Genomic DNA, 72,089 nt, shown 5'->3' with positions numbered 1-72,089 from the left:
CTCACCACTCCTTTTAATTTCCCGTAGAATTAATATTCCAAAGGAATATTTATCAATATTTCACTCTAATATGGCAAGTTCCTTTGAAACTTGCCACGTATTTCTTTTCTATTAAGAAAACATATTAACAATTTCATGTCACACCCTCCTTTCCTTGGACAATTAGAACATTAAATCAATATGGTAAGCTTTGTCAAAACTCGCCACTTGTCTTCTTTTCATTGAGCAAAATAATGGAATAAACAGATTGCATAGTATAACTAACTATAAAAAAAATAAAAATAAGACTACAAAGTGTTACCTATAAGCTATACAAAAAGACAAACCGTAATCACACAAATAGAAGGATACTAGGGCTTGTCAAAATAGGTTTATGTCGTCCAAAGAGTGTTTTCTCCAAAAACGAAAACCCTACAAAGATAGGTATATTGATAACATAAGATGACGATGCAATTTTCGCCCTTTTCGTCTCGCGTCTGAAAAATAAATTTATCAACTTAATTAAAACATGGGCATTTTTCAAAAAGAGCTTCTGGTTAATTAATGATGAAGCATTAATTATCACCTCCACTTGGTTGGGCCTCGATTTTGAAAATTTTGTCCACAGGCCAGTGAACTTGGTCATCCGATTTGTTGAATCAGAAATGAGCAATCTGATACAGTAATACAAAATAAAAACATAGCTTTCAACAAGATTAATGAAGCCTGAGTAAAACACTAACGGATCAAAGGTTCAAGCAGGTTGGCGTGCATCACAAAATTTAGGGATGTTGGTGATCAAAACATTTAACTTTAGACATAGTTTCACCACCGATCCCCCAAGCAAGTGATCACTAGGATCTTAAATTATAGAACTTATTCATGAGATCTGATCAAATTTGGGATTGGAATTTAGACATCACAATGCTAAAGTATCAAAAAAAAAAATAATGCTTCTATACTTCGAAAATCCAATTCCAAGATTTTGAAAAACCTTGAATGAGAAACTGTAAAACCATGTATGTCACATAGGATCAAACATTTCCTTAAAATCAAGCAAATCTACATATCCAAGCAAGCAAATTTTGGGTGGTTCTATCCCATTAAGAATGCAAATCAATCATATTATAAGGGAAATCAATAAAGAAATTCATAAAATAAAAACGAAAGCAAGGTCATTGTAATGGGTTGAGAGCTAGGTAACTAAGAATAATGTCTCTTAACTTTCATTTGAAGCCTAAAAGTTCTTTGCTACATACATTTATACCCCTAGGACTAATTTGGCTTACTAGTCAAATTATCATTAGATTACAATATCTAGAAGGAGTGTAACAAATATTGCTTTAACTAACTACCTAAACTACAGCAGGACCCTGTTCATTATCTAATGTAGTTAAAGGGTATCATATAGTTTAGAGAACACAACTTAAATAATGCTGAACTTATTATGGTATAATTATGGTATAATTGTATTAAATAAATATATATGCAGAATTTTAAATAAGTGTGAAGACCAACAAGTGCTCTAAAGTAGACAACAAACCCTCTTTAAAATTAAGAAGAGTGGTTTTATTATTTTTTTCCTTGTGATGGGTGAAGTGTACTATAGACATAAATGGGCATGGACAAAAATCCAAGGAGGGCAGACACTCCTAAACAAGTAAACAAACTAATGAAGGTGAATAAACCCAACTTTATGACCTAAACAAATTCAATCACACTTATGTCAAAAGTAGGGGTGCAACTTGGGACGGGCCGCCCAGCCCGAGATTTTTCGGATTGGGCTGGGTTCACCAACAAATCGGGTTGGCTTTGGATTAGACACATTTCAACCTGGGCCTATATTCGGGTTGGTCTCGGGTTAGAACATAGTCAGCCTGAACCCAACCGTTGCCGCTGCCGTCCCGATGTCGCTGCTGCTGTCGTCGTCGCTATCCCCTCTGCTACCACTGCCGCGTCCCCTTTACCGCCACCGCTGCAGTCCCTCCCCCTCAGCCGCTGATCGCCCATCCGCCTGTCGCTGCTGTCGCCGCCATCACTTCCAAATATTAAAACAGAACCCATACATACAAGTTAGCAATTGCAGAGAGAAATGGGGCCAAGCTTGAGAGTTGAGAGACAACGGTTGAAGCTTGCGAACGACGAACCCGAATTGGAACAGTGGGCGATGGAAACTGAAAGACATGGGTTTTGATTTTTTGAACAATCTGAAATGATATGCCGTTATGGGTTTTGACATAGGTAATAGGTTTTGAACTTTTGATTCTTACAGACAGATAGATAAACTGAAATATATGGGTTTTGAACTTCTGATTCTTGGAGACTGATAGATAAACTGAAATATATGGGTTTTGAACTTCTGATTCTTGTAGATTTTGTAGTTTGCAGTTGCAAAGAGGGCAAGTTCAGAGTCGAGAACGAGAATAAAGATGGAGGCGATTGGGGAGGCCGAAATGATTGCCCTAAAAATATTTTGTTTTTTGGTTTAGAGTTACTAATAATATAATCAAATATAATATATATATATATATATATCAAATATATATATATATATATTTTCAAAAAAAAAAAAACTCAACCGTGAAACCTTGCTTGACCCACCCAAATTATTCGGCCCGGGTTATGACCATAACCCATATTGGGTTGGCCAACCCAACCCAATTTCGGGTTGAGGTTGGGTTGGGACCGAGCTGGGTTGGGCTGGCCCAACTTGCAGCCCTAGTCAAAAGTAAAAATTTTCCTAAAATTGGAAAAGTGTCCAAAAAAAAAAAAAAATTAAATACTCCTCTCTAATAGATTGGCATTGTAACTCCTCTCTAATAGATAGTTTTGTAACTTTTGTCTCTTCAGAAGTTTAGATTTATTTCAGGAACAATTCTATTTAGACCTTCAACTCTAACTTAAAAATATTGCTTGGTCATGTATAAAGGCAAGTTTACTTTTGATTCAATGCAACAATTATTATGAATTTGTAGATATCTGAAGTCACACTCTAAAAAACACTCGCAAGAAATATAGAAAAATATTACTACTTGCATAAGAATTCAGAGAACCTGTGAGTAGCGATTCAGACTTTCCAAATCTGTAATTTTCCCTTCGATTGTTAGGCCTTTTGCAATTTCAAAAACCTAGAACATGTATTTGCATAACAAATATAAAATAAATAAAAAAACTACAGAATGATCAAAAAAAATTAAAAAAAAAAAAACTACTGAAAGATCAAAAAATCAAAACTAACACATACATATTTAGAGAGACAAACCTTGAGTTACTCCTCCAAACCTTCAATTTCTCTGTTGTTCGCAGGAATATTGGAAAGAACCGTCACTCCTAACTACTTCAATTAGGCGATCAGATGATATATGAAAATCTTGGTGTCAGACTTCACGCTTTTTAGTGCTTTATTACTACTATATAAATGATATGATTGTTTCACATAATGGACTGATTAAATTTCATTAATTAGTTTTAATTTGAACTTGAAATTTTGGTAATTTAGTTAGGTAAAGTTACAAGCAAGACCTATTGACCGCATCTCTAGATTTAGATCACTGACCTTGTGCAACTCTGCATATATCAGAGCCTAGGGTTCTGGTCCTTATCCCACCATGGCATATATGGGAACTCTAATTTGTTATCATGGTGATGATTCAAATGAGCACTTGTTCTGTCATTGTGGATATGCTTCAGAAATCTGGAGAGGAGTGTTTGATCTACTGCAAATTCAAGGGCCAAAGTTTTCAAGTCTGGATCACATTGTTGATTGGTTTTTGAAGAATACTGAGTCCAAGTCTTTCAAGTCTAAAATTTTTAATGGTATTTTCCCAGTTACCCTTTGGAAGCTATGCTTTATACAGGATCACAAGATCAGAGCTCACATGCAGTACAAGTTATTATTTGGGATTTTATTACATATCTAAATATTAGTTTAGCCGATTTAATGATTGTTTTTGGGTTGTAATTTTCAGATGATGTTTCTCTGAAATTGGAATTTGTTCCTTTTTCAGTTTGTTTTTATTTTTTTATTTTTTGGAGATGAGTCTCCTTTTGTAGTTGTACTATTTTGAATATTTCTATAAAATACCCCATCAGGAAAAAAATATATATATATAACACAGGCTTCATTTTGCACAAAAATTGCCAACCCAAGTCCTATTTACCTAACAAAGATAGTCGCATACCAATACAAATAATAAATCAATTGTTAACTGCTGCAACTGCTATTTCTGTTTTGGCTAATGGTAATATATTTCTTTTCATGTTTTCCTAAAAGCCTGGTAATCATTAAGCAATGATAAAAGTGACTCGTTTTACTTTATATCTGCATCCCCAATCTCTAACACACACCAAGGATTCTAATTTAAAATTCAAGCAGGTAATTAAGAAAAATACACGTGTACTTAAAACTACAATCGGTATCCCCGTAGTTCATAGCCATGGATACCGAGCGTCAAGTTCTCTTAGCTGTCTAACTCCTCAGGCTTTAGAAATAACAACTCATTCATAAAATTGTATCAACTACTATAGAATAATCAAACACACTCCAGAGTTCCTAAAACAATGTGAGTTACTCATGGTACTATGTCAATCACAAGGTATGGATAGTAAAAAGGTTCCTCTTCTGACAAAGTAGTAGCTATTGGAGACTCGGAGGTACAACCAAAGCAGAAGTATCTATAGGTGCAAGCATCTGCCTTTAAGAACTAAACTACTAGTGGGACTACAAAAATCTTACTTTTTCTTACCATGGAAAAGATGTTGATGGTCATATATGCTAATTTATTCAACCTTTGACGTCAAAGGAAGGAAGGTAGATGGGTAATGGTAGAGAAGTTTTTAAGAAGAGACAAGAGTATAAATCATATATGCAACTGAAATGTATGAGGACCTTTATTGGCAAACTCATGTGACCTTTATTGGCAAACTCATGTGATCTAATATAGGAAGGGGGTTCTGAAGGTCGCAGTGCATGTATTACTATTTGATTACTTATTAAGTAGACTGGATAACATTTCCTTCTCAAGTATGGTTTCTCTTAAAAAGAAAGCTATAAAAGTTTGATTTTGAGTTTAACAAATACATTAGTGCTTTTTTTTTTTTTTTTTTTTTTTTTTTTTTTTTTTTTCAGGCAAATTTATTCAAGTTGGCATTGGACTAACTTCTGCACCACTTCATGTAATTCTGCTATATGGGTGAAACATTATAGTTAGTCAAACATTTTATAGCTACTCTTTCTTATCTCTATAAATTCTTCAACTAATGGCAAACATCATTATGTTCCACTTAGAAATTCAGAATCATTTATTAATAAAATTAACTACCAATTTTATAAATTACTCTCCTTCTAAAAACTTTTCATTGTACGACTCTCAAAAGGTAGTTGAATGAATAAGAGTCTCTAGGTCACACTTCAGAGGTCTTGAGTTCGACTCCAAGAGGCATCAAACCTTTCTCTTGCGTTTACCCAATACCCTTCACTAGGGTGGTTGTGGGAATCCGAGGATATCAATCCCAAACCCCTGTTAAAAAAAGTAAAAATAAATAAATAAATAAATATCATTTGTGTCATCTTGAGTGGCCAAATTTTCCAAATTTAATTGCAAATAAGAACTTTGCATTGCATTTTATGTCTCAAGAAAAAGGATGATGCATTAGTAGTTGACAACTAGACCCATATATATGAATAAGAATTAGGATAGTTTCCAATTGAATTCAAAAGTGTTCCGCAAGAAATTATAGCCTAGATCAAGTAGAATCGCCATACAATATTCGTGTAGCCAAATCAAAATGATGGGGAAAAGCTTTGTTATAAAGTACTAAGAAATGAGATAAGATTTTGTGCGAGAAAGTGAAACAAACATTTGTTTCTCAAAGTCGCATGCTAAAAATGTACATCTACTTATGGAACCAAATATAGCACTGTTTTAAGGGTTACATTAACTACAATAAGGGTTCTCAATTAAATAAAAAATAAAAAATCCAATCATTATCCATTTATAGTATCATAAATTTGATCTCCAAATTGATAACTGCACACATCATATATGGTTGGCCTCCTTGCCTTCAAAACACAAGTAATATAGCACTGTTTTAAGGGTTGCAGTAACTACAATAAGGGTTCTCAATTAAAAAAAAAAAAAAAAAATCCAGTCATTATCCTTTTATAGTATCATAAATTTGATCTCCAAATTGGTAACTGCACACATCATATATGGTTGGCCTCCTTGCCCTTGCCTTGCCCTTGCCCTTGCCTTCAAAACACAAGTCCTAACAAACAAGAAATCCTTAATACTTCTATAGGCACCTCTAATACTTCTATAGTCCACATTTTATTCCACATGTCTCAATGTTATCCACACAATCAAAATCAAACCCAAATTCATACTATAAAATTCCCGTCATTCATGCCATCCACAAACTTCAATCCAAGTCTAACTTCTAACCCACAAATCAAATTAAGTACACATATATTTGAAGGGGAAAAAAAAAAAAAAAAAGAACATTTTCTTGAACCAAATAAACACGTACATATGAGGGCATATATAAACATATATGTAAAGATACATACAATGAAAGCAAGAATACCTTGAGTGAGAAATTGAGAGCAACAGAGGGGTAGTAGCAAATAAAACTACTACCGTTGCCTCTCCATAGAGAGAGAATGCCTTCTTCTTTGACAGTTCGAACAATACAATCAAACATTCCCTTGAATCTCCTGTGTGGGCCAGACATAATCGCTATGTTGCTCTCTTGGGTCTGCAACAGAAGCTTTGCCCTCTCGATTGGGGCCACAATCGTGTGCACCACACCCCCATCGCAGCTCCCGCCATGAGATCCCTGTGGAAATTCGTCCACCAATTCGACTGGTCTTAGTGTGACCCTAAATTAGGGTTTTGAATAGCTGATATCCTCTCCCTCCTCTTCCCCCTCCATCGCCTCCTCTGCCCCACCCCCTCCCCCCTCTCTAAAACAACACCGACGCACACAAACACAAACACACTCTTTTGGTCGGAATAGCACTGGCGTTGGTTAAAGAGGTCTGAAAATTTGGCAAGCTAGAGGAGGAAACAAAATAAAAAGAAAATAGCGGGTAATTGAAATTTCAAATGATCAGGATTGGTTGGCAATTGTAAATACATAAAAGTCATGTTTGGCTGGCAATTGTAAATTTAGGCCATGCTTGGAATGGATTTATGAAAACTATTCTTAAAAACAGTTCTCAAGAACAATTTTCAGAGAACAGTTTTTAGTTTTTTCAGATTTCAAGCCTGCTTGGTTAAGAGAATTTACAAAACAGTTTCGGGAAAACAAAAACTCATAAAACTACTTGGTTGTATGAGTTTTTGAAAATAATTTTCTGAACTAAGAAAATAAATAAAAATATTATTGTACCTCACTCTTTTATTTCTTTAATTTATGATATTAATTATTAATGTATGTATATATATATATATATTTAAATAAGTGTTGGAGGTGAATTTATTTTAGCTAGTATTCATAACTTAATAAAAGTTGCACAAATACAATATATCAAGTCTAATCAAAATTTCACTAAATTTATATACAATAAAAGAGTTACAGGAATTACTACAAGTGTCATATGTACTTTTAGTTGTACAAACATTAATTTTAGTCATACATAACCAAAACAAAATATTAGCTAATCAAAGTAAAACATTCGAGAATTATAAAAGTAACCTCATCTGACATTGCCTTTGAATGATGCCCACATTTCATTCTTCAGATGAGTTCTAAGGGCTCCCTTTAGTACATTTCATACCATTGAATCCTGCACTGGTTTGTATGCTTATATATTTAAATCTTATGTGACTATTTCATTACTTAAAAAAAAAAAAAAAAAAACTTTAATCAGGACACATATTTTGTGTTGCAAACTTTGAACCCTTTCTATCTTGGGCTTCTTCCATTAATAACCTTACATGAACTCAGTGCCTACAAACATAAACTACCGTTTCCTCATCAGGGGGTGCAAATTTTTTTTTTTTTCCTTTCCCTGACTGTACAAGGACGAACTACACACTCTGTTAGCCTTGGCTTGTAGCAGAAATTACTTGTAAACAAATAAAAGGCGTTTAAATAGAATACAAGAGAAGCTAATGTAAGCTTTATGAACTACTCCTTCCTTTCAAGTAATCCTCTAGGGAAGGTCTGCTGCTTTGCTCCATGTTCCTAAAAAATGTGGAATTATCATTCATCCACACATTTCTCCCTCGTTATTTTCAGTATCTAATATAAGAAAGAGTAAATCAATAAATTATAAATTTGATAGGAATGAACCTTAGAATAGAAAAAAGTGGCAATTGTTATTAGAATTTCAACACTAAGCAATTTACTAGCATATTCTCACATTATAGACCTTACAAATAAATAAATAGAAACTTATTTTTATTAGCAAACTGGAATATGAAAAGATTGTTTCCTTCCCGGAATTAGAACTCAATAGAACATGCATAAATCTATATGATTTATAAGACTATATAATGCCAATCATCTTAAAAGAGAATAGTAAATACATGTTATTGAATATTTAGAAAGAATAAGCAAAGCTTGAACATATCAAGAATACAAATGGGACATATCAACAAATTAGGAATATGTATTGTCCATCTGAATATACTATAAAAGCTTTAGAAGAGACAATTATCTGGAAATGGCTATGACACAATCCAACTATCATAGATCAAAGCATAGTTCCACGACATTTCAACATTTCAATTGCTTGTATCATTTACAAGTCATTGGCCTCAAATAGTGAAGACACATACTATAGAATTACATTCCAACATCAAGAGTAACAGACCAACTCATCAAATTCTTTGACAGATATGTTATAGACTTATAATTGACATTACAAATACAATTATAGCCAGGTAAAGTTGAACGCCACATGAATGAAAGTGAGTTCAATTCATAAAATTTCATGTCATTTTAACCAAAATGAGTCAGAGGACTGATAACATTTCCACCTATTGAGAAGTAAAAAAGAATAGCAACCTTAACTCCAATAGATGGAGACTTCTTGGGAATTCTTGGACGCTTCGGAAATGGAATGACATGTAAAGAAAAATGGGAGCCCTTTAACTCCCTAATTTTTCTCACTTGTAAATTTTTAATTTTTAAAATGGAGAGAAAAAGAAAAATCAAACACAACTGAAATACGGGAAGAAAAAATAGAACCAACCAAATCAAACCCAGATCTAAAGTGTTAAAAACCACATAAAACCCACAAATCAAACAATTTCAAACCAACCAACCAACCAAATCCATCCATAGAACCAAATCCACCCAAACAAATCAAATAAAACTAACCAAATCCATCCAATCAATACAAATAATCAATTCTCAACCCAAATAAGAGTGTGAACAACCATAAATCGAAAACCCATAAATCTAAGAGAGAGAAAAATAGAAAGATAGAATTTTACCCGCACACAGAGATGATTGTAGGAAGAGAAACGCAGATCGACCTTTTCTGCCTAAGAGAAGCGTAAGAAACTGAGAGAGAGATAGCTTGAAGAGAGACTTCACAAAGAAATCTGTCAGAGTGAGAGAGCTTCAAGCCTTGAAGAGAGAGAACACTTGGTGCAGCTGAGGAGATGTGGGTAATGTTATAAACGAGATATCTTACTCCCGTTCTTTTTAAGTGAAAAGAGTTCTCCGTGTTTTCAAAGAGTGTGTATTCTTGTTTCCGAAAACTCCCAGAACACCTTTTTATTGTTCTCCAAAAACCATCACTATCAGTTTTCAGTTTTTCAAAAACTGTTTTCACAAAATAGATCCAAGCAGAAGTAAAATATTGTTTTCTGTTTTTTGTCACTCTGAAAACAAAAAACTGTTTTCTTAGATCCAATCCAAGCAGGGCCTTAGTATTTCAATTATATACCGTATATATTTTTTATATGGTATACATTTTATGTTAGGGTATTTACCATTTCTATTTTTAACTTTTTACGAATTGGCTGGAATTTACCATTTCTATTTTTAACTTTTTACGAATTGACTGGAACAGGTTCATTGTTCCACCGGAGAGGATTTTTGTCCATTCTCTCCCGGAATAATCAGAATTACATTATGGGTATTGAATGTTCTTATGTAGAGGTATTTCTGCTTATTGCATATCGGCACGCGATATGCATGTGACGTATATTGATGAGTTCACATTTTATACAGTTTTTATTCCTAAATTTATATTAGTTAGTATTTTATTTTTATTTATTTTAATTAATTAATTTATTTTTATATTTATTTGTATTATTTGTAATGTCCACCAAAAAGGGAAAATAGATAAATCATAAAAATAAATTGGTGGACAATATGAAGTTGGCTACATTGATACAAAAGAGTATATATATTTTCAGTCAATATGTAATACAAGGAGTAGCTCAGCCATAGTTCAATAAGGGTTTCGACCACCACCACAGCCAGCTATGACATCTCTGGGAGCTCCATCTAGTGCACTAACACAGCAATCTGGTTATCACGCCGGCAGTTCTCAGGGCAGAGGACCCAGGGCCGGGTGAGTGCAGTTACTCTGGTGACTACTCCTGCCGAGCCATCATCTATCCCGTCAGTTGTCAGGAGTAAGTTTCTTGCGTCCCATTCATGAGCTAAGGTGTTGATTTCCGGTGCATCATACTCATTCATTGCATCATGATTTGTACATGCATTGGGGTTTGAGGTTAGTCGGTTGGATAGTCCTGTTTATGTTGACACTCCAGTCGGGGGTTCAGTTATTCTTAATCTGATTTGTCATGGTTATACCATTGTGATTGCGGGACAGACATTTGATTTCGATCTCATTCTTCTCGAGATGATTGGTTTTGACATCATTCTTAGTATGGATTGGTTGGCATCTTTTCTGACAGTCATTGATTATTTCAGGGGCAGCGTATCTGCTTGTACTCCGGAAGAAGATGTTTTGTGGGAGATCGGGGCGATTCCCTTCTTTCTTCATTTTTTCTTTCCCTAGTTAGTACTCACACACACTTGTCTCTTCTGAGACTTGAACCCTGACCTCTCTTTAGGAAGTAAGAGGTTGATACCGTTAGGCCACTGGCCCGTTGGTCTTCTTTCTTCATTTTATGGCATTAGAGGTCATAATCGACGTGATTTCCTTTTGGCTAGTCTCTTAGTCGATGACGATGATGAGTTTTACTAGGACATTTATTCGATGGTTGTGTGTGATTTTCTGGATGTTTTTCTGAAAGATTTGACGGAGTTACTTTCACATAGAGAAGTGAAATTTGCTATTGATCTTATGCCTGGTGCAATGCCCATTTCTATGGCACCATATCGTATGGCACTGGTAGAGTTGGAAGAGTTAAAGAAGCAGTTGAATGATTTGAAGGCAAAATGTTTTATTCGACCTAGTGCCTCGCCATGGGGAGCACCAGTCTTATTTGCAAAGAAGAATGATGGTTATTTGAGGTTGTGCATTGATTACCAGAAATTAAATCATGCCACCATCAAGAACAAGTATCTGTTGCCTAGGATTAACTACTTATTCGATCAATTAAAAGGCACTTGTTGTTTTACAAGGATCAATTTGAGTTTCGGTTACTATCAATTGAGGATTGAGGAGGAGGATATTTCGAAGACAGCTTTTCGTACACTGTACGATCATTATGAGTTCCTAGTCATGCCATTTGGTTTGACAAACATACTGGCGGCGTTTATGGACTTGATGAATCATGTCTTCCACGCCTATCTTGATAGGTTTGTTGTTGTATTTGTGGACGACATACTTGTGTACTTAGCATCAAAGGAGGAGCATGAGATGCACTTAAGGACGGTACTACAGATTTTGAAGGAGCATCGATTGTATGCTAAATATAAGAAATGTGAGTTTTGGTTGTCGGAAGTGAAATTTTGGGGACATATTTTCGGAAGAGGAGTTTCAGTTGATCCTTCCAAGATTTAGGCCATTTTGAATTGAGAAAGTCCGAAAAATGTGTTTGAGATTTAGAACTTTCTAGGCTTGGCGGGATATTATCAAAGGTTTGTGTATAATTTTTCTCGCCTAGCCGCTCCTATGATGAGGCTTACCCGAAAGGGTATAAAGTTTGTGTGGAATAAAGCGTGTGAATCCGTTTTTCAAGAGTTGAAACAAGGTTAACCACAACATCAATTTTGGTCATACCCAAGCATGGCTTGGGTTATGTCATTTATTATGACGGTTTGGGGTGTGTCTTGATGCAAAAGGGGAGGGATGTTGCTTATGGGTCTAGACAATTAAAGACTCGCAAGTACAACTACCCCACACATGACTTAGAATTGGCGACGGTTGTTTTTACTTTGAACCGTTTGAGACATTATAAGAGCGACAACATTTTTAGCTTTATACCAGGAACTTCTAATCCATTTTTAATCCAACTCAACAATTTAGTAATAGAAATAAACTTTTTCTAGACCAAAAACTTATCCAAGAAAATTTATGGTTTAATTGAAGCAATTCCCATAAAACCCTCATTAGAAATCTCAATGTTTTATATGAATATTTTGTTGAGTTAAACTCTTCTTATTCCAAACCAACAATTTCATCAAACTCTTATTTCTCATTTTAGAAAATTAAATTTAGCTTATCAAAAGGCTACGGCTAAATCCATAGTAGAACTAACCAATGAAAATCCAGAGCTTTAAAAAAATCAATTTTTGCAAGTCCAAAAGAAGTATGCAAAATTACTACCCTTCTTCTCTCCTGAATTCAAAGAAATCCTCAGACAATAAGTTGAACTTTTTCCCAATGATATCAAAGATCACATCCTTGAAGAAATAAAGTCTGATGGAATCAATGAATGTGTTGCAATTCAAATTCACTTAAGAAACAATAGTCCACCCAAAGGAGCTAGTTATCACTATTTTTCTCTAGATTTTGTTCATCGAAGAGATAGTGAAACAATTGTGTTGGCACAAATTCACACCTCTTACTATTTTGATGATTACAAGCAAAGAAGAAAAATGCATTTAACCTGTTTATATTGAGATGCAGCAACAGGAACATCATCGAGCACAAGGCATGGAAAACATTGGAATGGGAATCACAGAAGAGAGCCATTAATCTCATCAACAGGGGTAGTATAGAATGGTGAGAGTTATATTTTATGTAAGGTAAGTTAGTTCATAGCATCTGGTTTAATTATCAACTCATATTCATCTTACATCTCATCATATCATATGAACACAAAGCATATATCACTTAATCTAACCGATCAGATGGCAAATGTAACCGATAATATGACTTAAAAATGACAAAATTTATTACTGACCAAATGACCGAACAAATCATCATGTGATCGGTCAGAAGCAATTATCAAACCGATCAGATCAGATTCCTATTGCTAAGATGAAAAGAACAAGATGACAATCTTCTATTTTTTATGTAACCGATCACTTCAGTTATGTAACCGATAAGATCAAACCGAGTGATCGCTCAAATCATCTCATATTATCGATAGGTTGATGAAAACAATAAACTCACTATTTTATAACATGTATCACGTAACCGATTAGAATAATTAAGTGATCGATCAGATGATTCAAGTATCCGATCAGATGGATAAATTTTGGCAAGCGCTGTGAAATAGGATCTGAACCTATCGATTACATTTACAATATAACCGATTCGATGCTCCAACAGTCCAAACTCATACAACATATATCTGATCACTTTAGATCAAGTGATTGCACAAATGACTCATGTGACCAAACAGAAGGGCAATAAGTCAAAATTATTTCAAACTCTTATCTTATGCCATCTATCATCTATATAAACACATCAAAAGGTTTTCATAAAATATATTTGTTATACAAAGAGAGAAATCCTTCTGATATAAAAGAAACCTACAAGTTTAGTCATTGTCTCATTCATTTCATTGAGCTTTAAACATTTTGCTATCTTTTAAATATGCTATAGGCTTGTGAGAATTGATATGCGTATCATATTCTAAGAGTTTCTTTGTTATTCAATCTTACCTTTCAAATATTGTTGTAAAGGTTGGTTTAACCCAGAAGAAGTTTAAGAGATGCTTGTTCTCTTAGCAAGAAGATTTAGAAGCAGTGTGTTTCTTGTACCGATTTTCTCTCCACCCTTAAGGAGGTGCCATATTGGGTTTTGGGAAGTCTCAGGAGGGATCTTGAGCCGAGGAGTAGGAGTTTCCAAACCTCGCTAAATCGTTGTGTTATGTGTTTGCTTCTCTCTCTCTTTACTTTGCTTTATGTTTAAGTTCATTTGATCTCTCCTTGTTTATTTTGTGTTATCTGAAATATTAATTGATAAGCATCTTTAAATTTTCCAATTAATTGGTATCGTTCTAGGTAAACTCTATTCACCCCCCTAGAGTCATAAACTGGGTAACAAATTGTATTACTTGACATAACTTTACACCAATTTATTCCTTTTGAAGTCATGAGAAGAACCAACTTTTTAACCACCAATACTCATGCTAGTAAACTTCTCGAATTAGGAATGGTTAACAACATCATCATCCTAAGAGATATCCCATTATAGGTATTAGAAGTATTTAACTTTCCTGATCGCCTAAATTGAGCCATTATTTTTTAACAAAACAATTGGTACCAAAGATATATGCCAGAAAGTCCAATACTTCTCCAGATCCATAGTACACCTCCAGAATGGGTAAAAAATTGTTCAGTCGTACTTGGCCAGCATCAAATTTACATAAATTTCGAGCCTATTGAAGTCCACAATCAATTACATCACACACCATACCTTAATGACTTCAGAAATCACATCAAACCAACTACTGTAGATCACCTAACCTATTATAAAGCCTGACGCAATTTTCATCCAAGTTTAAACCCAAGTTTCAGATTAATTGATCATAATATCAGTATGGAAATTTTTATTAAGGCAAGGCTACCATATGTCATCAGAAATCCTCCAGAAATGGAAATCTCACCAGAAGGCATGGCCATAATTGATAAAGAAGAAGAAAGTATCAAGGATTGCATTCCCTATTAGATAACGACAGCATTGATGATCATTCAGTCGACAACATTGAAGCTCACAACATGGCAAATATGCTCGAAAGATAAAAGCAAGCGCTACACGACAACAAGAGAAGTGAAAGCAAAGATTCGCCAGCAAAAACAAAGATTTTTCAGCCCTATAAAGGAAAAGTAAAGATTTATCAGCTCAAAAGATAACAATAGGGAGTCATAAATACCTTAAAATTAGTAGGCATATTATATAAATAACGAAACATAGAGGGGTTTATAAGCAATCTAGGGATACCACATCAAATATATCCCCGTTGTACCCAATAACCACCCATTTGCTCCGTGCATGTGCATCAAAGTACCACCATTTTTATAAGGGACAAAAAAAATTCTCCCAACATGAAGAGATCCTCTTTCTTGCACCTCAGCTAGATTGGGTGCGTTTTATTGGTAAGTTCAAATCTTTTCCTGTGCACTGAACGGTCCAGTAACATCTACTTGGTCTGACCTTTTATCTGGGATTGACTATGCAACAAACTTTAAAATAGTTGCAATTGTTCTTAATATTTTCTAGCTTTTCAAAGTTGTCCCAAAAAGAGCGTCACTATTAGGGAGTAGAAATTTTCAAGGGGACATGTGCAACATTCATTGTTCTCCGAAAAATTACTAACTTGCCCTTTTAAGTTTTGAAAATTTAAGTTTGAAATTTTAAACTCCAAATACATATATGGAAAGATGTGTAATATAGTGTTTGAAAAAGAAAAGTGAACAATTATTTTGGGACAACCCAAAAAAGAAAGATACACACTTTTTTTTTTTTGGGACAGTATTAGGTAATGGATAACTCCAATAGTTTTTTATCTATAGATTCGGTTGACAGTTGACATAACAACCATTCTATGTGTTATGACATTAGATAAATTATTGGTATCTAAAGCAATAAATAAAAAAATAATAATAATTTTACAATCTTTCTTATCACGTGGATCGCAAGTTGATTTTACAAGTTCAAATAAGTGGCAGTTAAAAATTAAATTTCAATTATTAGTCTGAATATCAAGATACTGACTTTGGTACTAATAGAAGTACTTGCTCCAGATTTATATTTCATTTGAATTTACTCCTTTCTCTAATTCTTTGTTTTAGTTTTATAGAATGATCAGAGAGTCCCTTCAGTATTCTTTACAGCAGAATTTTAGTGTTTTATTATATCCTTAAGGTGTTCTGTGAGCAACCTAATAGCAATCTCTTTCTAGGTGATGGCAAAAACCTTTCGGAAAGTAATTCTACAATCTCAGAGTTGCAGAAATTTGCATCACTTCTGATTCATATTTATGCTACTTTATCAACATAGTAAGTAGACTTGCTTCTGATTCGTCTTTAAACTATTGTATCACTACCAACTGGCCTGTCTAATGAGCTGAAGCCATCCACAAAGAGGATGAACGCACGAGGCGTGGAGGAGTCACACGAACCATTGCGAGTGAAGATTGGCGGGAAGGACGTTGGTTGTAGGGTTCAGGAGATTTCACATTGCAAGAAGGATGCAAAAGCATGCACTGAGCAGAAACAGATTATCTTAGGTTCAGATTTCTAATAGTCCAAATATTAGATTCAAAATTATATAACCAAAAGAACCTGTGTTCGGCTCGCAGGGAAGAGCTGGTTCCGCTCTCCAGAATGTGTGGAATGGATGGTGGAATAAAATAGTGTGGTGTGCAGGCATGCCAAGAACTGCAGTAGTTCCAAAGTGGAAATCGGAATAATAATCCAGTTAGAAATTTGCAAGGATCAGGCGATTGTACGAAGATCTGGAATGACCACCTTCGAAGGGTTTTTTTGCCTTTGAACAAGGACTTCAAACTATTTTATGGCTAATGGAAATGAAGACGAAATTGAAGTGCAAGACTAAAAATTAAAGTAATTTAAAGTGCATGACTGGAAATTAAGATAATTGAAGTGCATGACTAGAAATTTAGTGACATGGAAATACTGTGCTAGGCTTGAAGAAACGGAAAGAGTGTTGGACTTAACTCAAACATTATGAGAATTCATTGCTGAAATGAATGCTATATGGAATAGTAAAGAACTGGACTCAACATAAAAAAATATGTAAATTCATTGCTAGAATGGAAAGAACATGGATTAGCAAAGTGCTAGGTTTAGATACAATGTAAATTCATTGTTGAAATGAGAGATACATGAATAGCAAAGATGCTGAATTGATGTGTTGTGTGCTGGGCAAGTAGGCTTTGCAAGTTAATCCTTGGTGCACTATTTATAGACCTCCTTACATGCAATACCTGAGATGTGGTGACTTCAGCCACTTCCACTTGGCCTAGTCCGACGCTGCCAAGTGTCCCATGTTCTTGGCAGTTCCTTTTATTTCTGCCACCATCTTCTTCCTCTTTTCTCTTACTGTAGATTTATTCTGATGTTTCACTTGAACCATGTCCCTTTTCTCTTCCATGAACTTATATCGTGGGTCGTTTTAGAGTGGGTCTTCCACTATGTCTTCTTCATAAACTGACACATGCCCCATGTCTTCTTGTTCTCCTTTCTTTAAGCACGATTTTAGTGACCCTGATATCCAAATTATCGGACAACCACTTCGGTTAGTGGTAGTAGTTGTATGCAAGACCACTACTTTCAACTGATGTACTCTGTTTAACCATTTATCGCACGTTTTTTAAAATCTTTCCTTCTATATATATAATGCATGTATATAGAAATTATACACACATCCACGTTCCCTTGGCTTTAGATAACCTCTTCCAGTTGGACTTCCTTCCTTTCATGGCATCGTGTCCAAAATTAACCATTCTCCTCATCGTGAATATGCACATATGTATGAATATATATACATCCATGATGCAAATCATCACCCATACTCCTTTTCCTTTGCTACTTTAAACTCCATGACGCCATGAACTCCTAAATTTCAGCATTCTTCTTAACGTGGATTGACGTCCATAACTCCTGTAGCTTCTCTTCTTGAAACTTCCCTTCCATGCTCAGAGTTTATGGCATCATGGCCCCCAAAATTATAGCAACTCCTTTATCCCATCGTGGGCTGTATAAAATAAATAAATAAATAAATATATATATATATATATATATATATATATATATATATATGTGTGGGAATATATTTTATATTTCTGGGAACAACACCCTACTTCCCCGTTACTTGATTTAGTCAGACGTAGTTGTTGAGAACCCCCTAGATTTTAGGAGAAAATCCATCCCTACGTCCTGCTTAGTCAACCTTGATTTCATAATTAAATGGAAAATATCCATTTAATTGTTTTCCTATAAGAATAGGACTTCCCATTAATAAAATCAACTCTTAAAAGAATTAATCTACCGTGGCAAGTTCAGTAGAACTCGCCACGTGTTAATAAACCATTGGTTGGTTGATCTTTGACTTGAATATTCATATGAGGTTGCACTCATGATAGTGACTCCATGCCACCTTCCTATACTTTTTAGGACATTATATCCAAAGTTGGGAAGTCCTAACAGGACTCGCCACTTTCTTTCAGTTAACAATTCCCCGTGGTTTTAATATTCCAAAGGAAATTTGTCAGAGTTACGCTTCGGCTTGACAAGTTCCATTGGAACTTGACATGTACCTCTTCTTTATTGGTAGATTATATCAATAATTCCATGTCACACCTTCTTCTTTTAGATAATTAGACTATTAATCCAATATGGCAAACTTGTTAAAACTCGCCATTTGTCATCTTTCCATTATGCAAAAATAACGGAGTAAACATATGCCCCCCAAATTCCATACCGCATAGAACAATTTGATGACAAGGCATAGGATTTGAACTTTCGTTATCACGGCCCACTTAATCTTCAATGTAACCATCACGGTCATCCAACCTTGAACATTTCATATAGCTGGCTTCTTGGTTCCACCCACACCAATCTCTTTTGTCGCCAATCATAAAAAATACCGTATCTCAAAAGATCTTATCCATTTATGACATCCCAAAAAATTGCACTACTTCCTTCTTTTGAATTTCAAAATTCCAACTAAACCCCCTCTAAATACGTCCTTAGACTCTTGGAAACTTAAGATAATCATTAAAAGGAAAGTTTCTATGTAACACATGGCTGCTCCCTCGGCTTCCTCTGTAACAATCTCATTAATTCCGTATTTCATCAGGAGTCCTATCCATTTATGGCAATAAAACTGTCAGAATTCCCAATCCTTGTTATTTCCTTTTTTGAATTTTGAAATCCTCTAACTAACCACCCTCAAAAGGCATCTTTGGACTTTGGAAACTCAACGTAATCATTAGAAGATCTCTTGCACATTATTCGACTGGTCTCTTGACTTTCCCTATGCCACCCTTTCTTACCGCCAAACAAAAACATATTCCGTGTTCCCATAAACCTCTTATCCATTTATGGCCTTACACTATTCAACTTCCAAAATCCTTAAAACTTCCCTTTTAAATTTTGAAAACACCAACTACCAATCCTCGAAAAGCGTATCTGAACTTTAATACCTCCCTCATTGTTCCTATATATATACCTTCCATCCTCATCACTTAACCACAAACAACCTTTTCTTCTCTCTTCTACTGTCTCCTCTCCACCCAGAAACCCTAAAGGAAAAGAAATCTTAATCTGTGAGAATCACGATCTATGACTCCTAAGAAACCCTCCAAACAAACCACTAGCTCATCTCTGCCAGCCCCTTCCGTTCAAACCAAAGTCAAGATCTGAAGCCATAGCCACCATGTTCAAATGTTTTTGAAGTCCTTAAACCTTACTAGACTTCATCTTGAGCCTCTGGTTCATTTCAAAGATTCTTCAGTTGGACTGGGTCTAGCTTTCATCGACGTAGCCCCTTTAGAATTGGCCATATTTTCACTATTGACCGCATGTTTATAGCTGGAACTCTTTGGACCGGGCCATGTTCTTGACATGTAATACAAGTTTTTACAAATTCTATGCAATCTTTCAATATGCCTTTCAATAATAACTGTACCTTTTCAGAAGCCATCTCATTTTAATACCAGCTTGATGTGCTCCACATATTCCAAGGTGTGATTCTGCCATCACTCTCATGGACTCGTTCCTGCCAAGGCATCTTAACAAAAGTCCATCTTCTTTACTCTTTTGTAGATATCTCCATCAATCAAAATATAGTGAGGTGCCAAAAGTTGAACTCTCTTGTCCACATTGGCACAAGGATCCTGCAAGAAATGAATAATCAGTGTTCTCCAATCATCCAAGTCTAATCCATCTATATCAACATTGAAAATCTCCTATGCCTTCTTAGTAGGCTTGATTCTTTCTGGCTCGTCAGATTGGAAATGACCTACCATCTTATACCGTGACTCTACCAAAGGAAGAGTCCTTTTGATTGTGATCAAGGTCTTTTCTACACCCAGTGGGACTTTCACTCGACAGGCTAGTTGTGCTAGATCATCAGCCTCCGTGTTCAAATGTCTTGGCCAATATTTGAGTTGGAAATCATCAAACTGGCAAAGTAATTCCAAGGCCAAAGAGTGGAAAGGCCTCAAATGCCAGTTGAGACATCTATATTCTTTAGAAAGTTGGCTAAGTATTAAGTTGGAATCGCCAATAATCTGGACTTTATCCACCTTTAGCTTTAGAAGGATTTCCAGCCCAATAATTAGTGCCTCATATTCAGCTTGGTTGTTTGTACACTTGAAATCCAATAAGAAAGAAAATGTGGTTTTTCTTCCTTTTGGTGAAATGATAACTATTTATGCCCCTCCTCCATCATGAGTGCTTGACCCATCAAACATGAGCGTCCAAGGTGTATAATCAAGGTAAAGATTATCCACCTCATCACATACTTCTGAATCAATCTTGGTAGAAGGATGATCTGCTAGAAATTTTGCCACCGCCTTTCCTTTGACAGCCTTTTGTGGAATATATTTGAAAGAAAAATTCATTAAAGCCAATGACCACTTTCCAATACGTCCCGTGATCAAAGGCCTCGATAGCATATACATAATCAAATCTGTTTGAGAAATTATATACACGGCCACTGGCAACATGTAGGTTCTCAACTTCATGGACGCATAATATAAGGAAAGACACAACTTTTCAATGGAAGTGTACTTACATTCCACTGGAGTGAGTACCCTACTTATGACGGCCCTGGTTTTTCAAGCCAGTGCATCCCGTGATGACCCGTAAGATGACCCGAAACGGATCCGGAATGCTGAAGTGAAAATAGAAATAAGGTTTCTAGGGATATACAACATCCCTAAGACGCCAAGGTGACCTTCCATTAAGTCACGGAACTCAATAGAATCAATTGCGGAAGCCAAGATTATAAAATGGGAAGGGTACTTGACCAGGGGTAAAATAGTCTTTTCAAACAAAACTGGATGTAACTGAGCATACCATTAGATAGATAAGGAAAAATTAATAAATCTAAACTCAAGAATCACTTGATTCGGAGTTTGGATGAAGAAAATATGAAGCTCCAAAGTTGAAAAAAAAAATAACTTTTGGGTTTCAAATCAGTGTGGCAAGGGTATTTGACAAGGGTTAAAATGGTCTTTTCAAAAATAACTGGATGCAACCGTTCATACCATTGGATAGACAATGAAAAATTAATAAATTTAGACTCAAGAATCACTTGATTCGGAGTCCGGATGAAGAAGATATGAAATGTCAAAGTTTCAAAACAACTTTTGAGTTTCAAATCAGTGCGTTCTGGGCATTTCACAGTGCGTTTTATTTTCTTCTTTCGATATGGTCGGGTAAAAAACGTGATTTTAGGGGTGGTTTCCTTTTCGTGTTTTTCTAGAAAATGTCGTCTTGGTACCAGAAATCCCTTGCGAAGTTTAGTTTTCTGTTATGCATGTAGCAGCTTTTTAACCCTCTTGGACTAAACTAATCTAGGGGCATTTTGGGAATTTCCTTTGAAAACTAAATTCCGGTCTTAGCATGGTCACATAGAAAATGTGATTTTAGGGGGTGTTTCTTTACAACATTTTTCCAGAAAATATCGTCTCGGACCTGAAAACCCCGCGTCAAATTTGATTTCCTGTGCGCACCTGCACTATTTGAAAAAGTCTGTTGTAAGGGCATTTTGGGAATTTTACGTCAAAAATAAATTTTTCTTTTGACATGGTCAGCTTGTAAAAATTATTTTAAGGGGGGTTTCTTATTCGTGTTTTTCCAGAAAACATCGTTTAGTACCTCAAAACGGCACACGAATTTCAGCATTTTGCCCAGGTTACTATTCATTGCTATCAAAATACTATTCACGGCCTCGACGACGTCAAAACTTTGTTTTGACTTTTCTCTTTTATCCGGACTTCGAATCAAGTGATTCTTGAGTCTAACTTGATTATTTTTTTGCTGTCTTTCCAATGGTGTACTCGGTAGCACCTAGATCTTGCTAAAAATTACTATTTTGCCTTTGGGGCTAAACTTGTCCGGTTTTCTTATTTTCTTTTTAAATTGCTTCCACTATGCTTTCTTATGAGTTTCATGACTTCCTATGAAGTCACGGATGTGTCTTGGGAATGATGTACATTTCCAAAGACGTTGTTTCCATGTAAAAGACTATTTTGACCTTAGGGGCTTATTTGGTCTTTTTTTGATCTTTTCTTCCACGTCGGTTCTCGTGGAGTTCCGTGGCCTTATGAAAGGTCACTTTGGTGTCCTAGGGATGTTGTATATCCTTAGAGACTTATTTTCTATTTTCGCTTCCACATTTTGAATTCATTATCGGGTCAAATTACGATTTATCACAGGACGCACTGGCTTGAAAAACCAGGGTTGTCACACTACTTAGATAATAGATGGCTTGCTCCTTTCCCCATTCATTATTCTGAGCTAAAAGGGTTCCAATTGACTCATTGGCGACCGATAAGTATAATCTTCAAGGCCGCTTCTTAATTGGAGGCATCATCACTGGAGGGTTAGCCAGGTAGCTTTTCAAACCTTCAAAGGTTTGTTGGTGTTGTTCCGTCCACTTGAATTCTTCAGCGCCTTTCAATTTTAGCAATGGGGAGAAAGCATGAGTCTTTCGAGCATGGTTGGCAATGAACCTCCTTAAATACCCAACCTGGCCAAGAAACCTTTGTAGTTCTTTCTTAGTGGCCGGTGGCTTTGCTTCAATAATTACCTTTACTTTATTTTGGTCTATCTCAATACCTTTTTGGTGGACCAGGATACCCAAGAAGTTTCCAGTTGAAACCCCAAAAACGCACTTCAAGAGATTCATCTTTAACTTATGCTGCCTCATTATTTCAAAAGCCATTTTTAGATTATGGAGATGTTGAACCTTGGCCGAGGATTTGATGACTACGTCATCAATGTAGACCTCCAAGAAATGGCCGATCATGTCATGGAAAATGGCATTCATGGATCTTTGATATGTTGCTTCGGCATTCTTCAACCCAAATGGCATGATAACCCATTCAAAGATTCTAATGGATCTTGGACATCTGAAGGCCGTCTTAGCAATGTCTTCTTCTGCAATATAAATCTAGTTGTACCCAGAATGTCCATCTATGAATGAAAGAATTTCATTTTTGGCAGCAAAATCTACCAATTGGTCAGCAATAGGCATGGGGTATTCATCTTTTGGAGTTGCAAGATTTATGTTCCGAAAATCCACACATACCCTTAACTTGCCATTCTTCTTAATAACTGGAACTATGTTGGAAATCCAGTCAACATACCTGGTGGTTCTTATAAAACTAGCCTTGTGCAACCGTTCTATCTCTTTTTTGATCTTTAGAACAACTTCTTGGGATATCCTTCTTGGAGGCTGCTTGAAAGGCTTAAAACCTTCCTTGATTGGCAGTTTATGCTCAACCAATTCTCTGGAAAGTCCTGGCATTTCCTCATACGTCCATGCAAATCAATCTTTGTATTCATGAAGTAAGGAAATCAATTCTTCTCTAAAGGTTGGTTCCAGAAGCTTATTGATGTAGGTAGGTCGAGGGTCTTGCTCCATTCCAAGATTAATTTCCAAAAATGGATCTTGCACTTCGGCCTTAAGATTATCAAGCTTCATTGGTGCTGCCTTCAAGTCTGTCAGTTGGCTAACATCCAACTTGTCTTCAGTATCTTCCATACTCTCCAAAACATTGGTAGAAAATGAGGTACTGGCAACTGCAGTCCTTTCCAGCCGTAGTTTGGCTAGGTATGCTTTTAACCTGAAAAGGCAGCAATTAACCACCTGGCCAAGTATTCTATCTTCTTTAGGCCTCTCTTCCATAAAAATTTTTGCTTGAAATGCAGCATTGAACACCGGCCTTGGGTAGAATTGTTGGCCTTGGTGTTTCTTGGAAAACCTCCCTTACATCCCCTTCTGTGAGAGTTCTCCTCATGGTGGCCTTCCTTGGGCGGCCCTTGCTATCCTTTCCAATAAATCTAATTGGAACGAATTCTTCGCTATATAACTCAGCATCTGCATGGTAAACCCTTGCCACAAATGGCCGGTTATTAGCCTCCACTACTTTTACCTCATCTCCATCCCAAAATATCAGCATTTGATGGAGTGAAGATAGAATGCAAAAGTTTGGGTGAATCCATTCATGACCTAAAAGCAAGTTGTAGGTCGCTGTGGATTCAATAACAAAAAAAGCAGTGATGCAAGTTCTATCTCCCACCGTTTATTCCAACAGTAAAATGCTTTGTGTGTTCACTATTCCTCCCGTGAATCCACTAATGGATACATCAATTAGAATGATGTCTTCATGCGACTTTCTAAGCATGCACATGATATTGACTGGAACAACATTCAGTACTGAACCGTTATCTACCAGGACTCTTGCCAAAGGTCTCCCTTCCACCAATACCTTGTTATATAAAGGTTTGAGCTGCTGAGTCATACCATATAGTGGCTTTTCCAAAACAATCTTCTTTGGCGCCGTGAGGCTGTTTTCTTCAATCACAACTCCCTTTAATTTCTAAAGATGCTCAGCTTCATCTTCGAAAACCTCTTCTATATAGATACCATTATTTGGTTCCATTATGAATGGCCCGGAGCTAGACTGTCCAAGGCTTTCCATGGGAGGACTTATATCTACTACATCTCATTCCATTGAAGTTGGCTGATTTGGCCGTGGCTCAAAAAATAAAGGAAGAACCACTACCATATTACAAGTAAACTTACCCGGAAGGCTACCAAAATAAATCTTCTTGCTGTTGCTGGAACTGTTGGAGATTTCCAAGTCTATTTCTTCTTCTGTAGGAGGGCTATCTGTCATCAAGGAATTTCCCACTTCTGAATCAAGATCTAGCAAATCATCAGGATCTCTTTACTTTCCTTTAGCTGGAAGTTCTGACAAGTCAGATGGCTTAGTAATCTTCTTTGGCCAGCTGGACCAACCATAGTCTTTCTCCCATTACTTTCTTCTGTCAGCCTTTTCCTTTGCTGCATTCGCTTTTGTGTGCGAGTCAAATAGGAATCCTTATGAACAAGAAACTTGGGATGATCAAGCCTCTTCCACCTTTCATTTTGCGAGGTAAGAGGCTTAACCATTCTTGGATGGAGATGTTCATTCCCCTTTTTGATCCATACTTCTGAGGCCAATTTTGGCCTGGAATACCTATCACCTTCAGAGGTTCTACCATGCCACTTGTTGCTTTAATACCTTCTGCTAGGACGAGGCCTTGCCTCATAAGGAACCCTACTCATTTCCAAACTCCTTGGAAGGACTTCTGGTCTCTTTTCTGCTGCCCTTCTTTCTGTATAGACTCGGCTTTCCTTCTCTGGAATGGTTACAGTAACTGTGTTTTCCACCTTTTAGAAAGTTAGCCAGTCATAGACCTTCCTTTTCTAACCTCGGTCATCACTGGAAAGCGTCTCATTCTGCTTTTCTTTTGAAAAATCTCTACAGCAACCTTCATTCTGAATTTTACACTTGGGGCAATAACCTTGCTGGATTAAGGCAATCTGAGCCTCTCATAGTTGTCTTTCTAACTCAGCCATTGTTTTCTCCATGGATGTTGCCGCTTTAGGAATTTCCAACTTTCCATTGGCCGCTGGACCTGTCAAGTTCACTTTCTTTTTAGGATGTTCCGGAACCATAGAAGCAACGTTTGTTGTAACGACCTTGGGGAAAGGATTTCAATCAACACCCATCACCTCTGATTTTTCTGGAAACTTCAGCCTATCATCTTTAATTGCTTTCTGAACAATATTGTGAAAAACTACACAATTGTTAGTGGAATGGCTCCACGAATTGTGGAATTTGCAATACTCTTTCTCGGCCATTTCAGAGGCCGTTGGCATCTTGTGGCCTACTGTGAAGATCAGTTGCTTGTCAGCCACGAGCAAATCAAACAGATTTGGAAATGTCAAAAGAGTAACTCTTGAAAGGGTCTGCCCCTTTCCACTTGGAACCAGAGGCGGCCTGCAAGTTGGTCGTCGCTGATTTTGGTTTTGCCAAAGCCTCATAAGTATAGGCCTGCTTTATGTTGAGCTCAGCTATATTAACTTCCAAATCTCCCTCTATTTCAGTGGCAAATACCTTATAGTTAGGATCATGATAATAAGTGCCTTTGGAAGAAGACTTACGGTCTTGCTCTTCATGAAGGAGATCTTCGTACTTAACCACTCTGCTGGCCAAATCGAATAAATCATGGAACTGCACTCCTTCAAACTTCTTACAAAGTTCAAATTTCAAACTATTGACGGCCATTTTCACATATTCTTCTGGTGGCAAGGGCAAATTGCACTTGTACTTGGCCCTTCTAAATCTGGAAAGGAAGCTGATCACCGACCCTCCAGGTAACTGATGAAGTCTAGAAAGGTCTGCCATGGACACTTCAGGCTCGGTACTATAGAACTAAGTATGGAACAAATCCTCAAATTGTTGCCAACTTCGGATAGAGTTGGCTGGCAAGTTAGAATACCACCTGAAAGCATAACCAGTTAATGTATTTGGAAACAAGCGTACCTTCAACCATGGAGTGGCTGCTGCTTCTCCACATTGAACAGTGAAACGGCTGATATGTTCCAATGTGGACTATTCGCCCTCTTAATTGAATGTTGTGAATTCTGGAATTTTGTAATTCCTTGGATACTCAACTTCGTCAATGAACTCCGGATAGGGCTTTCTATAAGCTGGTCTTCCACCCCTTCGAGTTAGGCCAAATTCCTGTTGGAGGAATTCTGCTAATTGGCCTCTATCAAGTGCCATGGGCTGTGGAAGGTTGTTATCTAGCCTCACTTGAGGTTGGTTGACCCCTTGATGCCCCCTACCTGCCATCGGCAGTGGGTTGGCATCAAAAGGGTTTCCTCCAATGGTTTCTTCCTCCTTGGTTCGGAAGTGGCTCTCTTGGAAAAGGTTGCCCCCCCAACCGCCATCGACATGGCCACGTGTGGCCTTAGAGGCACAGGTGCGGCTGGCTGAATGGTATGGCCATGGTTGGCCAAGCTAATCATGCCATATCCGCTGTGGGAATGCCACAGTTGGAAAGTTCTGAACTTGCTGAGTGGCTGGCATAGGCGCTAATTGTGGAATGGTCATCTGTGCCACAAGAGCGGTTACAGGTGCAATTGGAATACACGTCTGTGCCATTGGAAGGGATTACATCTGCTGCAGATTTGGAAAGAATGAACTTGCATGTTGTTTAAAGGGACTGCCTTCAACAAAAGTAGCTGGCCTACCGATTTGGAAAGCCGACTGTTGAGTCTTTTCAGAATTTCTTGGCTGAGGGGCGATGGCTTGTGCCAAGCTTCCAATGGACCGTTCCTACATAGACTCAAATCTATAGGAGATTTGGTCCACCATTTCGGTTAGCTTTTGCTCATTAGCAAGAGCGGCTTTTGGATGATCTTGACTAGCCTTAGATTGGTCTTGCATAACTCTGGCTAAGTCTTGGGCGACTCTTGGTTGGTCTTACGCAAACCTATCTTGTTGCATGGCCATCATGCGGATGTTATCCATGATGGGACCATTTGCCATTGTTTGGGCAAACTTTTCCACCATATCGCTGTCGTCAGGTGCAAATCGTGAACCTTCATCTGGAAGTTCACTGGTTTGCAACTCTTCAATATCGGCAGGGTCTTGGACAGACTTGCCTTACCTTCTTCCACCGGCCATTGAACAATCTGTCTAGAAGTCCTGCCGAGCGTGCCAATATGTTCGGCTCGTGGGGAAGCGCTGGTTCCGCTCTACAGAATGCGTGGAATGGATGGTGGAATAGAATAGTGTGGTGTGCGGGCATGCCAGGAACTACAGTAGTTCCAAAGTAGAAATCCGAACAATAATCCAGTTGAAAATTTGCAAGGATAAGTCGATTGTACGAAGGTCTGGAATGACCACATTCGAAGGGTCTTTTTTGCCTTTGAACAAGGACTTCAAACTATTCTATGGCTAATGGAAATGAAGACAGTATTGAAGGTGCAAGACTGGAAATTAAAGTAATTTAAAGTGTAGGACTGGAAATTAAGATAATTGAAATGCATGACTGGAAATTTAGAGACATGGAAATACAATGCTCGGCTAGAAGAAACGGAAAGAGTGCTGGATTTAACTAAAACATTATGAGAATTCATTGTTAAAATGAATTCTATATGGAATAGCACAGTACTGGACTCAACATAAAAAAATATGTAAATTCATTGCTGGAATGGAAAGTACATGGACTAGCAAAGTGCTAGGTTTAGACGCAATGTAAATTCATTGTTGAAATGAGAGATGCATCAATAACAAAGATGTTGAATTGATGTGTTGTGTGCTGGGCAGGCAGGCTTTGCAAGTTAATCCTTGGTGCACTATTTATAGACCTCCTTGCATGCAATAACTGAGATGTGGCGACTTCAGCAACTTCCACTTGGCCTAGTCCGACATTGCCAAGTGTCCCATGTTCTTGGCAGTTCCTTTTATTTCTGCCACCATCTTCTTCCTCATTTCTCTTGCTGTAGATTTCTTCTGATGTTTCACTTGAACCATGTCCTTTTTCTCTTCCATGAACTTATATCGTAGGTAGTTTTAGAATGGGTCTTCCACTTGTCTTCTCCATAAACTAACACATGCCCCATGTCTTCTTGTTCTCCTTTCTTCAAGCACGATTTTAATGGCCCTGTTATCCAAATTATCCGACAACCACTTCGGTTAGTGGTAGTAGTTGTATGCAAGACCACCACTTTCAACTGATGTACTCTGTTTAACCATTTATCCCACATTCTTTAAAATCTTTCCTTCTATATAACTTATATATATATAATGCATGTATATAGAAATTATACACACATCCACGTTCCCTTGGCTTTAGGTAACCTCTTCCAGCTGGACTTCCTTCCTTTCATGGCATCGTGTCCAAAATTAACCACTTCTCCTCATCGTGAGTGTGCACATATGTATGAATATATATACATCCACGATGCAAATCATCACCCATACTCATTTTTCTTTGCGACTTTAGACTCCACGACGCCATGAACTCTTAAATTTCAGCATTCTTCTTGACGTGGATTGGCGTCTATAACTCTTGTAGCTTCTCTTCTTGAAACTTCCCTTCCATATTCTGAGTTTATGGCATCGTGGGCCCCAAAATTATAGCAACTCCTTTATCCCATCGTGGGCTGTATAAAAAATATATATATATATATTTTTTGGGGAATATATTTTATATTTCTAGGAACAACACCCCACTTTCTCGTTGCTTGATTTAGTCAGACGTAGTTGTTGAGAACCCCCTAGATTTTAGGAGAAAATCTAGCCCCACGTCCTGCTTAGTCAACCTTGATTTCGTAATTAAATGGAAAATATCCATTTAATTGTTTTCCTATAAGAATAGGACTTCCCATTAATAAAATCAACTCTTAAAAGAATTAATCTACCGTGGCAAGTTCAGTAGAACTCGCCACGTGTTAATAAACCATTGGTTGGTTGATTTTTGACTTGAATATTCCTATGAGGTTGCACTCATAATAGTGACTCCATGCCACCTTCCTATACTTTTTAGGACATTATATCCAAAGTTGGTAAGTCCTAATAGGACTCGCCACTTTCTTTCAATTAACAATTCCTCATGGTTTTAATATTCCAAAGAAAATTTATCAGAGTTACGCTCCGGCGCGACAAGTTCCATTGGAACTCGCCATTTACCTCTTTTCTATTGGTACATTATATCAATAATTCCATGTCACACCTTCTTCTTTTGGATAATTAGAGTATTAATCCAATCTGGCAAGCTTGTTAAAACTCGCCATTTGTCATCTTTCCATTGAGAAAAAATAATGGAGTAAACAACCTGCATGATATTTTTTATCACAAGTACGACAACAATAGCATGGCTTAAAAATGAGAAATTTAAACAAACCTAATAATTCCTGAGCGGGATAGTACTTAAAATTTGTTTTCTGTTTTTTATTGCACTCTTTCAGCATAAAACAAGCATTAAAAATGGATAACAATTTTTAATAATTCAGGTCGATTTGAGATGCGTAAAACTAAGATAACAATTTTGTGTTCACATTCTCCTCCATAGAAAATTTAAGCAGTTGTTTCGAGAAATGGATAATCAGTGTAGCCAATAACAGGATCTGGTACATAGAAGGTGTCTCTGTTGTACTTGTTCAGAGGAGCATTAAGCTTGAATCTCTTTGGCAAATCTGGATTAGCCAAGAATAAACGTCCATAAACAACAAGATCTGCGCGGTTCTCGGTTAAAGCTTTGATACCATCTTCCCTGTCATAACCCCCGGCAACAAGGAAAGTACCATTGAAAGCCTTTCTCATGGGCACAAGACTATGGGGACATTCAGATTTTTCTCCTAAAGTTTTCATCCTAGGCTCAACCATGTGACAGTAGAGAATACCATATTTATTCAATGATTCAGCCATATAGAGGCCTAGAGCCTTTGGATTCGAGTCTCCGGATTCCATATAATCTGCAAAGGGGGAGAGCCTTATTCCCACTCTATTCGCTCCTATCTCATTAGCAATAGCTTCAACTATTTCTAGAGCAAATCTGCAACGGTTCTCCAGAGAGCCTCCATACTTGTCTGTGCGGTCATTTACTTGGTCTTTCATAAACTGGTCTAATAGGTAACCATGAGCCCCATGGATCTCAACTCCGTCAAAACCTGTGCATCAAACAAACATCACTGAATCAGAAAATGAAGAGTGATAGGCCCTGTTCGGTATTTTGAAACATAGTCCAGGACACAGTTCAATATATCTCCAAACAATCAGCTTTGTAGAATACAATAATTTATGAATTCTTGAGCTTTCAAAAATACTCCAAATCAAAAAACTGTTTTAACCTTTTTTTTTTTTTTTTTTTTTTTTTTTGAGACACCGCCTTGGAGGAATTTTCCATATTGCCCATGTATTTTACAATAACAAGATAATAACAAATTAATGCATGGATACACACCACCTTTATCTCAGTATCTGTTCAAACAAATGTTGCCTTCATGCTCACTTCCTGATATATAAAATTTGGTGAACTTCTAGTATTATGCACTTAACCTTAATATGTGTACCATGTTTTTTCCTTTTCTTTTTCTATCCTTGATGTGGAAAATTTTGCTTCTGTTTCGTCTTTTACAGACAAATCATTGTGAATAAAGATATCATGTGTCATCACAAATGATTCGTAAAAAGATGGCACCCTTCCCGTGAAACTCTCAATTAATTAATGCAGTAAGTTACGGTGCCATTTTTTCATGGACTACCTTAAAAAGCAACTGTAATATACAATAGAACTAGTTGGTTGCTACTAAATGTCAAAATGCATCCTTCCTTTCTCATATAAAATTTGGCTATGTGGGTGATAGAATTGCACAACTTGCGACATGGGGACAACATGGGCAGCCATTTACCATGTCATTGTCATGCCTTGACATGTCACTCGGGGCCATTAACGAGGTTACGGTTTTGTGGACTAAGAGAGTGTGCTAGCTAGGTGGTCAGGCCAGTGGTCCCATCCATCTTACATCACATGGGTGCCAACCTCCAGTTACAATGTTCTCACATGAGGAGGGAGTGGAATAGATATGGTGAGGCATGTGCCTTTCTTTTAGAGCAACAATGCAATAGACATATGTCTCTATCTCCCTGATTGTCCTTCACACGTGCATAGGCGACACATGTGGTAGTGTATACGAACACCTCAATTAATGGAAAAGGAGTCCTCTCTAAACTCTGTCTAGAGAAGGGGGCTTCTCTCTCACACACTTATCCCATCTCCTCCCTCTCTGCAATCTAATTACTATATGGATCATCTCAGGGAGATACCGTGTGTTCTTTTGAGACATGTATTCACCACCTGATACACTGTGCATGCCGTCTCACCTGAGAATATTCTCCTATGATTCAATAGTCTCTCTGTTTAGTCAAATTTCCCTGCACATGCACTAGCCATCGCCTATCACCAACAATTCATTACATTCCTCTAACCTTAAAGGATGACTCCTTACCTCATTTCAAGAACTTCTGGAATGAAGGATAACAATGGACTTGGAATTCTCCTATTTTCTCTCCATTATTGCTACTCTACTATTTCTCCAGATGCTACCTCAGTTTTAACAATAGCCCATTAGCTTGGGACCTCAAGTATCCTATGTGTGATACCTTCATCCATAGTTGTTAAAGGCGCGCCTAAGCTCCAAAAAAAAACCTAGGCTCGTCAAGGCTCAGCTAGAGCGCCTCCACCTGCACACAGTGCGATCATGTTGTTGCACATGGTCCAGAACGGTATTTTAGTGGTCTTGTATCCTCAAGGCCAAAATTCGAGGGCTCACCAAGGTGTATCCACAATTGCAATCTATATTTTGGTTGGTCGTAGAAAGAAAAATACCATGTGTCCATTGAGATGTTTTAGCCACATGATGGCGCTCAACGGACACTAACTCACTTGTTGATATTCTCATATGATTTTTTGGTATCACCATTTAGCCACACTTTTTTTGTCATGCCAGTTGATAACCCCAGCTGTCCTTTACACTCCTATAATCCTACAAATACGGGATGACTCCTTAAATCATTTCATGAATTTCTAAAAAGGGAGGAAAAGTAATCTTGAGATTATCCAAGATTTTCTCAATTACTGCCACTCGCTCTTTTCTAAGGCTGCCTTGGTTTTCATTCTAGCCCACTCTCCTAGAGTCCCCAGGACATCACTAGACCTTGAGACCCATATTTTGCAGAGGTTACTTACTTGATTCCACTAGGGAGCTTATTCATAACTTAGTACCTACATATTTTAAATATGATGGCATTTGATTCTTCTATTATAACAGACACAATATTCCTAAAAATAATAGATACAAAACTGACTCACCATACATGTTTTTTGAATTTCCTTCAAAGAAAATTGACCAATTAATTTTTTACCAGAAAATATATATATATATATATATATCACTTGCTTCACAAAAGAATAAAATGCAGTTGAACTTACAAAACAAAATTTAGGTCATTACAACATCAGAGTAGAAATGTTACCAAAGTCCAAACCTATGATCTCATATTTTATTCTTACCCACTAAAGACAGACAACCATGATCCATAAACAAGTTCAGCATATATTCTTTCTGCAATTCATTTCAAATAAATATATTTCTTTATCTTAATACCATTTAACTTTCTGAAGTTAAAGAACAAGTTTACTTTTCGTTAGTGTCTAAATGTAGCTTCAAAAGCTTACCAGCTTCCATAGCATTCCTGGCTGCAAGTTTAAAATCATTGACAACTTGAGGAATTTCATCTATACTCAGGCGTCGTGGAGGTGAAAATTGTGCAACATCGATGCCATTACTACGAAGTTGAGGAGTCAACGGCTTGTCAGTACAAGATATCGGGTCTTGCCCATTTGGCTGAAAACCTGTACAAGAAAATGGCTAAATAGGTTAAGATGACATCAAAGAGGCCCGAAAATTCAATAAAGTACGTCATTTCATCAAAGAAAACAAGGAGTCATTATAAGCACGAAGCATTAGCTTGAGTGCTATCCCCTCCACCTCTCAAAGAGGAGGTTGAGATTTCAAGTTACAATTTGACAAAATGGGTGTATTAGTGCTTCTTACTTTAGTTGTTATACAGAAGTAGGAAAGGAAAAGGTACCTAAAAAATATGTTAATATATTTTGATATATAAAAGCAGAAACTATTTCCACCATTTATAAATTCATATATAAGACCCCTCATCATTTTCGTAATCCTATGAAAAAGTAGCCATGGTTTTTTTCATGCTCTTGGAAAGAATCCAACTGAAGCTTGCTAGGTCTTCTACATTTGATGTTCACAACAAAAGAGAAGAAAAATAAGAAGAATTAGGCAGTAGTATCACGTCAAAAATAATGGCTAATGAACCTCCTGCACCAAGTGAAATCCTGAACCTAGTTCCACGACACCTTCCAGGTTCTTTCAGTAATATTGGCAGTCCAACATGGTAGACCCCAATTTTAATGTTTGGCATTCAAGAAATGAAAGCCCTTTGAGAGAAGAGGTTTCTAGGAAATTTTATAGGTAACTTAGAAAAACGACGTGGACATAAAATTTGCATAATGCAATTCATTATCCTATAGATTCACCAGAAATCCCACTTGCTGACCCTATAATCCTATATTTATAACACCAACAACTTGGCAAAATTAGCACTCACAGACTTATAATATGCATTCAAAAATTCCATTTGTTTATCATTGTCTTCACAAAATAATTGCCAAACATAATATTTAACTTAAGAAATAGAATTAAGACTGAAGAATTATCACTAACAATTTTTACATTAAACATAATATAATCAACAAATGACTAGTCACAGTACTGTAGGCTGCTTTCCTCGTCTCACATAAGATATTAAAACAGAGGCGAGCAATGCTATCCTCTTTTATTTTATCTGTAAAATGATCAAAGAATTAACCAATGTGACCTAACAACCATGGCCATTTTCAACATGACATGGAACAGAAATTGGTTTCCAAGGTTATATCGACAATATTCCTGTTAGATTGAGTGATACTAATACCGAGATCTCCCCACCGAATCCTAACCTTAAAGGGTTATTATTTATGGTGGTTTAATCAAATATGCCTTTGTGTAAAGAATATATTTCTTGTGAGCTTCAAAAACATGTTTAAAAAATTTTGTTCTTACTGTAAATATTGCCTTTATTATATGAAAATGAGAACTTATGTTTTAAGCTTTCATTCCCTTTTTATTTATGGTAAAGGAGCTTGTATTTAGCTAGCCTTTTATGTGGAACTTGGAAAAACACCCATTTATTGACTATTGAGACAGGTAATCAACCAAAACCAAATTTCCAAGACACAACTCTGCAATATTGATTGTTTGAGATACAGGAAAAGTAAATTGATAAATTTGTACTTAAAAAAAATAAAAATAAAAACAAAAATAGAATATACAAATATATGAAAATGCCAAAGCTGAAAACTAGCATTCAAAAATTTACGCACGCATTTTTTGTTGCACTTGTTTATCATGTTGCACAAACAAGGAATTTATTTTTTATTTTTAAAAAAAGAATAAAAGAAACCTAGAAATGCGATTTTAGATCTTATGAATAAGAAGTCCAAAATAAAATACCTTGATTTGAAACCCTCCCCACATGCCAAATCTGGCAAAAGAAGATACCACCTTTGGCATGAACAGCATCTACTATGGGTTTCCAGGCTTCGACTTGCTTCTTTGTCCATATACCAGGAGTATCTGGGTACCTATAGTGAAGAAAGCAAAACTACTGATGAAATCATGAAGAAAGCAATCATATGCTCAAATATGTAAGTTGTTTTTCAAATCTATGACCCCAAAGAACTCGGATAAGTACAACTATTAATTACCCTTGGGCTGTGTCAGAAACTCCAGTTGCCTCTGCTATGAGAAGGCCCCCTTTGGTGGTTCTCTGGGAGTAATACAAGATAGCATGTGGCTGAGGAACATTTCCGAAAGATCTCTGCCTAGTCAATGGTGCCAAAACAATTCTGAAAATTGTGGAACGCAAAAACAGTTACTACATTAGGTATTGGAACTTATTGCCAAAGGATGTAATAAACTAGCATAATTACATCTACATACTCCCTAAGAAGTTCAAAGTAGAATTTTTTATTTTTTTTTCATAGTTGGTACTCACACACACGTCTCTACTGAGACTTGAACCCCTGACCTCCCTTTGGGAAGTAAGAGGCTAATACCGCTAGGCCACTGGTCCGTTGGTGTTCAAAGTAGAATTAGGTGAGTCACTGCCTCTAATTTCATTACAATTGCTTGCTTAGGATTGAAAATAGAAAAATACAATATAGATATATAATTAAACAATAATAGGGACAGAGGCAGTAAAATTTATTCATTTGATAAGAGTGAGTTGACAACTTTTTTGTGTGACACATAGATTAACACTTAGAAATACAAATTAATGATAGAAAATAAATATCAGGCCATAGCAGGGAAAAACATTTTCTTTGGTTTTGCTAGTTGAAGCTCAAAAATGCCAAGTCAAGATTAACCTAAGAAGCCCAGGGTGGGGTTCAATCTCAAAAGAGACGAGGTGGGCAGACCATTTCAGTAGATGGACTCAAACAAAACAATTGACTTGTGCTTGAGAAAGACTCTCATGGAATTTTTCATCATTCTGGTACAATCATTGGCAAGAGGGAAAATAAACTAGGAAAGCATAGGTAACAACTAATGAGAAAGTGGAACGGGCATACCTTTCAAAAAAAAAAAAGTGGAACGGGCATTCTATAATCAAGAGTCACACATGAATACATGATCTTGAGCGCCTAACATATTTACAAGAACTCCGAAACCAGAAAGAAGTGTTCTCATGATTGAACAACAATCCAATTCAACTAGAGTACCTTGCAAAGTCATGTGGACTACATAATATTAAGTCCCAAAACAGCACCAGAGATTTCTAGTTCACAATTTTTAAATTGACACTTCAAACATATTTTCTAGCGTGATGATGGAGCATAGAGGCATGATTGCTTTTATCTAAATCAGATTGCAAACATTACATGGTTTAAAAATGCCCAAATCTAGCACTCTTGAATAAATAATATGTGTGTGTGTGTGTGTTAGAAAATGACAGGCATTCTTGTCAAAATAAATAGCAACATAAATATAATAAAGAGATAAATAAAATAAAAGAAACAAAGATCAATATATTTGGACCAAGTGTTTTAAGGTAGTCTACTCTGCCCTTGGAGAACAATACCTTTTATTTATTCCAAATACTACTAAAATACTCACCAGCTACAAAAAGGATTTGCTGAACACATGGAAATTAATTGACAATTAATTACTATATTTCACAAATCAAATTATATTCGAAAAAAGAATTCACAAATCAGAGAATTTGTCGACTGGATTTTCATCAAACACTTGATGCACAAAAAGTAAAAACTTATGCAACAACAAATCTATACAGCAATAACAGGGCAAGAAATACACATAAATAGAAAATAAACCAATAATATTGGGTTACATGTATATATATATACACACATTTATGCATACTGTACTGTAAAACTAGAATAACTCACAACCCAAAGATCAAAATGATAACACAGAATGAATGAATTCAAGTGAGTAATCATGGGAAAGTGGAAGTGTTGAAAAGACATATATACCTATGGGAAAGTTGAAAGTTTCCCAATTTGTACGGAGTGAGAAGAGGGATTTGGAGGCCATTTTCTTGCTCTTGCTCTTGCTCTTGCTCTTGCTCTTGCTCTTGACCTTCTGCTACTACTTTGTTTTCCATTTTTGGGTTTCTATTTCCTTTCAAACACTGAAGAAGAATACAACAAACTGAATTGGGTACTTCAACTACTTATAGAGAGACATAAAAAGTGTGCATAAACTAATGAGGTTTGGTTGATGCCAAAATACCATTCTTTGTTTTGTTGGAAAAGTGATGGATGCAACAAGGCAGCTATTGCTTTTCAACGACTTCCCACCACCAAGGGATGTCTCCAATTCCAAAACCATTTGTTTGCCCATCTTGTCAAAAAGGGTGGCGTTCGTGTTATTTCCTCCCTTCAAAAATTGTTGCTATGCGAAATTCAAATTTGTATGGTGGTGGTTTTTAATTTTTAAATACTCTTCCCGAAAAGTATCCAGAAGTACCACTAGTGGAACTTCAATAACCGCGGGCTTATTAGCTAAATGGCAATGGGCGGTTTCAAATGAGATGTTATAATAATTTTTTAAGGAAATTAATTTTAATATGTTGTTATTATTTTGGTAATGAATGAATTATCAAATGTTTATAGTGGGTTATAAAAAATTTAATATAAGAAGAATAAATTGATATTATCACAAAAAATATATATATATATATAGTACTTTAATTTTTCAAATGAGAAATTTATTTTGTAACAACTAAAAATGGAAAGGTGGATATTTAATTTGGGTGTGAGAGAGTATTTTTTTTAATGTAAGTATTGATATGAGATGAATTTCTAAATTCATTCTTGTTAAAATACAAGAATATTATTATAATTAGTACACTTATTTAATCAAATTAATGTCTAAAATAGACATGTATAGTCAATATCATAATTAGTACACTTGTTTAAAGGATAATTTGAGAATGTTATAAAAAATAATATATCTATTTTTAAAATTAGACATGTATTTTGAGACATTTCAAAATAGAAAGATGGACAAAGATTTTAGTATAGAATGAGTATTTGCATTTTCATGATTCAAATTTGAGGAATGGGGTGTTTGGACTTGCGACTTGAATTTTACTCTATCATAGATTGTTACAGGTAGAGTCACCAATGAAAAACTCTTTTTAAAAATAAATATATATTCAATAATTAATATGGCTAGGTAGAGTAGAAAAAAATGTTGGGATAATAAAATAAGGTAATTCATTTATCGGGGAGGTCTTTTATTGGTTGAGGCCTTTGTAATTATTTAAATCGCCCAAGACTTCAGCGGGCTCAATTCTTTACTGTAGATATACACACTTTAACCATGCTTGAGGCTCCAAAACATTGACATAATTCTTTACATGAGAGCATAATCAAAAAATAAATAAAATATTGTGTGAATGCCATGCGTGAAGTTCCAAAACACTGACTTAATTCTTTAGATTTACAAATTACAAATATTGAGTGCCCAATAGAGAGCACCATTCGTGAGGCTCTAAGTTGAAACCTGGTGGTGTCGATTCAGATGACAATAGCCATGACACACAAGATGTTTACTTTTTTTTAATGTAATATTAATATTTATAAATTATAAGGGGTATAGACAATAAAATAAATAAATAAAAATGTATTGGACAGTAAGTCTGGTTGTGTCAATTCAGGTGACACTTGCCATGACGTATATATATGTTCACTTTTTCAATGTTTGAAAAAGAGACTTAATAAAAGCTCCTTTAATGAGGGATCTAATGACACAGATGTAAGCCGCCATCATTATTGGGTTCATTGAATTTAGACAGGGTGGGCAACCCATACTCATTAAATTGAACAAACTGGTAAGTTATTAATAGGTAAAAAGTAACATAGTTAATAAAACACGGTACTAAAAAAAAATATAATAAATACTATTTTGGTTCAAAAACATATAAAAAGAGACTTGATTTTTTTATAAAAATATATTATAAAAATACAATAAAAAAAAAAACAAAGACGTAAAAATTTAAATACGAATAAGCATATATATAATACGTTGAATAGATTAAAAATTCAGGACAAAAAATTTATTTATTTATTTATGTATCATATCCTTGTAAAGACATTAAAATAAAACACAATAAATAATAAAATAAATTTTCATTTTATGCAAATTGACATTATCACAATAACTTTGAAAATAATAAACTAATTAAATATAATTAATCAATAACTATGACATCATAAATTCGTCACAAATTAATAAAAAAATTCTAATTCAAATAATCAACTATGCTTATCTATAAATAAATAAAAATTTGTTCTCTTTTCCAGACTTTTCTTGATAATATATATATATATATATATATATATATATATATATATATATATAGTAGATGAATAACTATAATTTATTAAAATTAAAATTTCAAATTAAATTAGATTAGAATATCATATAATCCATTTACGCACAGTATTCTTGACACATTTTATCACTAAAAGGATTATAAACTTTAAAAAAAAAATAAAATAAAATAAATATCTACCATTACAAACAAAAATTAAATTATCTTAAAATAAATAAAAATAAAATATCTACAAAGATCTGTAAGAATTTATGCTACACAAAGTGTGTGGACGCATTGGAGTGCTAAAGACATTGAATTTAGTAAAAAATTGTATCGGACAAAATTATAAAATGGAATTGCAGTAGCAAAGCAAAATGGTTGTGATATAAAAAAGGCATATCAAACGGTGACTAACAGGTATCAAAGCGTTTAAAATCGTTTTGATGGAAAAATTCGTGTATTTTATTGTATCTAAACGCCAACAGAAGTATTTTACAAAAAAATTGCATAGGAAAATAATTCTTGCATCGAATAGTTACAGTGAATTACTAGACTTACTCTTTTCATTGGTCACTTATGTAACAAATAAGCAAATGAAGCATTCCACTTAGTTATATTTGGTATAAATAACCAATTAAAAATTAAAGTTAAGTGCAAAAAAAACTCTTAATATATAGGGTTTGTGCAAAACTAGTCTATACTTTTTGAAAATGTGCATGTTAGTCCAAAAAATTCAAAAAAGGTGCAAATAAGCCCCTCTAACCACCTTTTGACAAAAACTAAATATGAAAACCCTATTTTACCCTTTTTTATTCCCATTTTACCCCTCACCATATGTGCATATTAACCCCCCATACCTCGCCCCTCTTTTTTTCTCTCTCTCTCTCTAGGGTTATATATATATATATATATATATATATATATATATATATATATCGGAACTCGTTTTCACTGTTCAAATCACTCCTAAAACGGATCCTAATTGACTCTGTTCCTCTCTGGACTAAAGTCATTATCTAGATAGAATTCTTCATCAATCTCATCGTTTCACTCAAACACCTATGCTATGTAGTTTGCTGGGCTGAGCTATCTATTCCATTGGCAATAGTGAGTCTTTGGCAATCTGATCTTTCAGAATCGCTTATGTAACAAAGGTGTCATCAACACTGGCTCAAGAATGTTTCTGAATGTTCCACTGTAAAGGGAGACCAACTATCAAAGTGTTAGACAGAGCGTAGTGTTATATATATATATATATATATATATATAAATTCCTTATGCCTAAAATTAAAATTATGTTAGGGTAAACACAATGGATAGACAAAAATAACACATACATAAGAACAACATCAATCTGTGAGAAAGAGAGAGAGAGAAATTAAGAGTGATGAATGGTGCCATAGTGGGCCAATCCATTCCCTTAGTGCTTGAATAATTAATGCATTGTGCAGCAACCCACAAAAAGTTAGGGGCGATTATGCGAAAAGAGACCCAGAAATAGTAGAACTTTGTTGAGTCTTGCAGATACCCAATAAAGGAATTGACCCCAAAAGGCCACAACACAAAGAGAAGAAAATTCAGTGATGAGAAGAGAGGGGTATGAGTTAATTATGAGAAGTCAAAACAGGGGAAAATGGATTGAAGGGAGAAGAAAAGAGAATAAAGAGAGAGAAGAGGGGTTTGGATTGCTTGGCCCTCTCTCTCTCTTTATTCTATTTTCTTCTCCCTTCAATCCATTTTCCCCTGTTTCTACTTCTCATAATTAACGGCGGTATGGGCAGTGGGGGAGGTGGGATGAGACGACCCTGAATTTTTCAACTTAGTGTGTCCTGTGATGACCCGAACCGGATCCAAAAATGCAGAAGCAAAACATAGACAAATCAATAGAGATGTACTTCATCCCTAAGACACCCAAGTGACTTTCCATGAAGTCATAAAACTCAAAGAGAATGAAAAATGGAAGCAAAGGTCAAAATGGGCAAAATCCATTAACTAAGAGGCAAAATGGTCAATTTACAAATGAGAAGGGAGATTTGACTCCAAGCAAGTCAAATGAGGTCTATACAACCTAAACTAATCATTTCACAACATTCCAAGAGGTTCCAAGAACTTTGGCCAAGAATCCCACAAGACTCCCATTCCCGGTTCAAGCAAAATCTGACACTGTCTCACTAAAACATGAATAACTCCTACTGTGATTTGAATCTAAGAGTGGTATTGGTACCATTGGAAAGCTGACTCAAAATTCTTGAATTTAGGCTCAAGAATCACCCCATTTGGATTAGAAATGAAGAAGTTATAACCGTTTGAAGTTAGAACAATAGTGTTGAAACAAAACTGAAGAGGCAGCCGTGTGAAAGCTATTTAAGTCAACCGAAATGAACAGAAAATGGCCTAAATTCCTAAAAATGAAGGAAAATCATTTAGGTCGACCGAAATGAAGAATCGGTCGACCGAAATGGACCTGAACAAGGCTTAAGCAACTGGAAAATGACTTTTTACCATTCAAATGAAATCCAAAAGCCATCGGTCGGCCGAAATGGCCCGAGAAAGTGCAAAAACACTTATTATGCACCAGATGATGAAAAAATTCCTAAGCTCATTTGAATCCCCCCATGGCATAATCAATTTACATTATATGCTACTGTGTGATGATGTGAACATACACGCAAGTGTAAAATAACATTTTAAACATGTTACAATGGCCTATGGCCTTATTACAATTCATTTACAAAATTTTACATGTTAAACCTCCAAAATTGATGAAAATACATTTTTAAACAAAATATGGCACCAAATGAGTACAAGTGCAAATATAAACATGATTGGCCCTTGGCCTCATGTCATACACATCAAATGAATGTCAAAAGGTGTGTTTAGGCACACATTACATATTTAGAATCAAATATACAAGTTTTGATATAAGGCTACAAAATGACATTTCATGCTAACATTTGCATGAAATGTAAACTTAAAAGCTACAAGTCTTCCAAGGAGTGATGGAGCACCACGAACCAAGTCTTCGTACCTGAAAAATGACCCCGGTAACTTTAGGGTGAGTAATATAAAGCTACTCATAGGAGATGAGCATGTATCGACCTAGCATTTTACAATTACATCACCTTAAGGTGAAACATGTTAAAGGGGCTCATGCCACCTAACGTCTATGTCAAAATAAGACTCAGGGAGCATCCTAAACTACCTTAGAGTATTAATCAGCATGAATCATGATATATACATATATGAAATGAATCAAGGTTGGGATAATCCAAAGAACATGACAAGTTTACAATTTAACATAAATCACATTATCAACGTAATTGAACAAAGTTGGAATAATCCATACAAAACGACAAGAAGGATGCTTGAATACAAGGATCACATTATCAATGCAATTAACTTGGTTGGAACATTCCAATTAACACGACAAGAAGAATACTCAGATATAAGTTAACAAGAACTACATTATTAATGCAATTAACATAATTGGAACATTACAATTAACATGACAAGAATAGTATATGAAATCAATGACAAGACATAATATCTATGCAATGAAATAAGGTTGGAATATTCCATAAAACACGACAAGATTCTTAAATCTTCAAGGAATAACACTTGAAATTTAAAGAGTGAAATCGAAGATAAAACATAATATCTATGCAATTAACAAGATTGGAACATTCCATATAACACGACAAGTTTTAAATCTTCAAGGAATAACAACTTGAAATTTAAAGAGTGAAATCAACCAATGTGGATACTCGGATATCGCCTGGATTAAAACCGTACTCTTGGGATCACTTTTAGGGCTACTAACCCATGGGTACCTTCCCCTAGTGCACACTATAGTATAGGGAGCTCTCTATTTCCCGTATTAGAACCAAGTCCTAGCCATGTCAATTCTTGATTGATATCACAATTTCCAAAATCAACAAGTTGTGCAACCAAGAGCGTATCAAGATACAAGTAATGCATTAAACCACATTCCATGCACAACCAAGATTTTGGAACACACAAGTCATGCCCTAAGTTCTTAACTATGATGGCATGTGAAATGTCAAGAAGTCATAGTGTGCATCTATATAGACTACAAATTAGGATTTAAAATACAAGGAATCCATTGATGTAAATATACCACAAGTATAAGATTAATGATTTAATTATTTACTAAGCAACACATGAGTAATTAAATCATTCCAAGGCAATCATGCTAGTTCATTAACTACCTTAATGAAATCAAGTTGCAAGAAGTCATGATGCGTGATAGGAAGATAAAAGTCCATGAAATACAAGTCCAATTCATAAGTTTGACAAGAGTTCAATACCGAAGCATGATTAACTCGATGGAAGCATAAAATGAAATTTAATCTACTTAAGAGATTAAATTATCAAGATTACAAGGCAAGTCCAAATGTTCTACGAACAAGATATGTCAAGAATCATGTTAAGGACAAGTTCAATGTCAAGTTACAAGTTCATTTCACACTATACACAACCATGTGAATTAAGTTCCATACAAAGGGAAATGAATAAATGTAAGTCTCAAAACTTATCCGATTATTCTCAATTTGATACATGTGAAGGAACGTGTCAAGGAAATCATGAATACCAAATTAGAAACTTAATCAAGCTCATGGAACCATTGAATAGGTTTTAATTAATTCTTTTAATTAAAATCTCTAGATTTTGAAACTCATCCAAATTATTTCAAATTAAAGTGTATTATAAAACATGCCAAGACTTGATTTAAGAGCATAATACAAGTGAATTCCATGCAAGATACAGCCATGAGTATTAAACTTTAATACAAGAAAATAATTAAATGAAAGGTTTCAAAACCTAATCAAATATTCCCGATTTAATATATGTGAAAGTATATGGCATGTATATCAATAATATCAAGTCGGAATTCCAATGAAGTGAATAGTGCACTTGGAGAAAATTAATTAATCAAATTAATTAATTATCTCTAGATTATAAAACATTTCCGATTACTCTGGAATTCACATATGTTAAAGAGTATGCTAGTGCTTAATATAATATGACATCACATTTTAATTTCAAACTAGATAAGGCCACATGAATTAAATTTTCATTCAAAAAAAATATTAAATAAAAACTTCAATACTTGTCCAAATGCTCTCAATTTAATATATGTCAATGAACATATCAAGGTATAATATAATATCATACCACATGTTTAAACAAGCTATAATCAACCGGGAAAATCAAATCTCATACAAGAAAAATAAATAATAAAGTTTCTGGATTTGATATCAAAGCATGTAAATAAGTTGTATAAGCATCAATAGCATGCAATACATCAAGAATTTAAGCCTATAACACCCCCTACCTCAATTTGAGATGAAATCTCAAATCCCCACCGAAAGAAAAGTGCTCCAAATCCGACGATAATCTTAGGTTATGTCGGGGATAACAAGGTGATCATTAAACACCAAGGAGGTACTATGAAAATCCAAACTTGGCTTCAATCCCGAACTCAAAAAATGGCCAAAAACATATTCTAATAAGGGGGAAAGGTGTGCGTCGTCAAGGCCTACGATAAACGCTAAGGCACTACGACGTTTTATGCGAGGGAAGAGGTTCAAAAGAGGAGAGAGAAGGTGGCAGCCATGGCTGCCATGGATTCCGGCCAAGAGAGGGGAGAGAGATGATGAAAAGTGATTTTTGACTTTAAGTCATTCTATTTATAGCAAAACCCTAAAAGGACCCTGCCGGGTCTGGAAAAGTGAAATTTGAGCAGACGCGCTCAAATGACAAAACTCCGTGAATGAAAAAGAACCAAAATGAGAAAATATGAACAACAGAAGAAACGATGTCGAAGGCCGAGTCCTGAGCATAGAGATATACCCTAAACAAGTTCAGCAGCAACCGGGGTCAGAAATCCCTAAAACTGGGGAAAATGACCGGGAGGAAATTCTAAGAGTACACGACTCGAAGAAATGTGAAAATGAATTCCGTACGAGGATCTAGACTCAAAACGAGATATTTTGCAATAACTTTCGTTCATTGCACAATGGCCCCTATAAAAAGGGTTAACTGCAAAACTGACCCAGAATGAAAGTATCTTCCAAAAGATATTTTCTTAAAAACCTCTGAAATAAATATCTTCAAAAGATATTTACGAAAAACACCCCAAGAAAAGAAAATATTTCTGAAGAACTATGCATCCATGCCCCTATGGACACCGGGAGTAACCAGAGTACTTTTCTACAAAAGTAAAGATATGTATCTCGTGGAAACCACTTAGAATGAAGATACGTGAAGTCAAAAACCAACTCCAAGCATGAAAAGTGAGGTTCTGCCAGCAAAGTGACAAACGGAGAAAAGACAAAATAGGAAAAAGGATGAAAAGTAAATAGTGCCCGAAAAGTGAGAATGTAGAAATGACTCGGTCCTCAAAGGAAGTTGTCAATCCAAAAGAAAGAGTCTCGGAAATCATTTCCAAGCACTCAAGACAACACCAAGTAACGAGAACAGAACTCGGAAAAGAAAATTGAACGGAAAAATTTATCCGTAAAATTTGAGAAAAAGGAAAGGGAGGAAAATGACCGAGTCATTACATAGGAGGAGGCGGACTGTTTGGTTTCGATTTTTATTATACCTAGTTTTAGGTTTCCTTGGTTAGCTTATCCTAGTTTTATACAAATTGAGATTTATTTTATTCTTGTCCCAAACAAACACAATTTTACACAAATTGAACAAAAGGGTCATTTTACATGGCCTGTATTTATAGTTATTAATTTATTCAAATGAAGTAAGAGTATTATTGTCATTTTATACCACACAGGGACCTATTTGCACCAAATTGATAGTATAGGGGGATTTTATACCACACATGAACGTTTTTGCACTATATCGATAGTAGAGGGAATTTTTTACACTTAACCCTAAAAATTATTAGGTTAAGCAATTCACTGCAAGTGTTCGTTGTGAGTATCACTATTCAAGTGAGTATCCACTACAATTCATGAATCAATAATGAATTAAGAGTGGGTACTCATCTTAATCCGCTCAAACAAAACCCTTATCACTCCTCAAACCCACACACTCTCTCTCATTTGTCTTCTATTTTTTTGTTTTCGGAAATTTAAAACTCTCTTTGCCTTCTCTTTTCTTAGTTTTCTCACATTTGGCTTCTCTTTTCTCTCTCCTTTTTTTTTCTCAAAAATTTACACTCTCTCTCCTCAGTTTCTCTTTTTTCTCACCCCTATTTTCTCTCTCATCTGTATTTTTTGTTTCTCTTTCTTTCTCTTCTCTCATTCTTTCTCTCTTCCGTATTCTCTCTCCTCTCTCTATCGTTTCTCTCTCCTCTTTGTTTCTGTCTCCTGTTCCCCCTTCTGTTTCTCTCTTCTATCTCATCTCTTCAGTGTCCTCGTTCTCCTTTTTTTTTTTTCTTTTTTTATTTTATTTTATTTAGGGGTCAATGTCACTCAGATAGGAGTCAACAACTTTTTTTAACATAGACACCCCTTATAATTTCAAATGTCATATTTACCCCTGATTATTTAATTTCAATTAATTTATAAAATATCAACCTTATTAATTGACAAAACTACCTTCATCATTAAGCATATTTATCTACCTTAATCTTTAACTTTCTTTTTTTCGGACATAGCAGTTTTTTTTTTTTTTTTTTTTTTTTTTTTTTTTCCCTGTTGTGCTGGGTCTGGACTGGGCATGGCTGTTTTAATTTTTTTTTTTTTTTTACTCGAGTAGTGGCTATTGTGATGGCTATGGTGGCGTTTAGGTTATTAGGGTGTTTCAAAATTTTTTTTTTTATTTTTTCTATTGTGGTAGTGATTATGGTAGTGTTTGGATGTGTTGGTGGCGTTGTCTTGGTGTGGTAGTGGTGGTTTTGGTGGCGTTTGGGATGTATAAGTGATAAGCGCCGAATATTGCATATTCAAGCGCCCTTTCTTACACTAGTTAAGTCCATGAATGGAGTATAATGTACAGTTTAACTCCAATTGTGTATGTATTTCTGATTTCAGGTATTTTGCCCGAGAATGATCAATGAAGCGGTTTTGACATCATTTGTGTTGAAATACGTACGCCGTGTCGGGAAGTCGTCTTCGAGACCTAACCTCTTTTGTTGTTGTTATTGTGAAGTCATGGCTTAGTGTGCATAGTGCTTTCAAGTTGAAAGCATGTTCATGGCCTAACTTGGTGACACTTGCAAGAAGCAAGTGCAAAAGGTACAGTTGCAAGTTCTCGCGGGCGCCCGCCGAACCCCCATCCTCTCTGCCTCATTTAGCGGGGCCTCACAAGGCCCCCGCAAGCCACCGCGGGCGCCCGCCAGTAGTATCTCCCTCGCGAAGCCAAGAACCCACCGGCGCCCCACGGGCCTTCGCCGATCTGCAGACAGCTCAGCATTCCTGCTCCCATTGCTGTCCCCTTGACTTATTTTTGTGGCTCTAATCCTCCTAGGGTTGGTAGGGCACGAAAATGGGGGGAAATGGAGAGGCCAAAGGATAAAAGAAGGGCTTGAGGCTACAAGGAGGATATATCATAATCTTGTAAAGTTGGTAGAGAGAGAAATATTGAGAGCTTGTGAGGTGCATGTGCTTGAAGCTCTTGAGCACGAAAATGGAGGGTGAGGGTGCTTCTTCTCCTTTATTCCTTGCATCTATGGATAGCTAAGGAGGTGATGAAGCCCTCCCTTGTAAACATGTTCTAGCTTGGTTCTATTTTGGGACATTAATGTATATTTTTGGTCTTTTCATGATCTAGAGCCCCATGTTTGTTGTAATGGATTTTAAATATTTATAAATGATTATTTTGAGCTATTCATCTTATCTTAGATGGTTACTTTTCTTAATCATATTGCTTGCACTTTCATAGTGACAATGGAAGTTAGATCATGGAATAGTTTAATGGCATGGAGTTGGAGAACCTAGATAGCCCATTGCTTAGGGTTCCCCTTTTGATGGTCTATACTTGATTCTTAGCTTTATGTGCTTTCATCATTTAATTTAGGGCTTGATAATCTTGACTTAGTAAGCATGTTCTAGGCTACATTTTAGTTTAGGTAGTTGATCATGTGAATCTTTGATGGTTTATTCTTACCTTTTTATTTAATGAACTTCTTGAGGATATTATAGCAACCAAAAGTTGCTATGTATTATGACCATCATATATGTTGTTGTCCCCCAAATGAGTTCTAAGCTAGCATGTGTATAGGGATGGAGGCGGATTCACTTCCCTAGTCCTCTCTACTTGTATTTCATCTTTATAATTTCTTTCAAATTATTGTTTTATGCACATTTCAATTCCTAGCTTTAAGTGACAATCCAACAAATCATTTATAAACCCCCTCATCATTCCAAAAAGATTCTAGATACTTAGGTTGCCATAGACTAGCAGTCCCAGTGGTTCAACTTACCCGACCAATAGCCCTATTTTACAGTGATTTGTGCTATTGCAAAGTGGGTTAATTTATAATTGCAATCGGCCCTCCGATCAATTTTTGGCGCCGTTGCCGGGGACTGCAAACAGTTTAGCAACCGAAGTTCTAGGGTTAATTTTGGTTTGATTGTTAATATTGTGATTTGTGAATATTTCTTGTGTGGTTTTGACCATTCTGTTGTTGTAAGTTGTGTGAGATTCTAGAAACTCTGGGCTCACTGAGGGAACGCTAGCAAATTTGTAAGTCTAGAGGACTCCAGGTAAATTTCTTGACCTTCTAGTTTCAAAATTGTTAATATTGTGCATGTGTTAAATCTAGTATTAGTTAAGTTGTGAAGCCCTTGTCGAAGCTATTTTATTGTATATTTTCAATTGCAAGCATCAGTCCTTGTCGTGGCCATTTAATTTCTGTCTTGATAATTGAGGAGAAAGGGAGCATCTTATGTGGAGTTGATGATGATAAATTGTTGTGATGATTGTGTTGTGAGTTGTTGATGTTTGGCCGTAGATCACTTTCCCTACCCACACTTGACTCGCCAGTTAACATAAATTCATTTGAAAGAACTCTTAGACGAGACCTTAGGGAATCTTCCAGCATAAGAGAACTTGAAACTGAATTTAACACAATGGCTGAAAATGTAGGAAATCTCGGAAATGAGGGAATTAATAATGATAGGGCCGAAATTCCAAATGTGGTTCCTATGACTCTTCGGGACCATTTCATCCCTACTGTCTAGACTTCTCCCTCTTGCATTGTGATGCCAAATATTGAGGCGGCTCAATATGAAATTAAATCTAGCACCATCCAAATGCTTTCATCTTTTCATGGCTTTGAGAATGAGGACCCCTATAAGCACCTTGATGAATTCCTCGAAATATGCTCTACCATCAAGATTAAGGGCTTCCCTGACAATGCTTTCCAATTGTATCTCTTCTCATTCTCCTTAAAAGAAAGGGCAAAATATTGGTTGAACTCCCTTGCTGCAAGTTCCATCACTATATGGGCTCGATTGCAACAAGAATTCTTAAAGAAATATTATCTAGTGAGTAAAACCAACTTAATGAGGCACTCTATTATTAGTTTTTCTCAAATTGATGGAGAACAACTCCATCAGACTTGGGAGAGACTTCAAGACCTCTTAAGAAAATGTCCGCACCACTTAATTCCAAAATGGCAATTGGTGCAAGCTTTCTATGCTGGTTTAACTGAACCACATAGATTCATGGTTGACTCATCTTGTGGTGGTATGTTCATGTCTAAGAATCCGGATGAGACATGAACCCTGCTTGAGAATTTGAGTGAAAACTCGTTACAGCATAATTGTCGTAGTGGTCCAACCTCAACCAATACAAAGAACCCCACTCCATGTCAACCGAAGACAATGAAGGAAGAATCATCTCAAGTGGATGCCATAGCTCATAAATTCTATCAATTGATGGCACCACATCTCTTCCCCTTTTGGTCTCAAAATTCAGCTAGCTCGGTGTGTGCATCATGTACTAGTCCATTCCATCTCTCGGAAGATTGCCCCACACCGGAGCAATTTTCCAACCCCAATCAAGAGCAAGCTAATGCCATGTTCTCAAGGCCCGGAAATAATCCATATTCCAATACTTTTAATCCGGGATGGCGAGATCACCCGAATTTCTCGTGGAGGCAACAAGCCCCACATAATTCACAATTCCAAAATCCGGGGCATCAAAATCAGCCCCCTCCTCAATTTCAAAATAGGCAATTTCCAGCCTCTTCAAGCTACCGTCCTCCGTATAATCCAAATGTCTCTAATCAACCTCCTGTGTTACCAAAGGATGAGATTATGGCTGCAAACAAACAAATGATGGTATCTCTAAATCAGCAAATGATGGAATCCAACAAGCAACTCTTGTCATCTTTGCAGCCCATTCTCTAATTGGTTCATTCCCACACTCAGTTTATTGCTAAACTTGAGAATCAAGTGGGGCAAATAGTCACTTCAATGAACCAACTCCTTCAAAGAGATAAAGGGAAGCTTCCCGCTCAACCTTTTGAAAATCCTAGAGGGATGCATGTGATTGATGAAACCCCTCCTCCGAGTGGGCCGAGTTGTGAACATGTTCAAGTAATCACCACTCTTAGGAGTGGTCGAGTTGTTGACAATAAGGTTGATGGAAACAAGGATGAAAAAGATTCTCCTTAAAAAAATCCAAATCCGAGCTCCTCCAATCCAAAAGTCACTCCTAAAAATCCAAATTCTACTCATGAAAATCCCAAGCTAGTCACCCCAAATGTGGAAACTTCTTATGAGTCTAAGGCTCCGTTTCCTCAACGTCTCCAAGAGTCAACACATTTGGGGAACAAGAATTGCAAAATTCAAGACATGTGGGAAGTTTTCAAGCAAGTAAAGATCAACTTGCCTCTCTTGGATGCTATAAAGCAAATCCCTCCTTATGCAAAATTTCTCAAGGATTTGTGCACTCAAAAGCGCACTTCCAGGAATCATTTGCCAAAGAAAGTAAGGTTAACTGAAAATGAAAGCGCAACCATTCAACACAGTGCTCCTCCAAAGTATAAGGATCCGGGCGCCCCAACTATCTCGTGTGTCATTGGCGACAACAAGATAGAAAGGGCCCTCATTGACTTAGGAGCTAGTGTAAATTTAATTCCATACTCAGTTTACTTACAACTTGGGTTGGGAGATCTAAAGCCAACCTCTGTGGTATTGCAGTTTGCCGATAGATCGGTTAAGCACCCACGATGCATTCTTGAGGATGTTATTATCAAAGTGGACAAATTCTACTTCCCGGTAGACTTTGTGGTTCTTGACATGGAACCGGTCCATGACCAAAAAAAGCATATTCCCGTGATCCTCAGTCGGCCCTTCTTAGCCACGGCTAACGCTTCCATTAATTGCCGAACCGGGGTGATGGACATTGCTTTTGGAAACATGCAAGGCAAACTTCATATCTTACATGCAACTCAACATCCTTCCGATGAGGATGACTGTATCCTTATCGATGTGGTAGATGAAGTGGTCGAAGAATCTCTCCCCTTCATTCTAAGCAAAGATCCTTTGGAAACTTGCATGTCTCACTTTGACTTCTCCAACTTTGATATTGACCAATCAATCCAAGAACCGCTTGGAAAATTCCAAAAGAACCGCTTCCTCAACTTTCTTCTACTCCTCCGGTCCCTTCCTTGAAGTCTCCTCCACAACTTGAGCTAAAGCCGCTCCCGGCTCACCTCAAGTATTTGTTTCTTGGTGTAAATCAAACTCTTCTGGTCATTATTGCTTCTGACCTTCTAAAGGATCAAGAAACTAGCCTTTTAGCGGTACTACAAGAGCATAAAGAAGCTATTGGTTGGGCAGTGGCTGATTTGAAAGGAATTGACCCCTCTATTTGTATGCATCGCATTCATATGGAGGAGGACGCGAAGCTTTCTAGAGAGGTCCAACGCCAGTTGAATCCTAATATGAAGGAAGTGGTCATGAAAGAGGTGATCAAATTACTAGATGCGGGAATCATCTATCATATCTTCGATAGCAAGTGGGTGAGTCCCACGCAAGTTGTCCCTAAGAAATCCGGCCTCACCGTTGTTGAAAATTCAACGGGTTAGCTCGTGCCACAACGAACCACCACCGGGTGACGTGTGTGCATTGACTATCAGAAACTCAACTCTTCAACTAGGAAGGATCATTTTCCACTCCCATTCATTGATCAAATCCTAGAAAGGCTACCCGGCCAAAGCTACTATTGTTTTCTTGACGATTATTCCGGCTATAACCAAGTGGCAATCGCCCCCCAAGATCAAGAGAAAACAACCTTCACATGGCCTTTTGGAACTTTTGCCTATCGACGCATGCCTTTTGGGCTATGCAATGCTCCGGCAATTGTTTCAAAGGTGCATGATGTCCATATTTTCGGATATGGTTGAAAAGTTCTTGGAAGTCTTCATGGACTATTTTTCCGTCTTTGGCTCCTCTTTCGACTCTTATCTCCACAATCTATCTCTTGTACTCCAAAGGTGTAAGGAGACAAATCTCATTCTAAGTTGGGAGAAAAACCACTTCATGGTCCAAGAAGGCATTGTTCTAGGACATGTCATTTCTAAACGGGGAATTGAGGTGGACATGTAAGGCAAAAGTTGAGTTAATCTCTAATCTTCCTCCTCCGAATTTCGTCCGTCAAATCCGTTCTTTTCTTGGCCATGCCGGATTTTATCGTCGCTTCATCAAGGACTTCAGCAAAAATTCTCGGCCCTTGTGTAATCTTCTTGCCAAGGATGTTTCGTTCAATTTTGATGAAGCTTGCATGGAAGCTTTCATTTAACTTCGTACTCTTCTTTCATCCGCCCCCAATCATGAAACCGCCCAATTGGTCTCTCCCCTTTGAGATCATGCGTGATGCATCGGATTATGCATTAGGTGCGGTTTTGGGCCAGCATGCAGACAAGCTTCCGCATGCCATCTATTATGCGAGCAAGACTCTCTCTGATGCTCAGCTAAATTACACCACCACTGAAAAAGAACTGCTAGCTGTGGTGTATGCCTTGGATAAATTCCGCTCCTATCTTCTTGGTTCCAAGGTTATAGTCTTTTCGGATCATACCGCTCTTCGGCACTTGTTAGCGAAAAAAGAGACCAAACCTCGCCTAATTCGATGGATACTCTTACTTCAAGAGTTTGACATCAAAATCCGGGACAAAAAAGGGACTGACAATGTTGTCGCCGATCATCTCTCTCGCTTACTCATTGAAAAATCCTCAGAATTTGTTGCCATACGTGATTCCTTTCCGGATGAGCAACTTTTCCAGATTTCTCATTCACGTCTCCCTTGGTTTGCGGATATTGTCAACTACCTTGCGGTAGGCAAAATTCCCTCCAATTGGTCCAAACAGGAAAGATACTGTTTCTTCTCCCAAGTTAAGCATTTCTTTTGGGAAGATCCGGAACTATTTAAGTATTGCCTGGACCAAATCCGGCGATGTATTCCCGAAACTGAGACCACAAGCATTCTAAATTTCTGTCACACTCTTGCTTGTGGAGGCCATTTTAGTGCCAAACAGACAGCCAATAAAGTCCTTCAAAGTGGATTTTATTGGCCATCCTTGTTTCGAGATGCTTACAACTTCTACAAATCTTGTGAGTTTTGCCAAAAGCTCTGATTCATGTCTAGGAGAAACATGATGCCTCTCACTCCAATCCTAATTATTGAAATTTTTGATTTGTGGGGGATCGACTTCATGGGACCATTTCCATCTTCTTATGGCTATGAGTATATCCTTATAGCGGTGGATTATGTTTCCAAATGGGTTAAAGTCGAGGCTACCAGAACCGATGATCATAAAGTCGTGATCCAATTCATTCAATCAAACATTTTCAGTCGTTTTGGTACGCCCCGAGCAATCATCAGTGACGGCGGATCTCATTTCCGAAATCGTTACCTTAAATCCGTCCTCTCCAAGTACTCCGTCCTTCACAAGGTTGCCACACCTTACCATCCTCAAACGAGTGGTCAAGTGGAAGTATCTAATCGGGAGATTAAGCACATCTTGGAAAAAACGGTTTGACCGGACCGCAAAGATTGGTCGTTGAGACTAAACAATGCGCTTTGGGCTTACCGGATAGCTTATAAAACGCCCATTGGCATGTCGCCATATCGGCTTGTCTTTGGAAAAGCTTGCCATCTCCCAGTCGAACTAGAGCACCGTGCTTATTGGGCCATAAAAAGGCTCAACTTTGATCTCCAACAAGCCGGCTCTACTCGCAAATTGCAGCTCAATGAGCTCGAGGAACTTCGAAATGATGCGTATGAAAGCGCCAAAATCTATAAGGCAAAGACTAAAGCTTTTCATGACAAACATATTATCAAAAAGTCTTTCGCCCCTGGACAGAAAGCTTGGCTTTTCAATTCGAGATTGAGACTCTTTCCCGGTAAACTCCGTTCATGGTGGGATGATCCATATGTCATCACCGCCGTCTTCCCTCATGGTGCAGTCGAACTCCAAGATCCTACCAATGGATCTCTCTTCAAGGTTAACGGCCAACGCCTGAAGCCTTATGTTGATGGCATAGTCCCTATCCGAAAAGTTGAGAAAGTCCTATTGACGGACCCAATTTATGAGGACTAGTGCGCCATGCTAAGCCTGGTTCGTCTAGCTATTGACATTAAATTTAGCATTCATGAGAAACAATTCTTCTGAATTCTTAGCTTCCGTCTTCTACATGTCCAATGCCAAGACTTTCCCGGGAAATTGCGAAGTTGACCAAGAATGTGCATGTTTCCTGAATTGGTTCGTCGGGCATTCTGGCAATTCCATTTGGTTTTATTCATTATATCCAAATCTTCGTTCCACTTCGGGAAATATTCGAAGTCATTGGGCATGTTCTCCGTTCCATTTAAAGTTTTTATAGTGTTTACATCTCTTGGCCATAGCTTGTGAATTCATTCGCTCCATCTCACTTTATGCAATGATCCAGATCTCCGTCATACCCCATGTCATGTTGAGAGTTCACCTGATTCACTCACGGCCTTGAGAGGTTTGAGGCTGCTATGCAAGGCGTCAGTGCAAGAGCCTCCGTGGGCACCCGCCGCGCTACCGCGGGTGCCCGCGAATCATGCCAGTGCACTCAGTAGAACCGCGGGGCCCCGTCGAGCCTTCGTGGGCCCCCGCGAAACCTTACAGTAGCATTCGTCGCCCCGCTGGCGCCCGCCGCTCGTCCGCGAGCGCCCGTGGATTCCATCCGCTAGCAATTAAATGGGCTTGAAAGCCCATTTATGCTCTTATAACCTTCCCCCCCTCTCTACTCTCGCCCCACCCCTCTCAAACCCTACAACCATCCCACACTCTCTCCCAATTTTATCTTCCAATCTCCAATTTCCACCATCATCATCCAATCTCAAATCTTCATCCTCATCATCCATCATTAAAGCTTGAGAAGCCTTTGTTCCTCCACATTGGGTAAGTCTCTCTTCTTCTTTTATTTCTTTGATTTTGTGATTCATGGAGGATGGGATTGATGTGGTGAAGGTTGTTGCATTTTTTGGGGTTGTGCATGATTCATTCTACGAACAAATTTTTGGGAATTTTCATCTTTGACCTCACTTTTGCTCTCTTCTAATTTCTGCTGCCCACCAGGTGTTTGATAAAAGTCCTGAACTAACTTTCCTCAATCCAATGGCTCCTAAAGCTGTATCTAAGCATTCTCGATCATCCGAGGGACCTTCTAATGAGCCTCTGACCCCAAATTGGGCTGACTGGCCAATCGAAACCGAAGCCATCTTCGACATTGCAACTGCTTTCGAGACCAATCCCGAGATGGCATGGTCAGTCTGCGAGTTGCGAGCACGTGGCCTCGCATCGCTTTTCAAACCGCGCGCTCATTCTTACTACCCGCGTGTGGTCCGCCTGTTCTATGCCAACATGTTCCATTCATGTGCCGAACCGGACAAACTTAAAACCACCATTGATGGCTATGAGTATGAATTTGACTTGGATGCCCTTGCTATCGCAATGGATTGCCCACTGGCATCTCCGGTGCGTGATGAGGCGGGACGGCCTGCCTATGTCGAAGGTCCGGATAGGCTGCCATTGTCGGACATTGTGCAGGACATTTGTCATAATCTTTACACGGGCAATCGCACCACTAGCACCAACAAATCTTGCTTGCCATGTCGGCTATGGTTCCTTGATTCGGTGCTTGCCAAGAATGTCTTTCCTGTCCGGGCCATTTCGAGCGTAAGCGCGATTTTCTGCAAACCCTCTACCATGCTGAAAAGAGGTATTGGTTTTGCGTCCCCCAGCTTGTCTGGGACCACTTGCTGCAAATCTACAATGAATTAATCTTGGTTCGCTCGCGCATCACCACGACCTGGGCCTTCCCATTTCCCTACCTTATTACCAAATTGCTAAAAAATGCGGGGTTTCGACCTCCCCGTGGTGAGGAGAAACGGAAGGATGTGTTTAACTTCAACCTTGGGGTTTGGAAGGCCAGCACAGTTCAGCTTCAGACGTCCCGTCAGGCCCGCATTGGCGGTGAGTTGGATTGGGATGTGCCGGTTCCCCCAGTGGCTCCTGCCCCTCCTGTTCATGATGCCCCCGATGCTCCAGCTGCCCTTTTTGCACCGCCGCCGGATGTCATGACTCGAGCCGACTATCTCACCATGAATGCTCGATTTGATGCATTTGACTTACGCTTTGACGCCATAGAGGGCGTTGTTCAGAAGACTCAGGAGAATCAAGAGATTCTACAGGCTATGCTCTAGTCGTTGATTGATCGTGCGCCTAGCGCACCCGGTGGTTCTTCCTCCACTCCGATGGTAGAGTGATTTTATGCTTTTAGTTTTATTTCCCTTGTCCTAGTAGTACTATTTTAGACTTCTTTTGTGCCGTTTTTGGCATGTATTTTCCAGTTCTTTTGAACTTACAACTGCACACCATTTTGAAATAAATTACAATTATCGTCAGTAATTTTTGGATTCATTTGATTCTTGCTCTGTATAGATGCTTTTGACAGGTTTTTGATCTCAAGTTTGGGGGTATGCTCTTGGAATTCATGAAGTGGCTTATTTTTGCACCGCCACTCCAATTCTCTCAACTTGGTACTATTTTTTCTTTCCCCATTTGTTCATTCTCTTTAATTGTCCCTTGTCTTCTCACATTGAAGAGAATGTGATATTCAAGTTTGGGGGTGCATGTGCTTTCATTCTTATGATTTTTGCTCATTTTTTATGCTCATAAGTTAATAAAATCATGTTGTTGAAAGCAATGATAGTGTAACCATGAAACTTTTTGAAGGTTGAAGCATGTACTTAATACTTTGTGTATAGAAGCCAAGATAATTTTTAAAAATAAGGAAACTTTTGAAATAAGTATGTTGATTCATAGTTGGTTTGTATAAAGACTTCAATTAAATTTTCATCGGATTTCATACTCTTTTATGCTTCACATTGCACATTTACACATCGAAAACTTAATTGTGAGGCACGCAACCCAAATTGACCTTGATCGGGACTCAGTGATCTGAATTGATGACCCTAATGATTGAATACCCTTGGCTATAACTTAAAAAAAAAAAAAAAAAAAAAAAAAAAAACAGTCAAAGTTCGTAGCCTTTCCAACTCGAGTTATTAAGTCCTAGGAGTGTTTCTACACTTAGCACCCTAAACCCATTTGGCTTGGGAGTTGTTGGCCTAACACTTGTTACATGGGTTGGTTAGAAAGCTCAAAGAACTTAGATATTGCACGGTTATTCAAAAATAAATAAATCTGGTTCGTCAAAGTTCGTAACCTTTCCAACTTGAGTTATTAAGCTCTACGAATGTTTCTACATTTAGCACCCTAAAGCCATCTGGCTTGGGAGTTGTTGGCCTAACACTTGTTACATGGGTTGATTAGAAAGCTTAAGGGATTTTCGACATTGCACAGCCATTGTATATTCCATTTTGTGTTAGAATAAATTCTTCAATAAGCAACAAAATTTGTATTGTGAATTAAGTTTTGCCTTGGGGACCTCATTTAGAAGGAGATTTAAGGATGTGAAAATGTGTTCTTGGGATTGGAAAAAGAGGGCAAAAGCCGCATATTGGGGATTCGGCTCACTTTCACTGAAGTTAGAGTTCATGTTATTCAAGAGATGAGAATTGAAGTTTTTATATAAAACTTAATGATTGATGCATTTAAGATTGAACTCATTTTTGCCATTTTGATTATTAAGGCTTCATATATGCAAGATAGTCTGTTTAATGGAACTTCCTCCAATTTTCTATCGTTCCATGTTACATTTGAGCTTCATAGATAAATTTCTTACTTAATGATTGATGCATGTTGTCATTTTTGCTAGATTCTATATTTTGTTTTGCTAAGGGACTAGCAAAATGTAAGTTTGGGAGTGTGATAAGCGCCGAATATTGCATATTCAAGCGCCCTTTCTTACACTAGTTAAGTCCATGAATGGAGTATAATGTACAGTTTAACTCCATTTGTGTATGTATTTCAAATTTCAGGTATTTTGCCTGAGAATGATCAATAAAGCGGTTTTGACATCATTTGTGTTGAAATATGTGCGCCGTGTCAGGAAGTCGTCTTCAAGACCTAACCTCTTCTGTTGCCGTTATTGTGAAGTCATGGCTTAGTATGCATAGTGCTTCCGAGTTGAAAGCATGTTCACGGCCTAGCTTGGTGACACTTGCAAGAAGCAAGGGTAAAAGGTACAGCTGTAAGTTCTCGCGGGCGCCCGCCGTGCCACCGCGGGCGCCCGCCGAACCCCCATCCTTTCTGCCTCATTTGGCGGGGCCTCACAAGGCCCCCGCAAACCATTGCGGGCACCCGCCAAAATGGGCAGTATCTTCCTCGCGAAGCCAAGGACTCGCGGGCGCCCGCGGGCCCCCGCCGATCTGTAAACAGCTCTGCATTCCTGCTCCCAATGCTGTCCCCTTGACTTATTTTTGTGGCTCTAATCCTCCTAGGGTTGGTAGGGCACGAAAATGGGGGGAAATGGAGATGCCAAAGGATAAAAGAAGGGCTTGAGGCTACAAGGAGGATATATCATAATCTTGTAAAGTTGGTAGAGAGAGAAATATTGAGAGCTTGTGAGGTGCATGTGCTTGAAGCTCTTGAGCACGAAAATGGAGGGTGAGGATGCTTCTTCTCCTTCATTCCTTGCATCCATGAATAGCTAGGGAGGTGATGAAGCCCTCCCTTGTAAGTATGTTCTAGCTTGGTTCTATTTTGGGACATCAATGTATATTTTTGGTCTTTTCATGATCTAGAGCCCCGTGTTTGTTGTAATGGATTTTAAATGTTTATAAATGATTATTTTGAGCTATTCATCTTGTCTTAGATGGTTACTTTTCTTAATCATATTGCTTGCACTTTCATAGTGACAATGGAAGTTAGATCATGGAATGGTTTAATGACATGGAGTTGGAGAACCTAGATAGCCCATTGCTTAGGGTTCCCCCTTTGATGGTCTATACTTGATTCTTAGCTTTATGTGTTTTCATCATTTAATTTAGGGCTTAATAATTCTTGACTTAGTAAGCATGTTTTAGGCTACATTTTAGTTTAGGTAGTTGATCATGTGAATCTTTGATGGTTTATTCTTGCCTTTTTATTTAATGAACTTCTTGAGGATATTATAGCAACCAAGAGTTGCTATGTATCATGACCATCATATATGTTGTTGTCCCCCAAATGAGTTATAAGCTAGCATGTGTATAGGGATGGAGGCAGATTCACTTCCCTAGTCCTCTCTACTTATATTTCATCTTTGCAATTTCTTTCAAATAATTGTTTTATGCACATTTCAATTCCTAACTTTAAGTGACAATTCAACAAATCCTTTACAAACCCCCTCATCATTCCAAAAAGATTCTAGATACTTAGGTTGCCATAGACTAGCAGTCCCAATGGTTCGACTTACCCGACCAATAGCCCTATTTTACAGTAATTTGTGCTATTACAAAACGGGTTGATTTATAATTGCAATCGGCCCTCCGATCAATAAGAATGAGTTAGCCATGGTTGTTTTCAATTTATATATTTTTTTATTGTGGTGTTTGCGTGTGGTGGTTCCGATGGTGTTTGGGTGTGGTGGTGGTGGTTATGGTGGTGTAATCTGGCTATTTCAAATATATATATATATATATATTATTTTTTATTTTTATGTTGTGGTGGTGGCTATAGTGGTATAAGTTATGTTTATATGTATACAAGAGATGAAGAGGTTAGTTTCGTACATTAAATTTAGCTAAGAGGTTAAATTTGTAATTTCATAATTTAAATGGAGTTGTTAACAAGTCAAAAGATTAAAAGGTAATTTCATATATATGGTTTCAGAGGTCTGGAGGGTGTCAATGCACATTTTTTAAATCTCAAGGGGTGTCAAAGGAAAAAAAAAATTGACCGTCCGTTGAGGACGTTGACCAAAACTTTGGGGGAGGTCGGTGCAATTTACCTTTTTTTTTTTGTGGCTGTAATAACTCTATCTCTACCATACTGTTTCTTCAAAAAAAAAAAAAAAAAAAATTATGAATAAAACCAACTAACTAATTTATACCGGTCAAAACTCTTTTATCTAAATATATATAATTAATAGGGAAAAGTGTAAAAAAATCCTATTAAACTATTACTCTTTTGCAAATAACCCCACTAAACTATTAATATCTCCTTGAATTATTAATTTGTTTAAGGACAAACCCATTACAAAAGATTATTTTACCCTTTTTCATTAAATTTGTCATTTCTTGTTACATTATTTTTATTACCTTTTCTCTTATTAAAATATTAATTATACCAATTATGTCAATTTTATTATTAGTATCAATTAATGAAAAAAATTAATAGTTTTGTGACTACCATTTTTTTGAATTGATTAATGTATTATTAAACTTTACTATTTATAATAAAACTTATTAATTATTATACTCGGTGTAAACTTTTTTACCATAACCAATAGGTTAATAGCCTAGCGGTTTCATACTCTTACCTCCAAAAAGAAAGTTAAGAATTCAAGTTTCAGTGGTCATGTGTGTGTGAATACCAACTAAGAAAGAAAAGAAAAAAAAAAAATTACTGTAAGAAAATACCTTCTTTTTCATACAATATATTCATGAAAAATTAATAAATTACTTAAATAAAAAATACCTTAATGCAATATATTCATAAAAAATATAGAAATTACTTAAATTGTTTTAAAATTTTCTACTTAAGATTTTTATTTCAACAATTAATTAAAAAAACTAAAGGTAAATTTATGCAAATTTAATAGAGAATATGCTATCAAATTAGTATGAATTTTTTTCATAATTTATTTTAATAAGAAAAATAAATTAAGTGGAATTCAATAAGAAAACATTATGGTTATTTAATGAAAAATAGTGTAGGCATTAAGGCATTTTGCAACAATATATGATAGTTTAGGGGGTTTTATGTACGAAATATACTTTAAGTAAGTTATTTGTAAATTCGGATATAGTTCAGGGATTTTTTACAATTTACCCTAATTAATAGTACTAGCAAAGTAAGTTATATAAGGACTTTTCCAAAAAAAAAGAAAAGAAAAAATGAAAAAAATAAAAAATAAAAAACAAAACAAAACAAACAAACAACAAAAATTAAGATATATATATATATATATATATATATATTTGGGTATTTGTTGATGCGAAATTTTGCACGACTTGGAATGACACCATTTTCTTGCAATACAAAGAAGAACCTTAATTGGTACCGGTATGGTGCCCGACGATCAAAAGCTATCCGACGATCAAGTCAGTCGTTGGAACTCAATAGAAAAAGCAGAAATTTAATATCTATTTTTCTCCAAGAAACTAATCGTTTCCTACATACTTCGTCAACTGTTGATGCATTATTCTGCCACGATCTGGAGCCCAATGCTGTTCCTGCAAGAGAAGAGAGATGGTAACCGAGATTGTAAGATCAAGTCAATTTTCTGGATTTGTATATTGAAGAAATAAATTGTGCTTTTATTTTCACACACCTTGTCAGTTCACTGGCATGTCATTTATAGGTGATCTGCTGATTTGAATCATTATGAAGGAGAGATTTGCTGGATGTCGTATCATTTCATTCTTAATTTCTTCAACCATCGTGAGAGTTTGAATTTTGAAGTCCACCGTTCGATTCAAATTTTTGATTCGCCGGATTGAATGTGGGTTAACTCGCCCCATTTAACACTTGACTCATTTATTAAGGATGCTAAATGAGTTAATAATAAATTATTAACCTATTATTAAGTCGTTCATTCATAAACAGCTCAAAACCATCCAATTGCCAACCCTTAATTTATGACCCACAATGCGAAATCTTGCACGGAACACGGAGTAAAAGACTTGCCCATCAAGCAAAATTGAGTTGACCTTCGAAAACATTTGAGTAGGAACATTAAATGAATACAACCTTTTCAGTTCAATCTTTCTTTATTTGTGTTGAGTTTTTGATAAATTGTGGGTAATGGCACGTGCCAGGGGCGGATGTAGTTCATTGTCAATTGCGATGATTACTTTTTAGTATTAATAGTAAGGAATTTTTCTTTTTTGAACTGTATATATATCTATGAAAACTTTATATTCGATTTAGGAAAATATATATATTCCCTTGTAAAATTACAAAATTTTTTTACAATTGCCCACCAAACAAATTCCTCAATCCCTTACTGCACGTGGCATCGATGAAGCTTTTCATAATTTGATAATCAGCAATCAATGAGAATTATCTTCCCGTTAAGTGTAACAACTGTTATAACGACATGGACGTCACGGTAAATTTTGGTAATAAATGACCATCACAAACGAATTTAAATTTTTTGAATATTCTTAACTTATTTCGAAAGTTAAAAAACACCAAGAATAAAACAAACCCTTCATAAGACATGCATGAGAGCCTACAATCACTTCAATCACATTGATCATGATCATGATTGTGATCGTGATTTGAATTATTTTGCCAATTATATATTAGGTTCTAAAATGTTCCAAGGAATATAATCTCTAAAACCTCATTCTAGACTTGTAAAAATTATTCTTTGGAGCATTCTAAAACCTCATTATAGAATACTCTTGATTGATCATAGACATGTACTTGTACAGATCTTATTCATTGATTCATTGTAAGACCCTTAGGCCTTAGCCTATATAAGCAGGTGAGAACTCATTTACTAGCAACTAAGTCTTACATTCCCTCAAACTCTGTATTACTCTAACCAAGCCCATTATGTAAGAATGGAGATTGAGAAAGCAATTGTATTTAATAGTTGACATTTTGGTTGATTTATATCACACCTTAAGAATGAGATTGAGAAACAAATGGTAATTAAGGTTCGCCATTTTGGTAGGATTGTCTGTCATTACTAGGATAGCAGATGTGTCGTTTCAAAATATATCTCCTTTAGGACAGGGAGCCAGTAGAATGAATGGTATGGGACTAGCAAAATGCGGCAGCTTTGTAATGGAGATAGTTAACAATAATTTTGCTAATGAAAATGTCTCCTAATTTTATTCTCTCTCATTTTATATATATATATATATTCGCTTTCAGAGTGATGGATCCTATAAATATATTGTTAAAACTTCTATTACTATACCGTGTAAATGTCATAACTCAAATATTATTATTCAGTCAGCTTAATTGCTAACATGGCTAGCAAATAATTGTGATATGACCAGCAAATAATTGTGCATAGCCATCCGGTATACCCATTGCTATATGAAATGTCTTTAAGAAAACATAATCAAGTCACTTAAGGGCTCGTTTGGTATAACTTTTGCTTCTATGTTAATCATTAGCATAATTATTAACGCGACTAGCAAATCACATATACATTGCTAGTCCGTATTACTAGAAATTATCACTTTTATTTCACTTATTTAAGGGCAGCTGGAATAACATTAGTAATACTGGCTACCAATGTATATGTGGTTTGCTAGTCACGTCAGTAATTATGCTTATCACTAACAACTGTGTTGCAAGTTAGAAGAAGAGGAAGAGAAGAAACAACGTAGTTTTTTGTAAAGTAAAAAATAGAGCCATTAGCAAATTATTGACAATTAGTTACATGCGGGCGGTTCGTGGCTAGCAATAGGTATGTACCTGCTGCGAGTGGTATTGCTAGCCTTGTCATGGGACCCGCCTTTTTCCATCTCACAGCATTAGAGATCTACCAATACAGACTACTAACTGGCAAAAGTTGCTCCTACATCGGATGCTCTAAGGAATGTCGTCATTTTCTCTCTCATAGTAGAAGAAAAGGCTATTTGGCTTGTATCTTTGAACCCATCATGCTAAGAATACTTGTATTTTAAATATTTTAAAAAGTAGAAAACTTGTTGATCATGGTGCAAGATAGAATTGAGGATAATCTTAAGGTACAGAATTCTATATATACATATATATATATATATATATATATATATATATATTTTTTGTCTATGACAAACTTTCAACCCCTAATAAAAAATTGAAGTTGAAGTTTATACTGACCATCACCAAAGCCATAGTTAGAATTGTCCTCATCAAAAGCTGAAACTGTCCTTGCAATGATTGATATACGACGTTTTTGCGTTGCAATATTCAAACAATCTCCAATGGTGTTAAGTATTTCCTATTTTCACAAATTTCTAAAATTAGGACTGGGATTCTAACAGTTGTATACATGTCAGTATCTCATATTAAGAAGGGTAAGGTGCAGAGCTTGGAATCAACAGAGACTAGTTAACATGGGAAGCATTGTGGTAACAACTGTGAGGTTTGGTCTGTTTGCCTCCAGTTTTCAAGTTTCAATTCTTTATATGCTTTCACAAAGTATAAGATATCATAATTCTTTAAAGACGCATTTGCTTTTCGGTGTTAGAATCAAATGAGTATTGATACAAAAGAATATTAAAAAGTAAGGGTTGTTTGGTTTGTAACTTTAAAAACAATTTTTAAAAATTTACAGAACAATCATTTACAGTTCTTTGAAATCTTGTCTTTTTATTATTGAGTTTTCATAAAATAATTTTTTAAAAACTGAACAAAGTAGATTTTTTTTAATTGTTTTCAGTGTTTTGATAATAAAAATTTGTTTTCATAATTACAAACCAAGAAAAAAAAATATAACTTAATTAATCACCAGCACTAGAAAAAAAATACTAAAAGTTAGACTACATTGCAATGGTCCTGTTCTGATGACCGTCAAACATAGTACATTAAGTGTTGGTTCAATCAATTGAAGCAATTGGTTAGGAGTCATAACCTATTGAGGTTCTGATTATAATAAAGTGACTACAATCAAACACATACATTATGAAGATGAAAACAGTTGTTATATTACTATTGTATGCGTGGAAAATATATGAATATAGGAGATATAATTATTGTGTGAATTGATAATATATCACGCGGTTAGATTTGAGTAGGCATTATGTATGCTTGCTTGCTGGGTTGAGGATCCAAATGGGGACTATTTCAATAAACACCTTGCTAGGATCCCAGATTATATATGGCATGGGGCGCAGCCCGTGTGTGCCCAGCAAGGTCACATGCCCCCTGGCTTGGTCCCGCCCTATATATATATATATTATTTATATTTTATTTTTTACACGTATATATATATATATATATATATATGTCTATTATGCCTCCCTAAAATTATTAGTTTTTAAATTTTTTTATTACTTTTTCTCTTTTACTCTTTAAATTTTGTTTAATTACCTTTTTAAAAAGGATAAATTTATATATATATTATTTTTATTTTATTTTTTACACGCACACACACACATATATATATATATTTGTCTATTATGCCTCCCTAAAATTATTAGTTTTTAAATTTTTTTTATTACTTTTTCTCTTTTACTTTTTAAATTTCTTTAATTACCTTTTTAAAAAGGATAAATTTTTCTTATTTAATCATGCTCTAATTTGTTTCTTTCAAAATTTATTTTTCTTCTCCTTTTTTTTCATTTTTGTTTTTATTTAAAAAAAAAAATTCCTACTATGCTCCCATGAATTCAAATCTCAACTCCGCCCTGTATATGGGTCGCTGAAGATGGAAAGAAGATGCAGATTAAAATAAATACCCAATACTTGACTATATCCGCTACAACATGTTGAGAACTGAAATGAAATAATGTTATTTTTTTCTTGTCTTCACATCCATTCATCTTCCAAAATGTAGTGAACTAAGTAATGAAGTGTTTCGTAACATGTTTAGTGTTAACTTAACTCATCCTAAGTGGATTTCAAAATACTCGATTCAATTTGCTAACTTTCATAATCACCATTGAAATGCAGAGTTTTGGCAGTGGCTATTCAAGCACTACGGGCTAGTAATCTCACAGATGAAATTTGACCTACTCTTATGAAACGACATGACTTTATTAAAAACTCACAGCCTCAATCGAGTGGTTAATGTTTGCTGAGACCCCAATCAAGTGGAGGATAACACTTGACAATGATGGGATGGTCTCAAATTTAAATATATTTTTTTTCTTTTATCTTGTTCCGTGTTGCCTCCTTTTCTCAATGATGCTCCAGAAATTGTTGGTCAGAAAATGGAATTCATCTATTGTAGTGAATTATTTAATTAAATATTTTTAATTAATTATTTATGCATAATACAAATAAGTGGAGGGCCCCATTTCTTTATTTGTTGAATAAATGATCAATTAAAAAAAGTAAGTATAGTAATTCTTTACAACAAATCGGCACGTTTTTTTTTTCCTAAATAAAGGAGTATATAAATATCAATAATATAGTACATCAAGACACATTGTAGGCATACCCCCACTTACATTTCAAAAACCTTCCAAAAAGGCCAAAAGAAAAATAACAGAACAAGCTAGAAAATAAGATTACAAGATATCCGGAAGACTAATCCCTATTACATTTAGAACCTCCTACAAAATACACTTAGCCAATTTATTGCTTTTCCCTTGAAATCTTTGAGTAAAAATCATTGCCAAATGCTGGACCTCATCAACCCTTTATAAGTTCCAATCACAAATATCAGAAATCTTCATCCACACTTGCGTAGTACAAGCACAACTACAAAACATATGACCCAAAAGATTCCACACTTCTGTAGCACAAGTAACATCTAGATACCAAAGTAATACCTCAGTGTTACAGAAAAGAATGATGAATTATAGCATTTTGCAGCACCAGGACTGAATGTGTAGACCACCTTGGTCCCTCTCTACTCCAGCAAAGACCAGCCCAACTCACCTCTGGATTTGAATTTCTACATACCTCCCAAGCTGTCTTAAAACTAAAAGTAGTCTTCCATCTGATTTGATCCTCTCCCTCATGTATCATATGATTATGAAAAATCTACAACACTTCCTGTGTAGCATTCCTCAATATGTCGTCATCCCACCGATCATCAATCATGAACTCATTCAAAGTAATATTTCTTGTTTCTGCTGAGACTTCCTAATATTCTGTGGTCGAACAAATCACCCAAGCACTTTCCATCACACCATGGATTCAAAATATGTCCATTACTAATCCTGTACTTGCAATTTCCTTTAATAAACTCTCTGGTAGCCACAATACTCTTCCAAATAGATGATGAAGACTCCTTAGGAACTATATTCCAGAAAGAAGCATTATTCAAATACACCTGTTGATACTGTTGACCTTAAGGATTTCATCCAAGGACAATCTAAAGGTTTTGATGATAACAAACCATTAATGATGTTTAAGGACTAATGTTTACATTGAGTGTTATATAGATTATTCACATTCAAAGAATGACCTCAATGAAGCCATAAAAATCATTCCAAGTATTCCATTACTCAAGATCACATCTATAGAAAACAAATAAGACAAAGGAATATGAAGTTGTAAGGAACCAAATGCAAAGTCCATCCAAAGATAGCATGGACTACAACGAGCAAGAAAGCAACTCAAAGAAAGGAAGAAAATAAGTCTACCTGAAAGCCTACACGATCATGGACAAAGCATGAAGAAAGGGGTAGATAGGTTAGTGAGTATTTAGGATTCATTATTAATGTATTTATGAATCCATTTGAAGCTCATCTATATAGGACCATGCATATCATATCATCATTTATATGTTCCTATATCCATTAGCAATAGACTATGCACTTCATACACATATATTTGTACATAAAGTCATTGCTAAAGAATGAGTTGGTTCAAGCTTGCTTAAGCTTTGAAAGAACTCATCACTTGTACTAGAAATACTAAGACCATACACATTAATCATATGATTCATATTGGTCAACTATTATGGCATGAGAAGCCTTCATTACCATGAGTTGGTAAAGGATATTAGGACCCTAGAATGTGCGTCATGAAAAACTGTATTTTTGGCTAAGTGTGAAAAATGAAATTTTGAAATAATGATTATTTCAAAATAATTTTTTCCGGTAATAACTCCTTATACTTCAACTAGCCTAAACTGATTTTATCAGAATTTATGACCAAGTCTACATTGGTCTACATAAGGATTTGTCTTTACCAAAACTATCAGAAACCAAATTTGTACTAAAACTGAATTTTTACATTTTGATTTAGTTGGATTTCAATTTTCTAGTATTTTTTATTGAATCCAAATAGGGGGTACTTCCTTATTTACATTGTAAACTTAAAGTAAATGGACATATAAATACTGTAACTGAAGTTCCATTTTGGCCGACCGAAATGGAGAGGTAATTTGAATCGGCCAACCGATTTAGGCAGTAGCTAAGCTAGTTCGAGAGGCACAACCGGCAGACCGGTTTGCCATTTCAGACGACCGAAATGAAGCACTCAGTAGATCTTATCTCATTTCGGACGATCAAAATAAACCTTCTTTCAGTTCGTCGACTGATGTAAGTCCAGTTTGAATCTGAACGGCTATTTTGCCTTGAACCCCGTGCACAACAGCTATATTTTTGAATTAGCTGCATCAAAACTTTATAAATAGAGCTGGGGACTTCAGGATTAAGTGTTGCTACCATAGAGAAATATCATATAACATCCAAATAGCTTTTGTTTTTGTATTCATACATCCCATATCATTAGAAGAGCATTGTGCTTCATTGTATTCATATATATACTCTAGAGTGAGCTAAACTTTGTACATCAAATCTGTAAGAGATTACTTTGTACTGAAAATCTGTTCTTTAATTTGTGAGGGCTGGTGTGCCCCTAGGAAGAAGAAGCAAGCTAGCTTCATATTTATAAGGGTTGGTGTGACCCAAAGGAAAAATAAGAGAGGTTGTCTCTTAGTAAGGTGAAGTAAGGAGTTTTTTTCATGTAAAGGTTTGCTCTCCACCCGTAAGGAGGTGCTATAGTGGATTGGGAAGTCTCAAGAAGGGTCTTGAGCCGAGGAGTAGGAGTTTTCGAATCTCGCTAAAATCGCCGTGTGAATATTCGCAATCTCTCTTTCCTTATCTCCTTTACATTTATGCTATTAATTACTTATGTTTATATCTTGATTATTGCACAATTGTTAGAAAAGTTTAGTAGAATTTACAAAACTGAAAAATTGGCCATTGTTTGCCAAAGATTCTATTCACCCCCCTCTAGAGTCTATACTTGGGCAACAGATACCATGCCACCCAAATTTTATCTTTTGACATCAAAAAATCCCAAGCTAAACTGCATTTTGAGGCCTTGTCAATGTCTACAAGTCTTCTCAACCCCAACCCCCCTTCATCTTTAGAAGCAACTAACTTCTTCCATCTTAGACCATGAAGTTTCTTTCTGTCTTCAACATGTCCCCAAATATAATTCCTTATTTTCCTCTCAATTAAATTAATAATCACTACTGGAAGTGTGTGCACAAATGTCCAATACTGAACCATAGGAAGAATAACAACTCTACATAATTCCACTCTGCCAAAAATTGATAAATTCATCCCATTCCATCTAGTTGTAATGGATATAATCTTCTCCACCAAGCTAGAACAATCCCTACTCCTCAACATCTTATCAGAAATTGGCAGGCCAAGGTAAATAAAAGGCAATTTACCTAACTTACATCCAAGAGTTTTGATAATAGCGGACTGTCTTCTAACTGAAGTAGTGAAAAACATTTCTGATTTCTCTTTACTAACTGCCAACCCTGAAGTATTTTCAAATAAAACCAAGGATTTTTTCAAAGTAAGAATTGTTGCCATATTAGCTCTAACCATCAATAGATCATCAGCAAAAAATTGGTGAGTTATAGGTATCCAAGCTCTAAACGTAGTCTCAAAAGGACACACCTTACCTCTCTTTACCTCAAATTCCATTATTCCAGAGAAATACTCTATCACTAAAGTAAAGAGAATAACCTTGAGGAGATCCATTTATAATGATTGAAAACCAAACTGAAGATATGCAAGTCTGAATCCATCCAATCCATTTACTGCTAAATCCAAACATCTTCATCAACTGCAATAAAAAATACCTCTGCACTATATCATATGTTTTTCTGAGATCAATTTTCCATGCTACTGTAGGTTTAGCTTGTTTTGATCCAAAACCCTTCAATAATTCATGAGCCATTATAATATTGTCCTGTATCTTTCTCTCTTGTATGAAAGCAGTTTGTTCTTTTCCCATAATTCTTTTCAGAACTTTTGCAAGTCTATTTGCTAGAATCTTAGCAATAACCTTATAGAAAGTGTTACACAGAGATATAGGCCAAAAATCACTCACCTTCAATGCATCTTCTGAATTAAAGTAAAAAATGTACTATTAATACCTTTCCCCATCTCTGTGTTGATAAAAAATTGGATGACAGCATCAGTGAATTCCTCCCCCACAATACTCCAATACTGTTGGAAAAACCTAGCAGAAAAACCATTTAGACTAGGTGCTCTATCTGGTCCCATTGATAAAACAGTGTATTTAACTTCCTCCCTTGTAATAACATCTTCCAACATCAATACTTCCTCTGCTACAAGATTGTTTCTGATATACTTTGCTTTTGGACAACTAGTAACAGGATTAGTATATACAGACTTGAAATAATCTACAATCTTATCAATGATCAATGTTGGATCAGTAATATCCACCACAGCCTTTTGAATCACTGTGTAGATTAATTTTCTGAAAGAAAAATTTTGTACACCTATCCTGATCTTTAACACATTTGATTTTGGAATTTTGAGACAGTAGTAAACCTTCATTAGAAATAGCATTCTCCAAGTTCAACCTATCTTCATCCTCTTTTTTCATAATGTCTTCATTGAAAAGATCATTATTTAATAACTGTTGAGTCTCAACAAGATTTTTCCTACAACTAATCGCCTCTTCAAATACAGATCCAAATTTCTCTTTCTTTCATT

The 72,089-nt window shown here is 36.3% G+C and overlaps 1 protein-coding gene and 1 long non-coding RNA gene across 3 annotated transcripts; both read right to left on the bottom strand.

Annotated features, from left to right (window-relative positions):
• Positions 1 to 7,831: 7,831 nt before the first annotated feature.
• On the bottom strand, positions 7,832 to 9,742 carry LOC132300482 (uncharacterized). Its single transcript, XR_009480446.1, has 2 exons — positions 9,426 to 9,742; positions 7,832 to 8,226 (listed from the first exon to the last, which is right to left on the bottom strand). It is a non-coding gene; the product is annotated as an uncharacterized LOC132300482 (long non-coding RNA).
• Positions 9,743 to 30,250: 20,508 nt separating this feature from the next.
• On the bottom strand, positions 30,251 to 37,992 carry LOC132300481 (12-oxophytodienoate reductase 2-like). 2 transcript variants are annotated; one of them, XM_059797576.1, is made up of 6 exons: positions 37,799 to 37,992; positions 37,540 to 37,697; positions 35,749 to 35,889; positions 35,495 to 35,625; positions 33,595 to 33,771; positions 30,251 to 31,027 (listed from the first exon to the last, which is right to left on the bottom strand). In XM_059797576.1, the coding sequence occupies exons 1-6, from the start codon at positions 37,907 to 37,909 to the stop codon at positions 30,435 to 30,437; spliced, it is 1,311 nt and encodes a 436-aa protein (XP_059653559.1). In that variant the 5' UTR covers positions 37,910 to 37,992; the 3' UTR covers positions 30,251 to 30,434. The 2 variants fall into 2 exon arrangements, with proteins under 2 accessions (XP_059653559.1, XP_059653560.1); XM_059797577.1 differs by having other exon boundaries at positions 37,540 to 37,717; positions 37,799 to 37,818.
• Between the last annotated feature and the right edge of the window lie 34,097 nt (positions 37,993 to 72,089).

The sequence above is a fragment of the Cornus florida genome, unplaced genomic scaffold, assembly GCF_030987335.1.
Source record: "Cornus florida cultivar Cherokee Brave unplaced genomic scaffold, ASM3098733v1 CherokeeBrave_3.0.0_Hap2_Chr03, whole genome shotgun sequence".
In the NCBI taxonomy this organism is placed as follows: domain Eukaryota; kingdom Viridiplantae; phylum Streptophyta; class Magnoliopsida; order Cornales; family Cornaceae; genus Cornus; species Cornus florida.
The sequence above is the reverse complement of the archived record's forward strand: the minus strand, read 5'-3'. Positions and strand labels throughout refer to the sequence as shown.

Excerpts from the sequence above, each read along its gene's own strand:
- LOC132300481 (XM_059797576.1), bottom strand. The coding sequence starts at position 37,909 with ATGGGCAAACAAATGGTTTTGGAATTGGAGACATCCCTTGGTGGTGGG. Across the intron at positions 37,698-37,798 it reads TTCCAACAAAACAAAGAATG|TGTTTGAAAGGAAATAGAAA; the intron begins GTATTTTGGCAT and ends ATTCTTCTTCAG. Across the intron at positions 31,028-33,594 it reads CAGGAATGCTATGGAAGCTG|GTTTTGACGGAGTTGAGATC; the intron begins GTAAGCTTTTGA and ends TTTGATGCACAG.